Source organism: Elaeis guineensis, chromosome 3, assembly GCF_000442705.2.
Source record: "Elaeis guineensis isolate ETL-2024a chromosome 3, EG11, whole genome shotgun sequence".
Taxonomy (NCBI): Eukaryota; Viridiplantae; Streptophyta; class Magnoliopsida; order Arecales; family Arecaceae; genus Elaeis; species Elaeis guineensis.
The window spans coordinates 107977890-108049978 of NC_025995.2; the positions used below are offsets into that span (position 1 = coordinate 107977890).

The 72089-nt window shown below is 37.6% G+C and overlaps 3 protein-coding genes across 5 annotated transcripts in view; 2 read left to right on the forward strand and 1 right to left on the reverse strand.

Annotated features, from left to right (window-relative positions):
* The first annotated feature begins 900 nt into the window (after positions 1 to 900).
* Positions 901 to 36696, forward strand: LOC105041076 (phosphatidylinositol 4-kinase alpha 1). Of its 3 annotated transcripts, XM_010917869.3 has the most exons (26): positions 901 to 1995; positions 2479 to 2820; positions 2907 to 3068; positions 3572 to 3742; positions 3894 to 4052; positions 4144 to 4271; positions 4675 to 4981; positions 5527 to 5695; positions 5907 to 6124; positions 9617 to 9775; positions 9872 to 10054; positions 10670 to 11191; positions 11313 to 11672; positions 13202 to 13416; positions 16422 to 16605; positions 16747 to 16883; positions 16994 to 17147; positions 18229 to 18495; positions 18704 to 18781; positions 26836 to 26883; positions 28773 to 28945; positions 29073 to 29268; positions 33151 to 33291; positions 34464 to 34672; positions 34747 to 34908; positions 36119 to 36696. In XM_010917869.3, the coding sequence occupies exons 1-26, from the start codon at positions 1033 to 1035 to the stop codon at positions 36375 to 36377; spliced, it is 6066 nt and encodes a 2021-aa protein (XP_010916171.1). In that variant the 5' UTR covers positions 901 to 1032; the 3' UTR covers positions 36378 to 36696. The 3 variants fall into 3 exon arrangements, 2 of the variants coding, with proteins under 2 accessions (XP_010916171.1, XP_073110407.1); XR_012139924.1 differs by lacking the exons at positions 34464 to 34672; positions 34747 to 34908; positions 36119 to 36696 and adding exons at positions 31358 to 31406; positions 31510 to 31596 and having other exon boundaries at positions 33151 to 33190; XM_073254306.1 differs by lacking the exons at positions 34464 to 34672; positions 34747 to 34908; positions 36119 to 36696 and adding an exon at positions 31358 to 31406 and having other exon boundaries at positions 33151 to 33289.
* Positions 36697 to 56206: 19510 nt separating this feature from the next.
* On the forward strand, positions 56207 to 57848 carry LOC105041075 (zinc finger protein CONSTANS-LIKE 16). Its single transcript, XM_010917868.4, has 2 exons — positions 56207 to 57325; positions 57421 to 57848. Exons 1-2 carry the CDS (start codon positions 56312 to 56314, stop codon positions 57679 to 57681), a joined length of 1275 nt encoding a protein of 424 aa, XP_010916170.1. The 5' UTR covers positions 56207 to 56311; the 3' UTR covers positions 57682 to 57848.
* A 9059-nt stretch (positions 57849 to 66907) lies between these two features.
* LOC105041074 (large ribosomal subunit protein uL15c) overlaps positions 66908 to 72089 on the reverse strand; it is a 7965-nt gene continuing 2783 nt past the window's right edge. The window contains exons 3-4 of the mRNA XM_010917867.3: positions 70984 to 71135; positions 66908 to 67362 (exon numbers count right to left, since the gene is read on the reverse strand). Of these exons, the coding sequence (XP_010916169.1) occupies positions 67129 to 67362; positions 70984 to 71135 (386 nt within the window). The 3' untranslated portion in view covers positions 66908 to 67128. The remainder of the gene's footprint in view (positions 67363 to 70983; positions 71136 to 72089) is intronic.

Consider the following 72089-nt stretch of genomic DNA (forward strand, 5'->3'; position numbering starts at 1 on the left):
AATATTTTTATGAGATGCGTTTTATAAGTGTGATGGAAGGTTGTTATCTCTTAATATAATGCACATGAGCATTAGTATACGTGTAGTGATCCCCCAAATGAGTAGGATTTGTTTCATATGGGTGTCGTTGCAATAGTGAGAGGCATATAATGCATATTCAGATGCCAAAAATAGTCCATTACTCTTAGTTTCAGGGATTTAGAAAAATCTAAAGATTTGTTTGAGAAATCTAATAAGATTAGATCGGATTTTCTGTAAGAGTCAACGTGTTGCCTAGTCCATTTTCTTCTAAAAGCATGTTCTAGTTTCAGCCTAGGTTCCATCTGTAGGCTTGTTAGATTTTAAGATACGAAAAAAATATACATATATATAAAAAAATATTATATTAATATAATAAAATAAAATAATATTATATTATTATAAAATAATATTATATTAATATAATGTAATATTATTTTATTATAAAAAATACTACATCATAATAATATAATACTATAGTATTTTAAAAAATATAAAAATATAAAAATTATTTCAATCAAATGGATAGTTATTTTTAATTTATGTTTCAGACGTATAGTTATTTTTATTTAAAATTTAAGTATATATCTATTTTTAAGTTAAAAGTGCAGATGAAAATTTATTTTTAATTTATTTTTATAAATTTTATTTAATTTTTTTATAAATTTTGAAACGAATTTGATGCAGTCCATCTACAGAGTATATTCGTTTCCCTCCCCTATCGAACCAGGTCTGGGACCGGACGCCAATCTCACCTCATCGCGTCGCACCCGATTTGGCCGGCTAACCGCTTCCCCCGTCTTCCACAAAATCATCTCTCAGAGGACGCAGCCCCGTTTGCCGAGAAAATAGAAGAGTTCTCTCCCCTTTGAAGAATATAGGGGTCCTCTCCCCTTCCAGGAATATGGCGGACGACCTTCGTTGTCGATCCTGAGAAAAAGAGAAATCAAGAAGAGAGAGCTCAAAAAACAAAAAGAACTCTGGTCTCTTCTCACATTGTTTTCCTCTCTCGCAATGGAAGCTCTCACCGAGCTCTGCGATCTGGTCGCCCAGAACCCAGATCTCTTCGCCGACAAGCTTGCCTGGATCTGCGGCCGCTGCCCCCCTACGGCCATCCTCCGATCGCTCCCCTCCGCCGCCCCCGCTGGAGGCGGCGGGCGCGTCTCCCGCTCCCATCTCCACGCCCTCCTCGCCCTCGCTCGCTTCCTCTCCCGCTGCCCCTCCCTGCCTCCCCCCTCCGCCCGATCCCCCGTCCTCGACTTCCTCCGTGCCGCCCCCTCTGCCGCCTTCCGCCCCTCCTTCTGGCCCCAGTCCTTCTTCCTCGACTCTATCGCCTCCTTCTTCTCCGATCTCCTCCGCTACGCCTCCCTCGCTGCCGATCGCTCACCGGAACTCGCCTCTGACCTATCTGCCTTCCTTGGCGAAACCCTTATCTCCGCCACCCTCTACTCTGGCGACGACCCCACCATCGCCCGCGCCTTCTTGGCTGCCGTCGCCCAGAGCTGCCCGCCCATCCTCCCGGCCGACGCTGAGCGCCTTGTCGGCTGCCTCCTTGATCAATTCGGCGCCCCCGCTGACGAGGCCGGGACGTCTTCCTCGGAGAACTCCTCGTCCTGGAGCTCCTCCGTCCAGAGCACGCCGTCCAAGGGGAAGGCCAAGGAGGAGGACAGGGAGGTTGCCGATGATGGGACGAGCGTGGTGTCCTCATCGTCCAAGGAGAATGAGGGCAGCGGCATTTCCCGGAGGAGCAGCGTGGATCAATTAGGGACCACCGGTGGAGGAGCGGGGTCACCGGTGGTGAGGCAGGACGTCGCGGCCTTCGAGGAGGAGTCTGTCGAGGGTTTGGAGAAGCAAGAGATTGCCTTTAGGTTGTTCGGGCAGGTGCTGGATAGGGTGGGCGTGATCAAGTCCGGGCAAGTGGAGCAGGTCAGGATGGTGGCGGCGAAGCAGCTCAAATCTTTGCCAGCATTTCTCAAGGTTTGTAGTCTCTGTCTCTAGCTATTCGAACCTTTTTTCCCCCAACCTGATTATGGTCCATGTTCGATGTTGGTTCTCTTTTAGGCTGTAAGTGGAACTATTTTGGATCTTTTTGGTAAGAGGAACTATTTTTCTATCATCAGTCATATTTTTAATTTCATAGAATCCAGTTTGTTAGGAAGATGATGTTTATACTAAAGAAAGAAGTGAAAGAAAAAAAATCACGAATTTTACTTGAAGTCGTCATCCAAAGGATGTTTGAGAATCTGAGGATACACCTAAATATTTCTTGAAACCTCAGCTTGCTTATAAAACAGAATCAGAAATTATTGCTGACTCTTATTAGTAATCCTTTTCTTTCTTGTTGATATAAACTTTAATGGCGCATGGTTTTCCTGTCCAATTCACTGTCTTTGAATTGCATACAGCATTGTGCCAATGGGTGATTCAGCCGATACTTTTCTGTGTATTTTCCATTTCTAGATTCGAAAGCGTGATTGGAGAGAACAGGGAGCACAACTGAAAGCTAGAATAAACACGAAACTTTCCTGCTGTCAAGCAGCGACCTTGGTGCAAATTAAGAGCCTTGTCTCTTTGGATTCCGATAATAAGTCCTCCAAGGATGTCTTGCGTCGGACACTTGCTTTGCTCCTTGATGCTGCAGAAGCATGCATACTCTCTTCGTGGCGGAAACTGAAGATATGTGAGGAGCTGTTCAGCACATTGCTCAGTGGAATCAGTAAGATAACAGTCTCTCGTGGGGGCCAGCTGCTCCGGGTGTTGCTTATTCCCTTGAAGCCTCTTGTGCTGACTACATGTGCTCAGGTATGCACCTTGCTGTATTTTTGATATGAATGCAGCATGCTATTCATACCTGGACATGCAAGTTATAGTATAGCTTGATGATACAGGCTGATATGGCGGGAAATAATCAGGGAGCAATGTTTCAGACTGTCACAAAGCTAAGCTGTGAAATTATTGAGTTTGGCTGGAGTAAGGATAGGGCTCTTGTTGACACATTTATCATGGGTTTAGCAGCATGCATCCGTGAACGAAATGATTATGAGGAGCAGGTTTGTGTAATTATTGAAGCCTCATAACATTGTTATAGGTTTGTGTATTCTGCTCTTGTTTTTGTAATTTTCAAAGCCTCAACATCATTATAGGTGAACATTTATGAACTTCCATACGGTGCATACTGGTCTGTAGCCCATTGTTAATGAATATGCTTTCCTGTTACTGAAACTGTTATTCATTATTGTTGAATGCGCTATCTTGACGGTTGTTCCACATTTATCTTTGGATTATAGGCTTTTCTTGAGACTGGCAAAATGTTAAGCTGATATATGGTTGTTTAGGTGTCAATGTTTTGTGCTTTTATTCATTTTCTAATTTTTATCCAGTGGACGATATAACTTGTGCTTGGCTACTGTCTAATGTTATCAGGAGTTATGATTACTGTTTGATTGAAGGGGCTTTTGATATACCTTGTTTGTCATCAGAGTACCTGTTGAGTGCGAGTTCTGTTTTCCAGACGATTAATGCTGGAGCTCATTGTTTATATTTCCTATTTCAGGATGGGAAACAAAAACAGGCTGTTCCTGTTGTGCAGCTAAATCTTATACGCTTACTGGCTGACTTAAGCGTATCTGTTAATAAGTGGGAGGTTGTAGACATGATATTGCCCCACTTCATTGAAAGTCTTGAAGAGGGTGATGCTTTGGCTCCAAGTTTATTGCGTCTCCGAGTATGGAACCTTGTCTCCTCATCATGTATATGCTTTGTCATTAGTTTTTATCATTTGACCGTACTATATTATGTGGTTACCTTATTATGTATATATTCATGGGAGCTACTATCTTGCAAACAAACTGAAGTGGTTTTTGCAAATATTTCAGCTACTAGATGCAATATCTCTCATGGCTTGTTTGGGATTTGAGAAGTCATATCGTGAGACAATTGTTTTGATGACAAGAAGTTATTTAGATAAAATTAAAGCTTTTGGATCTGCAGGAGACAATACATTACCTCCAGAAGCTACCACAGAGCGAGTCGAGGTTTGTTTCAGGTTCCTTATGGGGCTCCAAATTATGTTGTCTTGCAGACATATGACACTATTGCCACCTAACTGCTTCAACCATTTTCTAGACTCTTCCTGCAGGGTTTCTTCTAGTTGCTTCTCGTCTTGCCAACCCAAAACTAAGGTCTGACTGTCGCCATCGGCTATTGTCTTTGTGCTCTGATGTGGGTCTTGCTGCTGAATCCAAAAGTGGGAGGTAGGATGCTATATGATCTATGAATGCCCTGAAAATATTTGTTGTTCGAACTTCTGATTAAATCATTTTTATAGTAACATTTATGCAATGTTAGCCATCAGATACGAGTGTCTTTACCGGATGCTGCCTAGGCACCTATGTGCATGGTTTAGCTAGGTGGGTGCCCTGATGTCGAGGTAGCCACCTGATTATTTATGAAGATTTTCGTGATGCCATGTTATGAGGAAGCAAAAACTGTTGGGCATTGGGTGGCTGCTCTGGCACTCAGAGGCTATAGCACAGCTATCTTGTGAAACTTTCCAATTTTTATCAAAATGCTTATCTTATCGAACGTGCCTTTTTTTCCCTGATTAACTGTTTTTCTTTCTGATTATATTCTCAAACTGGCATTCTGGTCACCTAGGAGCGGAGCTGATTTCATGGGTCCATTACTTCCTGCGGTTGCAGAAATATGCTCTGATTTTGATCCTGCTTCGAATGTTGAACCTTCACTCTTAAAACTCTTTCGCAATCTGTGGTTCTATATTGTTTTATTTGGGTTAGCACCTCCTATTCAACAAAATCAGGTTCCAATAAAATCTGTTTCTACTTCATTGAATAGTCTGGGAAGCATTGGTACCATGGCTATTCAAGCTGTTACTGGCCCATACATGTGGAATAGTCAATGGTCTGTAGCTGTTCAACGCATTGCACAAGGAACTCCGCCTCTGGTAAGTTAAATGTAGAGGTTGCTGAATGATATTAGTGATGGCTCCCAAATTAAATAAGTTTCATGTAGTGCAGGTTTTGCAATATTGTCAATTTCTGGCTTCATAGGCTCCTTCTTCTTCCCTTTATGTGATATTCACTATATAGCCATAATATCCATAAAACTATACATGTCATCTGGAAGCAGGGTTGAATAGCCTGCATATGGCATCTCAATTCCTTTTCTTTTTTAAAAATAAGTTATTATCCTATTTTTGATAATTGTCTCTTTTTCTACATTAAGGAGGGTATCTTATATATAATTTGGTGCCCCTCCTTCCCCCAAAACCACCATTTCATTCAGTTTAAGGGTATGCTATGCTTGATTTCATGTTCTTAAGGTTATTCTATCAACTGAGATACCTTTGATATTTATAGTTTACATGGGGAAAATGGCACACATTTTTTGACTAGATCTGATAATAAGATAATTATGCTGCTTTATTGTAGTTGTAGATGTTTCACTATTGGTAATATCTAACTTGGATCTTAGATTTGTTTTTCATAGGTTGTTAGTTCAGTGAAATGGCTTGAAGATGAGTTGGAACTAAATGCTCTCCACAACCCAGGTAGTCGTCGAGGTAGTGGCAATGAGAAAGCTGCTGTAGGTCAGAGAACTGCTCTTTCTGCTGCTTTAGGAGGTCGAGTCGAGGTAGCAGCAATGAGCACAATTTCAGGTTCGAGTACAATCTTTATGTTAGAGTAAAATTTTAGTTTGTTATTGTAGACCATTTCTACATGTGGGTTCTTAGACATTGCTTTTGATTTGCAATAACTATTCATATATTTTGCTAAATTATAATTGCACATCTCAAGCAAAAAAGAATTAGTCAAATATATTGGAAAATTTTTTGTTAATAACAGTTTCTCTCTACCTTCTGTGAACAGGTGTCAAGGCTACATATCTCCTTGCGGTCGCTTTTTTGGAGATAATACGTTTTAGTTGCAATGGTGGAATACTCTCTAGTGATTCCACTATGATTATGCCAAAAAGTGCATTCAGTTGTGTATTTGAATATCTACTCACTCCAAACTTGATGCCAGCTGTGTTTCAGTGTTTGACAGCAATTGTCTATAGGGCTTTTGAAACAGCAGTGGCATGGCTGGTAAGCTCTGATCCTCAAATGATGCACTTTTTGTTTGGGTGCAATATTGGTTCTTGTTACATTCTTGTTAATAATTTGTTGATTATTTGGCATATATTTCTATGTTGTGCATATGCTTACTGTATGGTTTTTTATTATTTTTCAAGAGTAGTTCTAATCACTGATAGATGTGACAACATATTTCAAGTTTGAAGATCCTTCAGTCTTATGAAAATTCACTATTTTTAGGTTATATTATGGACTTATTAAACTGCCTGAAGAATCTTGTATAAATCTCTACTAAGGTTACTGGAACATGCTTTGTATGGATATGCAAGGTTTGTCATATCCCTAAGAATTGTTTTGGGAAGTACCCAACAAATTGACAATTGAATAGCCAAGAAATCACACCATGTTCCGTGGATCTCTTCTTGAAGATAAAAGATCTTGATGGATTGATTTTCCTTATTTTTCTTAAGGCTAAAGAATCTTTCTTGTATCACTACTACTTTTGAGGTGTCTTAGTTTAATTATAAAACTGTTACCCAGCAGCAAGAGATCATTGACTTGAGACCTTTTTCCTTCCTAGATCATATGGGGCTAACCTTTTGTATGTTATAACATTTATTTCTTAATAATTTAAAATATCTAAAAAAACCATTCAATATAAATTGGTTCAGTGAACTGGTTAACCTTGCTGTTACCTGCATAAACAAATTCTAGCAATCCAGCCATGGGGGCAGTGAGTGGGATCCAATGGCCCCTGCGAATTGTGCTACACCTTGATGTGCAACACTTGCAATATTATGAGTCTCGGTGGCTGTTGGATCATACATCATTCACCATGTGGCCTGCAAGTTCCTTGATTTGATAAATCACATTCTTGTTTAGATATAATTGGAATTGTTGGGTTTCAAGTTAGGCTGGAGTAAACCTGAGCATAATTACAAAATCTGCTGACTTTATGAGAAATATTGTAATTAATTTGCATTATAAGAGCCAACCATACCATTCATTGGATTTGGTAATTCACTAGTCGATCATGAATGATTCATGAAATCTGTGAATAAAACGCGAGATGATGAACAGAACAGGCAAACAGTTCATGGCTCATGAACTGGCTGATGTGGCAAGCCTGATGGGGCTGATGTGGCAAGCCTGATGGAAAAAGGTAAAAAGGATGGGATGCGAACATGTGGAGCCTTGGAATGGACCAATGTGGCAGGGCCAGTGGAAGAAAGTAAACAGGGTGGGACTGTAGAGTGGACACGAGTGTCTAGGAGTGAAATGGAACAAAATAATGAATTCTCTCGATAAGATCGATGGCTGTAAGAGTTTTTAAGTGTTATATTGTGACATTGAAGATGGTTCTTTTGTTCCTTGGAGGGGCTTTTTTCATCTCTTTCTTTTTATTTTTTCTTTTAGCTATTTTTTATTTTTTTGGCCAAAATAATCCTCTAGATTTTGGATATCCTAAATTATGTTTTTTTTCCCCTTTAAGTCTCATCCTTTTTATTGGCTTGAGATTTAACAATTTGAAGTTCTTTTTGATTGTCCTGAAGACGATCTATCATGAACTGTGCAAAATAAGATTTAATTATACATATTATATTTACTTTTTATGTATAATTTTTCAATCTAATACTTCTGAGGGAATTTGAATTTTTTATTTTCAAATTTCAAATTTTTACTGAACCTTTTCAGATTTACTACATTTTTCTGAATCCAATATTATCGAGCAATCTTCACCATACATGTGCATGTTGTCCCGTATCAGGCATACTGTACCTAACTAGTACCTAACTGAGACTCAAGTAGAGGGATGTATAAAGTCTTGGTATGCCGAACCAACTCTTATATCGGGCATATCAATACTGTTCCAACATGGTACTGGTATGAGGTTTGGTGCGAAGATAGTGAACCTTGTTACTAACCTTACTGAGTTATTCCTGAATCCAAACTTGCGTCTATGAACCTGGATCCCAATTGCAATGTGAGCCTTGAATTTCAGGTCTAGCCCAAAGCTAATCTTGCCATGGCTTGTTAATAACCTTGTTTGTGCCTTGGGATTTAGTTTACACAGTTTGATTCTTTTTTCTCTGTAGAAATGGACTCACTGTTTGACTCTTTTTTCTCCATAAGAAAAGGACTTGATGCTCCCTTTAGGCTCTACTATTAGTTATTTTTCAGAGAACGACATGCTCTATGCCTTTTACTAGAACCCAAATGTAGGTGGCATGCCAAAGCCGCTTTATTCTCCTAAAAGAGGCATGCCACAGGCTCTTTGACTGTTGCTGTAACCGCAATGCAAGTGCTTGGAGCAGCATGTCTTCCTTAATACTTTGCATTTTGCCCTATTCTTGTATACCTTTCCTGTTGTACTTACCCATCTGAATAAAAGTCGGGTGGCAGTTCACTGCTTCCCTTTTCCATCAAAAAGAAGGGCTGGTTGTTATCTTTGGTTCAATTTTCTATGCTTTTATTGAGAAGGATGTGCTTTAGAGTTTAGACACTTAATTAGGCCCTGGGATTAGGCATTTTTATGAAACCCAGCTTCAAACAAATAGTTGTTTCTGAGAGTGGATGGAGTTTCCTGCTCAAATAATATCCTAGATATCTGTTTGAGACTGTCCTTTATGCACACTTATAAGTTGTATAATATGCTTGTTTACCAATCGCCCTAGATTTAGTTCTCGCAATAATGGGCCCTTGCATGCTTGCACATGTTAGGTCGCAAGTGGCTTATTGGCATGCATCAGCTGTTCCTGCTAGCTGCTTTTGGATGAGCTGACCCTAGTTAGTCTGTACTTCTTGATGACTGTTAGGGTCCACTTGCATGTCTCTGAGCTTCCACCAGCACACATCCATGTGCATAAGCCTCCTTTTATGCACCCGTACATGTGATTTCTTGTGCCTCATTGGTTTGCACGAGCATTAGCATGTGCTATGCACCACCATATTTCATTATTGTGGTGATGTTCGTGTGAGGCTTTAGGTATATTATGACATCTTATTGTACCTAAATTTGGGCAGTGGAGTCCATACTCGACAGTATGAAGAAATATATATATGAGATCATCCCTCCCATTTTCATTGTTATTGTAAATCCACCGGTTATGTGCATTGTACCACTCAAATGTATATAGCTAGTTGCTTTTCATGCTTCTGAGATAAGCTTATCTATGTGATTGTGCATCCTCACCTCAAGGCAAGAGGTGAGATAAACCCCAGTCAGCCTTTTTTAAACAGTATGATTTTTTTTACATTTTTCACAGTGATTTGAAATTAGACCCCAACATTCTCTTTCAGCAACCAAAAATGTTATTGTCTCAGTTGTAGGGAAAATTACTTTCTCCCCATTCTGAACTTAATTCTTAAATGGTGTAATATAGAATTGTGATGAAACATGGTTACATTTATTCTTAATATGAGTCATCACTTCTAGGCGCTCCTTTTTTTTTGGGCTCTAGATTGTGATGTCTTGGTTGTTAATGGCCCTACTTGGATGTCCAGGAGGAAAGAATATCTGATATAGGAGAAGAGGCAGAGAAAAGGGAATCAATACTTTCAGCACATGCATGTTTTCTTATTAAAAACTTGTCTCAAAGGGATGAACATGTTCGTGATATCACTGTTAACATATTAACTCAGATGAAGGAAAGATTTCCACAGGTTAGTGCTCTCTTCCTAAGGTATGGCAGTTTTGCTAATATGATTTCTGAGCTTTTGTCAGATCTGCTGAAGAAAAATTCTTTGATGCATCTGTAGGTGTTGTGGAACTCTTCATGTTTGGATGCACTTCTCTTTTCAGTTCATAATGAGTTGCCTTCTTCTCAAGTTAATGATCCTGCTTGGATTGCCACTGTACGCTCCTTATACCAAAAAATTGCTCGGGAATGGATCACTACTGCACTTTCGTATGCTCCATGCACCACACAAGGCCTTCTACAGGTTTGCTCAAACTCAACATTTAAAATTATCTAGTATGGACCATTTTCTTATCATTTTTCTTTGCTTACATTTGACATTATTATCTGAAGAAAATAAATTCCTCACTGGAGTTGAATGCTATTTGGAACCATGTATCCTTTTGTATGTTGTTGATCAAACTTTAAGCCGTGATGCTTGATTGCATACGCTCGCCCAGCTTCTTTTATCTTGGTTATTGGCTTCTTGACCCAAGTTAGAACCTTTTTTTTTCCCTGGATTTTTTACTCGAGTTGTTTAATTAACATTACCTTGTTTGCTTCCTTAAGTGAGGATGCACTTCTTTGCATATTTGTTATCTGGCTTAAGTAATTTTTCTGCAGATGCACCTGTAATATTTATAAGGTGATGTTTGTATGTGCTTATTGCATGCATGCTCTTCGTTCTTCAAAATCGATCCATGTACGGCGTCTTTTGCATGTTCATACTGTTCAATTGCATTGTGAGTGTTTCTGTTAATGTGTCGGCTTCTTGTGCATGGTGCCTCTTAATTACATATATAGAGAGTACATTTTATTTGTTTTGGTGTATGATTTATCTTTCTTTTCCATACTTTGATGTATGCAATTTCTATGCCAGGAAAACCTTTGTAAGCCAAATGCTCTGCAAAGAACACAACATGCATCAGATGTGGTTTCTCTTTTGTCTGAAATTCGTATTTGTACTGGGAAAAATGATTGGAGTGGTATTAGGACAGCAAATATTCCTGCAGTAATGGATTCTGCTGCAGCAGCATCAGGTGCAAAAAATGAAGATTCAGAAGGTTTCATTCTGGAAGTGCTCTCAACTGCAATAGTGAGTGCAACAGTAAAGTGTAACCATGCTGGAGAGATAGCTGGTATGAGAAGACTTTATAATAGCATTGGAGGTTTACAAATGGGTTCACCACTAAGTTTGGGACTTGGTCCACAATCCCTAAAAGCAAGGGTGCCCTCTTCACAATCACACCTTGAAAAAGAGTCGTTTAATGAACTTCTTCTTCTAAAATTTGTTGAAGTTCTTCAGCAATTTGTTGGTACCGCTGAGAAAGGTGAATCGGTGGATAAGACTTCATTTCGTGAAACATGTTCGCAGGCTACTGCATTACTTCTTTCACACATGGTAGTATGTTTCTTTTTGAAGCTTGCCTTTCTGATCACTATTCTGTTTCATCAGAAGAAAATTTTCCCTCTCTTCAGTCATTTATAGAACACTCAGATTAAATGCGATAATGTTTGTTCAGGGTTCTGAGTCAACATTAAATCTAGAAGGATTCTCACAGCTACTACGACTTCTTTGCTGGTGTCCTGCTTATATTTCAACACCAGATGCGATGGAGACTGGAATATTTATTTGGACATGGCTAGTTTCTGCGGCACCTCTGCTGGGACCTCTGGTCCTTGCTGAGCTTGTTGATGCATGGTTATGGACAATAGATACAAAACGTGGATTGTTCGCATCAGACATGAGATATTCAGGTCCTTCTGCAAAATTGCGACCTCACCTCATTCCTGGTGAGCCAGAGGCACCTCCCGAGAAGGATCCAGTGCAAGGACTAGTTGCCCATAAACTCTGGCTTGGTTTTTTTATTGACCGTTTTGAGGTTAGGAAGAACTACACCCTTTTCCACATTTCTTTACTTCTATTATTTTATAGTTGTAGCCTATCATACTATTAGGAATTTAGGATCATTCAGCCAAAAGAACGTGGATATGATATTATGGATTCTGCAGTTTAAATTATACTTAGGTTCTTCTGCATGAGCATTAAGTTCTCACCTTGAAATGTAGCATCTAAGGCTCCAGTCAAGTTTATATTGGGACAAACAATGGAAAGTGTTGTCAGAGGACATAATTTGCTTCTGTATGGAAGAACAAAAGTATTATCTTTAAAGAATGCTACCGCTAATAACTAAAGCTTCAAACAAGAGACAGACTATTTTCTTAGTATTTTTATTCCTATAATTTTTCGTATAAAAAAATAATTAAAAGGTTGGATTTATACCAATGATTTTCTCTATGCAGAACCTTGGTTATGTATGCTTTGAAATGATTTCTCTTATAAGCAATTTGAACGATTTATTTAATCAGAGATTTCTAATCTTTTGAAATAAACAAACATCAACTACTAGACTAGTATTCACTATACTGTGCAAGACCGTTCATGCCTGCCAACCATCTCATTGGTAAAATATTTGTTATGCTTTATACCTGTATGCACTTTTGTAGCTAACTCAGAATTATGTAATACAACATAGATACTCATTTTCCAGGTGAAATCATTCTAACTGATCTGTAATTAGATTGAGATTTGGATTTCAATCAAAGCTTTTTTTGAAGTAAATCTGTCTGTTACATTTGTTAGAGCTATTTTAAGCAAAATTCTAATTTTGGTTCTGGGCACTATGTAATACACCTGAAAAAATGATCTTCTGGTACGTTATTTGCCTGCCGTGCCTCATGATGGAATGAATTATAGACTAATTGTCTCAATATGAATCATGCTTGAGGTGTATGGCCTACAGCTGAAGCTTCCTGGACCGGGTTTAACCCGCCGATCACTAGAAAATTCTGGTGTTCTTTGTGGTAGTCTTGTTGACAGAAAATTTTTTAACTATAAATACCTCAATCATTCCTGGTCATCTTAGGCTCTTCATGTGCATGATCGTGATGTTAATGTCCATGCTTCCAATTTTCCATCAGGAAGAAGGTAGCTTATTGATAATTTGTCAGTTACCATGCTCAATCCAATACTTTACTGCGGTGTATCAAGATGCATCTCTGATATTTTTAAGCATATTTTTATTATATATTGTTTAAATAAGTCTGATGCTTGCACATTTTATGTTTTTACCTACCTTGGCTCTTTGTGATGTTTAGAACAGTTCTTATATTACTGTTTTCAGTTATGTAAGGAAGTATGCTTGTTGGTGATTAGTCAGTAGATTGTTCAATACATTCACCCCTTGCATCTTGACATTGTTCTGCAAGATGTCGGGAGATCCCAGTTTGTTTATTTTTTCCCTTTTGCATGTATTAATTTTTCTATTATTTTTAGATTCTTGCCACATTCATGGATTCCATAATCACTTTTAACTGTACATGTTAAATTATTAGATCTTGTTGCTGACAGGTAGTTCGACATGATAGTATTGAGCAACTTTTACTTCTAGGTCGAATGTTGCAAGGAACCATGAAATCCCCTTTGCATTTTTCTCACCATCCTGCTGCTGCTGGTACTTTTTTCACTGCAATGCTCCTTGGCCTGAAGTTCTGCTCATGCCAATTGCAGAGTAATTTGCAGAACAGTAGAATGGGGCTCCAACTGTTGGAGGACAGGGTTTATCGGTGAATACTTTCCTTAATCTCTCTCTCTCTCTCTCTCTCTCTCTCTCTCTCTATATATATATATATATATATATATATATATATATATATATATATATATATATGTATGTATATGTATATATGTGTGTATATATAGACACACACACATACACACACACACATATATACATACATATATATACATATACATATACATAAATAAATAAATAATATATATATGTATGTATGTATGTATGCGTGCATGCATGCATGTATGTATGTTTTTCAGCAAATTGTTATGCCTAACCTTGAGAGTAGTAATTGCTTGTATGAGTTGAGGGTTACCTCAGTGGTCATATGCTTCTGGTTGAAAATCTGAGGTTCTAGGTTTGAATATTTAATGATGTATCCTCAAGATATCAACCCTCATAATAATTATACGGGTGGAACTTCCTCCTATTACACACACAGACACAAGTACGCATGTATACAAGAGAATGGTAATTGCTCATGATCAATGACATTGTGTCATCTGCTTCTCCTTTTTTTGATGCATATTCATCGACAATAGGATTGGAATTACTGTGTAGGTAAGGAAGTAGATCTTGTCAAATAATTATGGTATGAGTTAAAACTCTGATGGTGATTTTGCATAAGTATGATATGGTGGAGCAGTCTAGGGCTTGACTATTGAGATCATGCCGCACATCCGGACATGTTAGGAAATTATGATATAGGGTATTTGTATTGATGGAAATGCTAAGAGCTTTGACTTTTGAAGCTTTGATGGTATGTCTAGAAAGGGTACTGATACCATGTTGTTTGAAACCTTGAGCATTGAGAAGCATTAAGTGCCATTGCTCATCATCTGTTAATAACAGGGCAATAACTTGACGTACACATGTTAAAGTGATTCTATCATCACCACAATGTTACACACACACACACACACACACAATTGTCATATAACCATGTGTCTATGTTCTCATTACACTGCCTCATGTCAATGAAAAATTGCTGCTCTCTTCCAAGCTATGCAGACTGGAAACCTGAATTAATCGATATACAAAAGTGGAGGAATATATATTGATTAGCAAATACAAAGTAATAAAATTCTTCATCTAGGGTGATTGCCTTTTTAGGTGAATATTATGGTTGCATTCTAAAAACTTTGTGACGAGTGGATTTCAAGAAAATAAGAAAACTTTTCATCTAATTACTTCTGGTTTGATAGAATGGGTAGCTACAAATAACACTTGCCTGCGAGGGGGCCGGAAGTATTATGATGCAGCTGCTTGAGTGAGATCACTGTGTGGTTATGGCACTCCAAGTAGAAAGCTCTAGCTATTTGGCTCCGAAACAGAAAGAGGGCATGCATACGAAAAGCTTTTCTAACATTGATATGAATATCGTCATCTTTAGACACCTGAAAGTTAAATGTTGAAGGCCTAATAAGTATCAACTACATTTGGATAATTGATAATAAGGGTGAGAATAGCTCCGTTGCCACTAAAAGCACTGTTGTTAAGTTATTATGATTCATGATATCTGGATCAAAATAGCCCTAAACAATCCAGATCTGATTTTTAGAGTAGAATCATTTTAGAATCACAAGAGTTGGATCCATATGATGGAGTAGTACATTCCTTTGGATTAAGGTTTGCCGTCTCAGCACCAAAACCCATACCAAGATCATCCTATTATAGTGTCGGTACATGGTTTGGTATGGTACGACAATATCAGTATATGGTATGGTATGGTGTGCCGATATGTACAGTACAGCCCAGATCGGGCGGTATGAGGTGGTACGGCAAATGCTACTTTGGATCACAAGATCCAATTTAATTATGTTATTTACATATTAAATCATGTAGGTCCATTTTCTATAGTTTCTTTAATTATGTGGTTCTTAAATTACTTATCACTAATAAATCTCACATAGTAAAATTAGCAAGACTTATTGATGTTTATAGAGTTTTGTATTTTTGCAGCCACATGTTCAAGTTTTGTCCTTATTTATTTTAAAGGCATTCTACATAAGAGGAATTAGATTGTTAGACCGTATATAAAATCTTGAACAACCAAACAGAACATTTGTTTCATTCGGAATACTATATACAAGCCTACATTTGTGAAAGCTAGACTTGTTGTATGTATGCCTTTTATTCTCCATTCATCCTCTTTATAGTTGACTCATATTTCAATTTTGCACATTCTTTTGCATTTAGGAAGTTCTGAAAGCAATCACAAAAAAAATCTTATGATTGACTATTTGATTCATGGTCCAGTCCGATCTAGCCCCCTCTACGAGTTACAATTCGATCCCGATCTTAACAACATTGATGAAAAGTAGTAATACTGATAAATGAATTCAAACAGCATGTGTTCCACTTGCATTTTGTTTTCTGTCTTTTTTTTTTTTTTTTCTCGTCCATGTTTTCAGTTAGGAAAATGTGTCGAACAATTCTGGAAAATTGTGCAGTGTTCAAAGTTGCATGGAGGATCACTAAATTTTATTAAATATTCCATATGCTGTAATGGATGCTTGTTACTTGTCATGCTCTACCTTTATTACTTTTGCTCGATGATAGCGATTTTTTTCTCGCATGGATCTGCTTCCAGAAGATCTCTAGATGATATGGTTGGTTCTACTGCAGCTAGTCTGTTTTGTTTCATGTTTCCTTGGCCCTTGTTTAACAGATCAAAAGCACGGTCTGGCTTCAGTTCTGTTTCTTGTCCGGTGCCTCATTTGATGAGAAAAGTACACTCTTGCCTTTTCAGTAAATTTGTTGTTCTGTTCGAAACATGTTTAGGCTTCACTCACTGTTCGTCATTTAATGTGAAATTTTTTGTAAGGTTTTGTCGAAGAATTTCAAAGGCATTTTGATCCCAGCTTTTATTTCTTTCTTCTGACTATATGCTAGCTCATTGAATATGTTATTTTATGTAAATGCCTATATTTGAAGAAAGATCTGCACAGTCACTTGTGGGTAATGTGGTTGGCAATTTTTTTCCTATCCTCACAGTGCTTCCTTGGGGTGGTTTGCTTATGCGCCCGAGTGGTATGAAACAAAAAGCAAGAGTTTTGCCCAAAGTGAAGCTCATTCTGTTTCATTATTTGCTCATCATCTTTTAAATGAGCGAGTGGATGCTGTTCCAACTGATTCATCTTTAAAAGGACGAGGACGTGAAAGTGAATTGAGTAGCATGGTCTGTATGATTTCTAGCACATTCTTGCCTGTTGTTCTACACTCTGTTTCTGCTTCACTTCCAAAACATTTGGCACATTTTATTCTGATTGTATACTTAGCTTCATATCCTTTTTGTTGTAATTATGTGCATGCCCTGCAGACGGATCTGTGTCATCCTGTTTGGGGCCAGGTGGATAACTACGCTATTGGACGAGAGAAGCGGAAGCAGTTACTTATAATGCTTTGCCAGCATGAAGCTGATAGGCTTGAAGTCTGGGCACAACCTATTAATACAAAGTACTTAAGCAGTTTACTTGTTTTATTTTAATGTTGACAGTGTGGTTATGGTTCTTGCTGAATCTTGTTCAGATTTTCAGCTAATGGATCATCCTTATGCCTCTCTACAGAGAAACCACATCTTTTCGTCCTAAAATTGGCTCAGATAAATGGGTTGAACATGTCAGAACTGCCTTTTCTGTGGATCCTCGCATTGCTCTCTCCCTGACTTTGCGGTTTCCTACAAATTCATCTGTGACAATGGAAGTGACTCAGTTGGTTCATGTATGTTTTTTCAACATTCTAGCCGCAGCTTGTTTTTGAGAATTTGACTGAAGTGTTTTTCTATTGTTTCTTATTGGCCGTGTAACAGCTAATAAATGTGATTGCATATTCATATACAAAGTCATGATCTGGTATTAACTCTACATTTACTGTGACAATGCGGCAGAAGCTTATCCTTTAATATACTCTGCCCTTTTCCTTTACCATCTCTGATCATTGCTCAATTCCTAGGTAATTGAAGTAGAGTCTTGTACTGTGAGATATGTGGTTTCAGAGATCTCCTTTGCTATATCTATGCATGGACAATGTGACTCAAGCTTGTTGTCTACTTTAGGTTTATTCTAATTTTTCATAAACTGGATCCATAGTGGCAAACAAGGATCATCGGTAATTTGTTGGTCTTGAATAATACTACATAATACACACTACCGTTATTAAAAAAAAGGTTTATGAGATAAATTTTGATGCTCGGAACCAATATATGAAAGATTTTTATGGATAATGCCTTGTATTATTTCCTTACCTGTTTAATATTGATTTTAATTTTTCTGTATTACTTTGAAGAAAATCATATGAATGCTCAAGCACAAAAATCTCAAGAGAAATGGCATTACACTGGGGAAAAAGTTAATTTACCTGATGCTGATGTGTGAATTGCTGCTGCAGTATATCCTTATACCATTGCTCTCCACTTGAAAAGTCGAGGTTATGACAGTTCTTTTGCATGGAACTTATATTTTGTCAGGACTATGCTTGTCCATGATGTTAACACTGCGTCGAAATTTTCCTTTGCATGGTTTGAGAAAATATGTCTGTTCTTTCTGTTATTTTGCCTGTTAGCACTATAGCTTTTTGTTTTTGCTTTGACCATGGTAATAAGTTTTCCCTTTCCATTTTTTTTTGAGAATTTTTGTTTTTACATAACCAATTTCACATTGATTAGATGGTCCTTGTTATTTTCTTTTTGTTTGTTATTGTTGCTTTGTGATTTTTACTATGCAGTGTGTGATAGTTTTAGGCTCGCAGTATATGTTCCATTATACCTTTTTGTCTCTGACTGAGAATGTCATGTCCATCACAGAAACACATATTGGAGATTCGCAACATACCAGAAGCATTGCCTTTCTTTGTTACTCCAAAGGCAGTGGAAGAAAACTCAGTATTGTTGCAGCAATTACCACATTGGGCTTCATGTTCCATCACTCAGGCTCTCGAATTCCTAACTCCTCCATTCAAGGGCCATCTGCGTGTCATGGCCTATGTTCTTAGAGTTTTGGAGTCTTATCCACCTAATCATGTGACGTTTTTTATGCCACAGCTGGTACAGGCTCTTCGATATGATGAAGGGGTGAGTTTTTTTCACATGAAGTTATCCTTTTGCTTGTGTTGTTTGACCTTTGCCATGTCTTTTGGTGAATTAAGACAAATATAAATGATTACCCAAAAGCCTTATCTTTTGGAGTTGGCTTATTTTATCATAACCAAATTATTTAGTATTTTTTTTGCCTTTGTTCGTACATTGTGTCTAAATTTGTTGATTCTTTGCAATTCTATAGAAGCTAGTGGAAGGATACTTGCTTGGAGCTGCTCGAAGAAGTAACATATTTGCACATATTTTGATATGGCATCTTCAGGTATGTTTTTTTTTTTTCACTCTGTGCGCATAATTTGATACTTTTGAATTCTATTTTTGGAAACAAGTGCATATGTCCTCCTGAGTGAAGTTTGACATATGTTTGTCTATATCTATATGTCTTTCAAGTAGGGGTGGCAATTGGGTCGGGTCGGGTCGGGACGGGCCGGATACGGGTCGAGTCAATGCGGGTTGAATCAGAAAATCGTCAATCCAAATCTGATCTGTTTATTAAATAGGTTAAAAATTCAGATTTGAATCTGATTTATTTATTAAACAAATAATCCGACCCGATCCCCTTAATCCGTTTATTAAATAAGTCAAATTAGTTTATATGGATTAAACAAATCAGATTAAATGAGTCAGAAACAGGTAAAACAAGTTTTAAACAGATTAAACAAATTAAATGAGTTAAACATGTTATCTGACTCAATCCAACCTGAATATTAAACATGTTAAATGGATTAAATGGATCAGATATTTGAAATCCAAATCCGACCCAAATATTAAACAGGTTAAATAGGTCGACCTGTTTATGATCCAAATCTGTTTAGCCTAGACTCAAACCTGTTTATGGTGGGTTGAACATGGTCGGGTTGGTGGGTCGGGTCATATTTTGCTGGCCCTACTTTCAAGTTGTTATTCACTTGCTTGACCATAGACATAGCTTGACTATAAGATCAAGCAAAGTTCGCTATCTTGGTATTGGGCCTCGATGTAGGATGTGGGTATGGTACGAAATGATGAGGCATGCCAAGTGTCAGTATGGTATGATACTACGTATCGATTCAGTACCACTACGACAAACCTTGAGATCCAGTGTTGTTCCAATTATTCGAAGTTTCCTTTGTGTCCTTTTTCATCAATTATTTCAGTTTAGGAAGATCTCTCTTGTTATTACAAGTTGTTTCATGTCCCATCTCAACTTCCATCTATATTGGGTGATGTCTGCCCCTCTTCCTAAATCCTTAAACATAGAGGACTTGTTTGGTTCATAGGAAGTGGATGGGGGAAGGCAATTCTTGGAAAGTGGAGGAGAGTTTTCTTATTTGGTTGGAGTTTTAAGATGAGAGAGAATAGAAAAAACCTTTTCTATGGGAAGACACTTCATGAAAAGTATAAACCCTTGGGGGATATGAGTTTTGGAACTTCTTACGGGGTGAAAATTGGTGGCCCTTTTTTCTTTCAAAAATGTCCTTTTAATGTTATCCTTATAAATATCAATATAACATTATATAATATTATACTAATATTTATATTAGTATAATATAATATTTATAATATACTAATATTATTTTAATATTTATACTAATGTAATATTTATATTAATATATTTATATTTATATCAATATTATATTAATATTATATCAATATATATTAATGTTGTAGTAATATAATAAATTATTATGATCTAATGTTATATTATATTATATTAATATAAATATTATATTGATATTTATATAGAGTTTGGGAGCAAAAAGATATGGTCTTATATCTATTAAGGGTATAATAGGTATTTTATATGATTTTCTTAAAAAAAAGGATGCTTAACCAAACATAACCCATTTTACAATAAGTCAGTTTTTCATGGTCCATCAAACCTATCAAAACTATATTCCCAGGCATCATATTCTGAGGAAGCAACTTTTCAGGAAGAAAAGTTCTTATGGACCAAACGAGTCCAGAATAGATCATCTTTACTTAAAGTGAAACCTCCCGAGATCTTCATTGTACTAGTTTGCACCATCTTGATATGTTCTCCATCATTATTAGGTCTGAAAGTGGGCTTGGGCCGGCCCGAGGCCCATCGGGCTAAGCCGGCTTCGGGCTCAATCTGAAACCATTTAGGTCGGGCTCTGATCAAAAAATAGAGCCCGTTTTGATTTCAGGCCGGGCTTGGGCAGACCTTTGGCTCGGCCCAGGCCCAAGCCCGAAGTCAGGCCCGACAGTAGCCCGAAGTCAGGCCCAACACGCCACGTTGCCCCTTGTTTTTTTTTTCCTCTGCGATTTGCCCTGTCCGCCTGAGTTGTTAGAAATCGTGGTGGTTTTATGCATTCAGTTTTAACTTTTTTTTTCATAAATCAGATTTATGTGCAACGAAAGTAAATTAAATTAAAATATTTTTAATTTACAAATGCATCAGATCAAATCTGAAAACCACGCATTGGATCTTGACACGAACACGTTACCAAAATCTGAAATCTAAAATCTGAAATCAAACACAAAACATCAGTAATAAAAAATTGGAGATCTGATCTTTATACCTTTGGATCCTGTGAATGTTCAGGATTCTAGTCGTAGCCGCACAAGCGTCCGGTCTCTGCTGGTATACATATGGAGATGTCTGATCGGAGCATCGAGACCATCGATGTATTAGCACCTTGCAGCTTTCGTTCCTCAGCTTTGGATCTTGCTCCATTGCTATTAGAAAGAAACTATTGAATAGGGCCTTGCACAAATCTTTTGTGCTGAATCGCAGTGATTCTTTTAGATCATCAAGAAAAATTAAGAACCTTTCTTGATTTTCTCTCTAAAGTCTCTCTCTCAGATCTCTATCTGAAGATGGAAGTAGGCAATGGGAATAAGGAGGAAGAAGGCGTTGAGGAGGAAACAAGGGGCGGTAGGAAGTTTCACTAACTTCTCTAGTGCACGCTTAAAAATCCCGTTTGCCTTTACGTCCACTTTTATTTTTGTCGCACAAAATTCCTCCTCCCAAACAACCCATGCGCACACGTGAAAAAACCAACGAGAAAGATCACCACCCTATCCTCTTTTTGGTCAGCCAAATGGAGAGAGAAGCCCAAGAAATTTGGGCTCAAAGGGTTAGGTTTAATCTGGTTCAAACTGGATCCAAATTGAGTTCAAATCAAGCCCGAATCGAATCGAATTCGAAAGACTGTCAAATCTGATCCAATTAGGATTGAAATTCAAATTTGATTTGGATAATTGAACCCAATTAGCATTAAATTAAATCAAGTCCAATTAAATTAAATCTAATTTAAATTAATTAGGATTTGATTCATAATTTAATCGGTCTCAATTAAATTACAATATTTGTAATTAAGTCTCTGTGCTAATTATTAATAGTTGCTACATCTGTAACACTTACAAATTAGCAGTTTTCAAAATTCAAACTATTAATTCAATTGATAATTCGAATATGATCCAAGTCATCGATCAAATCATGCTCCTTTTGTGTGTGATCCCTCAGATTCTATTCTGTCTGATAGTGAGATATACCGTGATCTCCATCACAGTATTATCGAAATTTTTTTCGATGGATTGGAACGATTCCAACTCACCCCAACAAGGATTGTTGATCCGAAAACGATCCTAGAGAGTTCTCACGATCCATCGGTGACGTCTAACAGCATGTAGTGGCAGTCCAGCAGAACAGAAGAATGAACTCCTAGGTGCATACCGTATGATAGTCCCTCTATCGTGAGTCCCAACTAGACGGAGGTCATGGAGAATTCATCAAACCCCATCATCAATCATATGCTAGATTAGCTCACTCGACTCGAGTTCATTTGTGAATCTCATAAAATTTTTTTTTTAGTATTCACACTTGCTCCGGCCATACTTTTTGAACTAAGTCTCACGAATTGTATAGGACTACTTTTCTATCAAGATCGATAAATTTCATCTAGGTGCATCTTACTTAAACAGTGAATCTGAATCTACAATAGCCAACATACAGCAAGGATCCGAATGGCTAGGGACCAAGAGAACATGCAGTTAAATTAAGTAGCCTCGCTGCGAATAGCCAACACATCGCAAGTCAAAGGACTAGTCACACTACTGCATTATCGAGAAAATTACTGATGAGTGAGTAGACATCCAAGTAATTTCTCGTATTGGCCATGCTCAGTGCAAGTTATTCTCTAACAACCACCTGCACTCTCATCCTAGTATCCCCACACCGCAGACTCGAGACTCATCTGTTCGAAAGGGAGGTGATCCGTGCATCGATCTTAAATGGATTGATCACTGTCCTCCATGACGATCCTACGATTGGAAGCATTTAGAAATTAACCATCAATGATGTATGTCTCCAATTTTCAACATCTTGAGAATATACAAAATCATTTTTGTTAATTTCTAGGACAAATCATGAACACATACAAAATGATTGATAATAAAAAATTGCCTAACAAGTACAAAAACATATCATAGGGAAATATATGCGTCAGCCAAAATTGGCTTCTAGGGCCTACATCTAACACGAGTCTCTTCTTCTTTGAGAAGCTTCTCAAGTTCTCCCTCCGGGCCATCTTCTCCTCCTCCATGGCCTTCCGTATGGTGGATCGGCGGTGGCAGCCTCCAAGCAGAGGCTCTCCTGCTCCTCTCCATCTCCACAATGGTGCAATGTGGCCTTCTCCTCGCAATGCGACATTCTCCCAATTTCTCTTGACCGCCCCCAAGCCCCAGCAGTCCCTAGAGATCCCTGAGGGCATCGTCCTCCTTCGCGGCCTTCCATGCAGCGGCGGTGGCTTCCAACCAGAGGCTCTCCCACTTTTCTCCTTCTCTGCGATGCGGCCTCCTCCTCGCAATGTGGCGTTCTCCCCATCTCTCCTAACCACCCCCGAGCCCCAATTGTCCTTAGAGATCCCTGAGGGCATCCTTCTCCTCCAAGCATCCTCCTCCATTGGGTTCTCCCGTCGGCCCTGACGATGCTCCACCGGCGATCGGCAAGGATCACACAAGATGGGTGGAAGTTTTGAGAGAGGGAGATAGAGGAAGGAGAGAGAAACGGAGCGAGAGGGAGGGGTTTGGACCGCGTCTTGGGCTTGGGCTCGAGGTCGGGACGGGCTCGGGCCTTAAGTTTCAAAAGATTTTTGGGCTTAAGCCCGGCCTGAAGCCCCAAAAAAATTTCAGGTCGGGCTTGGGTAGGGGCATGGCCCGTTCCAACCCGGTCCATTTCCAGCCCTAATCATTATATTTTTGCTACTGCAGCAGCTTCTCTTTTTTACTTATAACTTTATTTTTTATGATACCGAACACAAATTTGTCATAACATTCTCTTTGTTTTTACTCCAATTAATTTTCTGGGATCCTCTGAATTGTGCACTATTTAAAGCAGCACACAACATCCTCGGCCTTCAATTATGTTATCCTTGAAGTCACTAAGGTATGTGTCAAACACATAACACACTAGAAGCACCTCTCCATTTCATCCATCCAGATCTATTTGTATTTCATATCTTGGTCCAATAGTCCATTCGTTTGTATAGAGACCCTATTTGTGAGTTGTAGTATCTCCATTCATCAATTTTTGTTAGACTCTCAACTTCATTTGTAATTCTTCTAAAATTGCATTCTATATTCTCTTTTTTAAAGCTAATTTTTAAGCCCTTTTATCTAATGCTTTCTTTTACAAATCCAGTGTATTATTTAAGGTGGTTCTTGTCTCATTATTCAATAGTGTTATACCCACAATAAAACATCATCTTGAATATTAGTAGTAAGTTCATTTGTGTTTAATGTAAAATCACATAGACCTAACCTTCATGCTCAGCTTAAACCATTATGACACATATATTGCCCCACAATTATTCCTAATCCTTTTCACCACTATGCCATTCTTGTCCTTAATAATTGCAGTATATTTCTTACGCACACCTGTCCATTTTAAACCCACATTTGCTATCATTATTAGGACTAGTATCGTAAGGTTTCCCTAGGTTAAAAAAGAGTAACCGTATTCTTTCATTATATATATATATTTGTCAATTGCATCAATAAGAAGATAACCTCTGTTGTTGACCTTGTGTAAAACCAAATTAATTCTTTACAATTGTTATCGGTTTCCTTAATCTTTGTTCTATCACCCTTATTCATAACTTTAGAGTGGCTTATAACTTTAACTACATGATCGTAGGAGTTGTTTTATATATGAGTACCATAATACATCTCTAGTCATTTAGCATTAAGTAACTTAACCCATTATCTCCTAAATTTGTCACACCTTGATTAGTATTTCATTTGCCTCTGCGCCTCGCCCTATTGCATTCGTTTCAAATCTCTATGATTTTTTGAATTGAGCAAAGGGAAATCAGATATAGCCATAATCATAACTATAATCATCAACCTTATCCCAACCATGGTTATTTGCCAAGTATTTGTGCTTAAGGCTGACTCTAATGCAATTTCAAACTATTCTGTATCTTTTCTCAGAGTCCCCATCCATGTTATCCTAGATCTTTCCCTCTTTTCTTTGCATCCTTCAACACAACTTAAAGTGCCTCTCTGTACAAGGGTCTCCTCAAATATTTTTTGAACTTGCCAATACTATCTCAATCATTTTTTCATCACTTTATCCTTAATTTATGCAAACACTACAACTCCTTTAAAATACTCATTCTTCAATCCATTCTTTTTAGATTTACCATGCACCCATCTTTACATTCTCAATTTTGTTACATTTAGCTTGTTTTCTTGAACCCTCTTTATTCCCCAACATTCAGATCTGTAAAATGTTGCATGCATTATATAATATCTGCTCTTAAGCCTCTACGATATGAGTTGATCATATAACACCCCAAGGCACCTCTCCACTTTGTTCAATAAACTCTATATCTAATGCATATATGTTCATTTATTTCGCTATTACTTTTGTATAATCGATCCCAAATAATGAAACTGGTCACCTTTGTGGTATCTCTTGTGTATCAATCTTAATTGGGACCTCATCTTTGTTTCCCTTTTATGCTTCTCTATACTATATGGATTCGTTTTGTAGGAATCATTTATTGAGAAAATGATTGCGGGGGAATTTTACCGCATTTGGCTAGTGAAAAAATTACTCTGAAAAATGGCATCAGAAAAGATTACTACATTTGTTTGGAGGTGATCTTATATGAAAATATTATCAAATTTTTAATAATATCCTTAAATAAACAATTCAAGTAATAATATTTTTTTCTCAATCCATTTGTTGGGCATTTATGGGCACTTACATCAATGCTATCAATATTGGCTATTTTGAATATTAAAATATATTTACATGAGTTATATATATAGTTACATAAACATTGTTTAATTTAAATATTTTTAAATTAATTATACATATATTAGAAAATATATTTTTCTTATAAATAGATTTTAATATGATTTGATATATAAATAAATATGTTAATGGTTAATAAATCCTATGTTAGATTATGGATAATTAATAAATATTTTTAATTATTTATTAATAATTAATATTTATTAGTAAATATTAATATATTAATATATTATTATTTATAAAAATATTAATCAATATATTAATATATTTATGATGTATTAATATAATATTAATTTAATTAATATAAATTATGTCATATAATTAATATAATATTAGTATAATATAAGTGAGGGTATTTTTATTAAGAAATGATATTTTGATATTACCACTAGGGGTGATATTTGTTTTACCTTCTCTCTTAGGAAAATATATATAGGACCCTTGATTTTTTCTATCATCTCTCTCATCTACTTTTCATATCAAACATGGTAATCTGAGATGGGATTTATTTTTCCATTCCAGATTGTCCCCAATCAAGATTATATATGGTATTTCATTTGCTTTAGAGCTTTCTTTGATAAATCCAATTAGTTACTTAATCAACTTTTCTTGTTAACAAATTACATATTGTCTGCAAATAACATGCATCGTGGTACATCTTCGTAAATATTGGTAGTAAGTTAATCTATAATTAACGTAAAAAGATATGGGCTTATCTGATCTTTGGTGCAAGTCTGCGAGTGAAAATATATATTGAAAACCAGACAACTTCATTATAATTTTTTAATTTTCTTTTCGATGTGATTCATATTTATCACTATTTGAAAATAAGTTTTCTCATCTACTTAATGCTCCTCATCTTTCTCTAAAGTTTATTTTTGGTGCGTTAAATTTGAAGTATCTCTAGATTTCTACTCTATTAGTTTGGGTAATCATTAAATTTATTCACAGATGTAGCTTAATAAATATATCAGCTAAAATGTGAGTAGTACTTTTAATTTCTTTTTTGCATTTTCTAATGCTGGTTTTCAAATTCTGAATGGTAGGGTGAGTATTGTGCTGAGGAATCTGGGAAGGATGTTGGTGTTGCAAAGGTACATTATTTTCCTCTAATATGAGAAACTCATTAAACTTGAGGATATGTTAGCTCTGTTATGCTTTGAAAAGATGTTTCTATGTTTTAGCTGACTCTTAGGTTATACACATTCTGACAGTTATTAATTCATTGCCACTGTTTTGGTAAAACTGTACCACATATAAACTGAAATGGTGTCTCTAGCATACATTCTGGTGCATTTAAAAATCTTTTTGCATATCTTTTATTTATCTAAAATTGTGACAATACATCTTATTTATATAAGACAGGATTTTTTTTTTCTTTTATTCTTTATATTATTCAGTGGCACTTGTATGGGGGAGGATGAAATACTAATTCAAAGACCATTATGTGCTTCCTGCCGTCAAGGAATACCGATGGAGAGAAAAAAATATGTAGAAGAAATACTTTCAAAGTAAATGGAATATAATTTCACTGAGAAAGTAGCCTTCGCATCCCCTCTGTGAGACATCTATTTACTGGCATAGGCATGGAACAAATCTCCATCTCTGTGCATGCGCTCAATATTAGAAGATAAATTTCTAGTTCTTTTTTTGGGTAACAAATTCCTGGTTTTTTTTCCATGTCTCTAAACAAATGCACAATAAAGTAAAAGACTGTTGAAAACTTGAAAACAGCAAACTGATACACCAGAAGACATTGCAAAAAATTAGTAGACCGAAATGTTCATCTACCCACCAAAGATGACTGTTGGAATTTCGAAAAAATCGCTACTAAATATGGTAGTCCACTCCATAGTTTTTCTTTTGGCCTTTTTTTTTTCAAAAAATAAAAATGATCAATTGATGGATTTTAGCCCATTTAAGTAGATAGCTCTGTTGTCATCAACGAACTGAACAGTGGTGCACCTCTTGCCAGTATCTGTATGGGTGTGCTTGGATGTACAATCAGATTTTGATATTTCATGATTTTATATGATTTTGAAATTACAAACATGGTTCTACAGTACCATTTTTGTTTGGTTGCGTAATGAAATCTCTTAGAACCCCTAAATGATGAATTGAAAATTTCAAATTCATGTTTTTTCTCTATTAACCATCTTATATTTTTTTTCTTCCAAACCTTCTCTTTTTAACAACTAAACACCATCTAAAAAATATTGATGTTTAGAATTTAAAAATTTAAAATTCAGAAAGAAAAAATCCTAATTTTGATATTAAAAACATCCTAATTTTGCAGTCCTTTTTTCCACCTCAATTTTACAGTAGACAATATGCTAACTGAGTTTCAAATTGGTTTCATGGTCAACATCTGATTTCTAGAAGTTTTGCACTTATTTGGGCTTGATTAGAAATTTTCTGCTCTTTAGCTTTAAAAATTTTCTGTTCTTTAACTTTGGTTGCATTAGTATTCTAGTTGCCCTGATCTGCAGCCTTGCTTGTAATTAGATCTCAGAGGCTAAGGCCTATATTCTATTTTAATCTCTGTCCCTGTAAGTGCAACTGATCTATTTTTGATACTTCTCTGGAGTCATCATTGCTTGGTTGCTTTGCAGCTTTTGTGAGTCTGAAGCTTCTTGATCTAGACATAATTACAACTACTGAAGCCTGTCAGTCAGAAACTAAAGCTTTGATTTCTGTGTCATATGCATTTTATTTTTTTATTCAAGTCTCATGCTTCATATAGTGCAAAATTTGCCTATGGTGCCCTCTTATTGGCAAAGGACAATGGCTTAATAGCTGTTTAGCCAAAATTTGTTTGCTCAAGTTATTAACGTTGTTGGATTAACTTACAAAGAACATGTAGAAGTAACATTTGGATGCACTTATGGCTATTTTGTTGTCGCTTTCTACTTTTGAAAATAAAATCAGTTCTTTTTACCAAGCATGCCTCCAAGTGACCCCATTCTTATTTTTTTTCTTGCAGAGCAATTCCTTTCAAACTATGCTCCCTCTTGTGAAACAGAGAATTATCGAGAGTTTCAATTCAGAAGCCCTTGACTTGTTTAAGAGAGAATTTGACTTTTTTGATAAGGTCACATCTATTTCTGGTGTTCTATTTCCCCTACCTAAAGAAGAGCGCAGAGCGGGTATTAGAAGGTATTCCTTGTTCAAACAATTTTTCTTATGCTTCTGTTGTTTTTCTATATCTTGGGTAAGTTCAATTGGATGACACTTTCTGGTTAAGGTTTGGTTTAAGTTGGTTAAATTTGATATCTATGTGTAGGGAGCTGGAGAAAATTAGTGTGGAGGGTGAGGACCTTTATCTACCTACTGCTACTAACAAACTTGTTCGAGGCATTCAAGTGGACAGTGGGATTCCCCTTCAATCAGCAGCAAAAGTGCCTATAATGATTACATTTAACGTGGTGGAAAGGGATGGAGATTCTAATGATGTAAAACCAATAGGTTGTATATTTAAGGTGAGCTGCTTTCCTGTTTTGCATTCCAGGCTTGCAGCTGGATGGGCTCATTTTTTAAAATATCTGCATTTGAGCTGGAGAATTTGCTTTTAGTTCAAATTCTTTGATCCAACACCATCCTTGATACTAATCGATACATTTGTTTTTTGCCTTGCATTTAAAGCAGATTTTGTTTTGCATGTGAAATAAAGCTACCAAACTGATATACATAAATTGATTCATGAGTCTGTCCCACCTATAGGATCTGTTTTTACCAAGTTCGCTGTATTGGTGCATACCATCCCGCTATACTGTATCATATCAGTACCTTACCAGGACTTGGCATAGGGGGCATGACAAGTCTTGGTATGCCAAACTGACTCCCTTACTGGGGATACTGACACTGAATCAGCATGGTACTAGTCAAAAATGTGTATATAAGATTTGGACTGTGGTTCATAACATTTTAACAACAATGTGAATATATGCATGTTTCTATGCTCCCATATTTGCTTGTGCATGCACACATGTGGGTAATGCCTGCACCAGTGCATGTGGTTGTTTATGTATGCTTCTGCTGGGGGAATGGTGAAGTAAAACTTCCAAAAGATTTACTTTCTTTGCTTGATGATGTTCAAGAGCTGTTACTTTTGTTTTGAATCTTGTGGCCACAATCCAGATATTCTTGTTCAGGTGCTGCCACACCTGTTCACCATTATCTTTTGCTCACTAACTACCATCAGAGTATCATATATTTCTAATTGTGTTAAATTTCATTGAATAAATAATCAAAAAGAGGTGAATATCTCTAATCTACGAATATCATCATGCAGTCTGATGTAGATATGTGGGTCTCTGTGGTTTAAAAGACTCATCAAGTCTGCAGAGGTATGTGTAAAAAACAAATTCATAGGCGAGTTTGTTGTTTCACATCTCTGCTATGAATATATTGCTTAGTTTTATTACTGATATTTTTGTCTGATCACTTCCAAATTTGTACAATAATCCTCTACCAATTTAGCTTCATTGTGTTGTTCACTACCAGTTTTGGTAGACTGAACAGATTATGGTCTCTTGCACTTGGTAAAGCTTGTGGCCTTGTGCCTTTATCATAACCAATTATGCGTTTTCTTCAGCTTATAGCCATTGATGAAGGCATGAGTTGAGCAAGTCAAGCATAATGATATAATGATGATTTTTCCCTTATTACGGCTATTTTGAAAATTTTTAATCCAGATTTATACTGTTTGTATCTTATCTTCTATGTTTTTAGAGGCACTTACAGTGTGCAACTGGCCTGAGGAATGCTTAGTGCTTAGGCAGACAACTATGTGGATTTTATAAAAAAATAAAAATAAAAAACGCATAAAAACAACCGTAAGTTTAGAAATTGATTGTAGATGCAAAGGAAGGAAATGTAAATTAGAAGGCACTTTTTCATGTGCATAAAAAGCTTATTTTAATGTCATATGACCTGTTGACTAACAAAATTACAAATTTTCCCTACAAAGTATACAATAGCAGTAGATCTTCAAAAAGGTGTTCTCAGTAATTGAGGTGAGAATACAAAAATGAACCCTAGATAATGATGAAAGGTCAAATGCAAAGCAAGAAATAAACAACTAAGCAAAATAATGAAACTTGTGATGAGGTATTTGGACTTTGGGCACCAATCAGACATACAAGGGGTTTGTACTCTCTGCAACTAATGTGCTTAGAACCCCACCTCACACCAAGAAATAGCCCAAATCTAACTTCCTATGCTACGTAGCATTGGCAGGCTGGCTTCATCCGATGGTAGACCCAACATATAGGCCTGACTAGGTACTTGGAATCTGAGTGAAGTAGCTAAGTGACTACTAAGTATAAAGTCTAGGGAGGTGCCTTTGTCAGTGTGTGTGTACTTGTGTTAGAATGAATTTATCATCTCTCAGCTTCTGCATTTGTTCTGTTATTTTTGGTAGAAAATGGTTGAGTGCGGCAATCTATGGTGTTGTATCGTTTTCTTCAAGTTTTTATAGTTGGTAGCAACCAGGCCTTGCAAATTAGGTTATTCTTTAATTTTATAGCAGTTATGACATTTTAAATGAGATTGTCTTTTTCATGGCAGCTGGCGGCTGCGAGCATGTCCTAGGCCAAAATTTAGCAAGGGCTTAGAGGTGCTGTCCTATTATCTTGGTTGATTGTTTCAGCATGTACTTGTAGGATTCTTTGAAATTGTATATGACCATATCCCATCCATTCTGGTGTTATGATTCACAGTGAAATCCTCTAGCTAGTTGTCGTTGGCAGCTATAGCCTCAAAAAATGAGGGCGCATGTTACCATCCTTAGATCCTTTCTCACTCAGGTAATTGTGCATCTGTATGCCTCAATGTTGATGATTGTAGAATGCTAGAATATATTTTGGCATTCTATAAGCATTTTATATCACATATGCCTTAAGAAATTTATAGCTTAATCCTAACCTTAAAAAGACAAAGTTACTTAGTATATCATTCATTTTTTATGAGAAATTAATTAGTATAAGACTTCACTGCTACAATAACATGATACCAACAACCCATTTATGGACGTCATCCATTCAGAATAGACTGTTGAATGTGTGTCACATCAAACCTATACGTTTGTTTGGGTGCTTGACATTCTGTAAATGAATGTTTTTGTTCTTGACTTGTTCCCAGGCCAGATCCCACGTTATTCTTGCTATTGTAACTTGGGTTTATCTCTGGAAATTCTCCTTATTTGACTTAATATCTTCGTGGATCTTATACTTGTCTCTTTGAAATATTAACTTTCCAAATCTATATTTACTTTCATCTGTTCTTTGGATTCAGTGAAACTAAATCATTACATGTGAGCTAATTGAATCCATATCAACTTGATGTTGAGAAAATACTGTTCTTTTTCGCTGCATTTGGTTTGGGAATTAGAAAAATGGGAATAGTAGAAGTTGTGTATATGAGAATAGTTATACCATGAGACATGTCAGTTTCTTTTTGGCTCCATTTTGGAATAGCAAAGGGCACGTTTTTGGAATGACTTTTGAATCATGACTTCTTTGTCTACAAAAAGAAAGAAGTGGGCACAGAAAAAAAGATGACTTTATACCCAGAAATAGCTCATGATAGTTCTCCCTTGGAATAGTTGCCTGCCATAAAAGTTTGACAGGGAATAACTATTCCTTGGTTATACTTTCTTCCAAAATGCTGTTTGCAGGCATAAGGCTTATTTGAAGCTTTCTTATGATGCCTACTTTATCCCTGAACCAAAATGAAGCCTTAGATGATAATCATGGGTTAGACTATGTTGAATTTTTGGCACTATAAACTCTTCCACTTTTTATTATTAATACTGTAAGTCTCGTATTTAACATGTTAAAGTTCATCTATTATTGATGAATGTTAACATACTAAACTTTGAATGCTGGGTCATAAAGTGTATGGTTGTTTTCATTCTACAATGTCACAAAAATGTCAGAACCTACTGAAATGTTTTTTTATTACTTATCCCATTGCATTTTTGTAGTTGTGTGCTTGTACCATGATTTGCTTCGGTGATTTTGTCCTGTGATTTCTTTGTTCAAATATAAATCTAGACAACAGAACCATTTAAATAGACTAACCAAAAGTTGGGAATCTAAGAAATCTGATGCCAAGTAGTTTGAAAGCTGAAGGTTTCATGGAGAAATGAAAATCTTAATTGAGGAACTTGAAAGGTTGACTTATTTGATATCCATCAACCAACACACACACACCCACCCACGCACCCACACACACACCCACATACATATATTCTTTCAACTCCAATGGTATAATTATTTTAATTAGTAATTGACTCTGTTAGTACTATTAATTTTCATCCCCTGATACTAATACAATAATATGTATTTTTGGTATAACAGGTCGGAGATGATTGTCGACAAGATGTTCTTGCACTTCAAGTGATAGCTCTCCTCAGGGACATATTTGAAGCTGTTGGATTGAATCTTTATCTATATCCTTATGGTGTTTTACCAACTGGATATGAGAGAGGCATAATTGAGGTGGATCTATTTATATTCAACATTGTGGATCTGCTAGCATATCTTTATGATGATCATATTTCATTTATTGGTTTTTTATAATTTTTGAACGTATGGTTCTTTAATTTCTCTTATAATTATTTGCCTTCTTAAGGAGCTTTAAGTTGAGCTCTATGAATATTTTTGTGTGCATATGCTTGACAGCACCCCCTTGCAGAGTGTCAGTATCCTACCAATTTGTACCCAAATCCCATGAGGCTTATTATCCTCTTTTTTAAAACTTTCATCCAGTGGATTTTAGACATATCAATTCTTTTATGATTTTGCTTCACTGTTCATAATAACTATTCACATTTATGAAATGTGAATACTCCATCTTACATATCTGGGCCTCTATTTGCTTTAATAACTGGGTAGTCCCCTTTTTATGATACCTATATATGTTATTTTTCTCATTATCAGAACCATGTCATTTCACTCTTTTATAATAATCAATTGGCTGGGCTAGCAGATGGGCCTTGATGACTTTCTATATAAAGCCAAATTGTTTCTGTGAAATGGTTGTTGCTTGTGTTAGTCTTTTTTCCACTTGATCTTCAAAACTATCATGATTTAGCATTTTTTTTTTTCAAATTCCATTAAGATAGTTGCAGTTTGTAGATCACCTCATTTTGGTAATTTTCTATGCCAATACTTGCCTCCAGTCTTTGCTATTTTGTTATTTTCAAAACTGCTTTTCATAAAATAGTCCTTCAGAGCTAATTAGAATTTTGTGTAGTTCTCCATATTTATATTAGTCACTTGGTTCAACCTTCTCCCTTGTCTATTGATTTTGGCAATACGTGGTCCTTTCTTTTCTTAATTGCAAGTCTATTCTCTTGACTGCGTCTAGTTGAAATGGAGAAATCCTTTGGTTTGTTGATGTGTTTTAATTTAAAACTTGCTTGCATTTTTATCATGATTTCAGAAGGAGAATATTACAATCACTTGAACTGGCCTCTTATATGGCAAGCCATATAACCAATTCAATGATGGTTTTATGTATGAATCTGCTCAGTAACAAATGTTATGTAGCTGAAAGAGGAGCTAATGCTTCAGTGATATTGTTTTATACAATAATTATTCAAGATTTGCAATTTTAATTCATAAAACAATTCAATCCTGTAAATTAATTTAGTTTAGCAACACTGCAGGTTGTTCCTAATACTAGGAGCAGAAGCCAAATGGGTGAAACCACTGATGGTGGTTTGTATGAGATTTTTCAACAAGATTTTGGCCCTGTAGGTTCTCCCACTTTTGAAGCCGCCCGTGAAATGTTTATGGTTAGCAGTGCTGGTTATGCTGTTGCTAGTCTCTTGCTTCAGCCAAAGGATCGGCACAATGGCAATCTTCTTTTTGACAAGTATGTGTTGTATATTTGTGATGAATGCAGTAATAATAAAACCAGTGGGTGACTAACTCATCATAACCTTACAGCAAAGGAAGGCTTGTTCATATAGACTTTGGATTTATTTTGGAGACATCACCTGGAGGCAATATGAGGTTTGAAAGTGCCCACTTCAAATTGAGTCATGAGATGACTCAATTGCTTGACCCTTCAGGATCAATGAAGAGCGATACCTGGAACCAGTTTGTCAGGCAAGTCACTCTATTATTTAAACTGCTTCTTCATGCTTCCTTAGCTGCATATACCATGCTTAATGCATATGTACACCTGCGAGAATATGTGCATTTTCATTAAATTTGTGTGGCATAAATGCTCTGAAAATAAATCTCATTTTTTTTTCCCATGAAAACTATGGGTATTTGGCACTCTACTGTGATTTTTTTGTTTCTTAAATGGTGCTTTTTTTTTTGTCTACATTTGAGAGTGTAGGAACGTGAACTCATTCGATTTATTAAGAAAGCTGCAAGATGAGTTGCGCAGTTATAACTAGAGCAGTGATTCTCATTTATGATAATCTTTTGTCATATAATTATTCTACCATCTATATGATATAGTAAGTTTATTAGATTAATTGTAAAGTCTCTTTGTGGTGACATGTAGTGAAATTCTGCCACATCACTAATCCAAGTGGCCTAATATCTGGATGACCTATTGGACTTGCTTCCCATGATTCATGCTGAACAAAAGGCTACAGTTATGACATTCTGAATATATGAGTGCAAATCAGGCTGAGTCAACCTGTAGAGACCAGTAGTTCTGTTTGGGATGGGGCAAAATGTACCTAACTTGGGGTTCAATTGGAAATTATCAACATGTTGAAGGCCTGGAGATTCCAACCCAATCTGAACTGAGACCAACAAAACTTGTACATTTATAGGAAGTGCCAATCTAGTGCAACCTAAAGCAAACCAAATGATTATGCAGAGTTGATATCATAATCCTTGTATAATACAGTGGGATTCAATAAAAAAATTTCTTCAGCTTAAAAATTATTTGGGTCGAATTTAGTTCTGATATCAATAATCTGATTCATTATGGAGTCAGTTTTAGGTCAGGCTTGATCTTAATCCTACCAAACTCACCTCAATTGCATTACTTGAACAAAAGGCTCAAAAAGCTTGGTGCAAAGTTACTGCTCGTGGCATGATGAAGATTGTTCATGAAGTTTTTACTTAAAAGCAAATCATATACGGCTTGCAAAATAAGCAATTGCAGCATATTTGTGTAACCATGATTGTTATTGAACTTAGAGAGTGGGGGCTGGATGAATTTCTTGATAGCATCTTCTTCCAATTCTTTCATAAGGGGGATTAACTAATTCATCTGCAATCATGCATGATTTTTTATTCTGAACGGTTGCTATGATTCCTGATTTTGTTTGTTTATCCTCTGCTATTTCAGCTTGTGTGTGAAAGGCTACCTCGCAGCTCGGAGGCATATGCATGGAATTATAACCACCGTGCTTTTGATGGTGGATAGCGGGCTCCCCTGCTTTAGTAGGGGAGATCCCATTGGAAATCTCAGGAAGCGATTCCATCCTGAGATGAGCGAGCGTGAGGCTGCTAACTTTATGATACGGACTTGCAATGACGCTTACAACAAGTGGACCACTGCTGGCTACGACTTGATACAGTACTTGCAGCAAGGTATTGAAAAATAGATTGACTACTTGCAGCAGGTATGTAGCATTTTAGCTTCGCTGCTAATGACTTCTTATCTTTCACGATCATTAGTAGAGGTTTTGTGGCTTGATGAGATTGTGAAAATTCGGAGTGTTGATGGAATGTATCGTACTGCCATGTATCACGTCCATTTGTGAAAGAATAGATTCATGTCAGTCTGGTACATTTGTTTCTCCACTATAAATGACTGGTACAAGGAATAGAAACAATAGAGGAAAAGAACTCTGCCTTCGTTGTACCAGCCACCAATTTATTGTGACAATAATTAATCCTTCTGCACCCACCCGATAACCAATATATGCACGATAACTTCAATTTATGAATTGTGGAGGAAAGTCTATGAGAATGGTCGATATGAGGAATAGAAAGAAGAGGAAACAAAAAGAAAGCAACTCAATTGCTTTTTAGCAGGCATGATTCATTGTGGCACCTTCATAAGCAAGGTTGGCACCCAAGGGAAGTAATTAAGGTGTGACTCCTATTTTTTCTAGTGCGAGGGAAGTGAGTTTAGAACAGAGTATTAATTTCACAAGACTAATCAAGGTGCAAAGGCAATTAATTAATTTAGTTTTTTTTTTTTAAATGTCTGGGAGTTTAGAACTGTATAATTTGGTCAGGTTATTGTATGTAACTATATGTCTAAGAATCATGCAGTTGTGTGTTTATGGGGTTATCCTTGTAACTTGTGTTTAGTTCCACATTGATTATACATTGGATAAGTATGGATTATATATATATATATCGATTAACTTTTTCGAGTAACCTTTTCAGATGAGAACTTGGGTTATTATAAATGGTATTAGAGTGGACTTAACTCATGATCCATGTGAACTAGGGGAACTTGTAGCATGAGCCTAGTTAGGGCTGACAATGGATTCATCATGGTAGCTATGGCGGTGCATTTAGGTATTAAGTGACCAAAAATGTTCCGATCATACCATCATCTCCAACCTGCTTTGAAATTGTTCTTTTCCTCCATTCTTTCCCAACTCTCTCTCATCTCCATCTTGATCTCTCTCCCCTCTTTCCCACCTGATTTCCCTCTCCCTCCCTCTTGGGTGCCCAATCTCTCTTTCTCACCTCTTTGGGTTGGTTAATCTGTTTTAGGACCAAGCTCGAGTTTGGGTTTGACAGGAATCTGAAACGATTTTGGATCTCCGCCCAACCCGAGCTGGTTGGGCCCGAAATTTTTCAAACTGACCCGAACTACATAGAAAGCGGACCTGGCCAAACCAGTTCCAGCCGAAAAATATTGAAGCCTGTGAAATAATTATGACAGCCATTACGATGGACATTATCATAAACCTTGGAGGCTCCATGATTAAATGATCATTAGAGGGAATACTAAATTCTTTTGTTAATAAACATTTAAACAAATGTGGTTTTGTGTAACCAAATGTTAATGCGAATGATCTTGACTCTTAGGGCTCGTTCTTTTGTGGGTAAATATCATGAGAAAGTTGGTCAACTTTTCTATTGACCAACTTACCCATGTTCTCACAGATTTCAAGATGGATAAATTATTTTTCATGGGTGGCATTTACCCATGAAATAGGAGGAAAATTTTACCCATCCAGGGGATGGCTAAATGATTTTCCCATCAATCGGTAAAGTGATCTCTTATTTTATTTTTAAAATATCTTTTTTCTCGTTTTCGATGTCTCTATCGTTAATGCTTAATAACTCAGACTAATAAAATATATCTTTATTAGAAGTTGATAATTTTATTATGTTAGGATAATTTGGTATAGACTAAAAGCTTAGTTTGGTACAAAAAAAAATTACTTAGTTTGGTACAAAAAAATTAAGCTTTATAAATAAATCATCAAATTTGACCCAAGAAGCATAAAGGGTATTATGGGAAATATGGATAAAGTTTAGTAACTTATCTGGGAAAGTAATAATGCAAAAGAATATGGGTAACAGATTTCAAAGTCACTTTCCAATGTATAAAAGAATATACGTAAGTTATTTTTTTGTCTAAATATTATCTGAAAAATATTTATCCAGAAAAATATAGTTTCATGGGTAAATCTTTTACCTACAAAAGAATGAGCCTTAGAGTCACCGTTAGGGAGAAGTGACGGAAAGTGCTATTTGGATAACAGTGAAGCTCTTCCAGCAGAAAAGAAGAGGATCCAACAAAAGAAAAAGAAAAAAAGAGTGGAATTTCTTATTACCAACAGAGCAGGTCCATGTCATTGAAATTGACGTTACTGAACTAACATCAAGATCCTATCCATTTCCACCAGTGGATTAGAGACGCTGACATTGACGGATCCCAGACGAGTTCGACGTTCCCATCTTAAATCCTGTCGCATGTGTTCGATGACAAGCTCCTTTAAGCTAAGTAAGACTAAATCAACATGACCCGGTTCTTTTCTGAGTCGACTCAGCCTTGAGGTTGGATTATGTACAATTCGGTCTTGGAATTGCTCAAATCAGTGAACTCGAAAACGCAGCACAATCGAAATGGCCTGGCTAATTTTTCTCAAAGAAAAAAAAAAAGGCTTGGCTAGCCTAGGCAATTAGTGATATAACAACAATGGTGGTAGCGGTATTTGAAGGCCTGATCTGGATGCAGGATGAAGTGGACACTTTCAGAGTAAAATTATCTCTTCTTATATCTAGTGGATTTTATCCTGTCAAACGCCACGACTTTATTACGGACTGGTGAAAGTTGGTGTAGGACCACTTCACCAGGGACTTCACCATGTTCTTAAAAAGTAAAAAAATGGTCGAATAAAGTTATTACGTCACTATTCCAACATATTGAACCCCAACATGTTCTTGTCAACTTTTCCAAAATACTTCTATTCCCTAACTAAATGGTCACGGACTAGATGCGGCAACCCAAAATAAGCTTTAATTGTCTCTCATAAATGTAAATGTGTTATTAAGTTCCAGCCTTTATTAGATATAGTTTTTGCATAGTGTCTTTTATAATTGAAGAAGTATTTATTTTATCTATCTTTTTGGAAAATTGTAAGCATTAAAATGCATTAGGATATGTTAAGGTCATCTTGTATCTTTAGATATAGAGTGGTAAATGAACGTATAGCGATGGATTTGATTTTTTTTTTTTTTTTTTGATAGAACGGATTTGATATTTTTGAATATTTGGCTTTTGGCTTTGTTGGAGAAGAGAGTTGTCCTTGTTTATCATTTGCGGTTTGCCCGTATCCCGCTGATGGATTTCTTGTAGGACAAAGGGTGCTTATCCAGCTTTCACTTGGGCTACCTCTTTGGCTCCAGCACGATATCTGATCTCCCTGGTTAATTCCATTAGCAGAAAACACCAGTACTGATACAACCTAACTTATTGCCATTGTATTTAAGTACAGTTGAGCTTAAGCGCATATTCATAGCTTAGACATTCATCCTGAGCTACAGCATGCTAGTGCATGCATGTCAAGGTCTTTGTGCTACATATGTCCTTCCACTTGAATTCCTTCAAGAAATCCTGTTTCCTATGTAATAAAATTTATTTCTATATATAATATGTTTCTAATTCTTGCATCTGTAATGTTATATATATATATATATATATATATATATATATATATATATATATATATATATATATATATATATATATATATTAAATTTCCATGTAGTTGTAATTTGTTTTTCTTTTTGACTTCAAAATCTCTATTATTTAGAACTTGACTTGACTCAGCTGAATTTTCAGCTGAGTTGATGTTGTGAATATTTTGATCTTTGCTTCCTGGAACCTTTTCTTCCTATTCAAAATGCAATGAGGTATGTCCGTACATGGCGGTATATATGGTTCCCAAGCCGTGAAGGAGTCTGATAAAGAGATCAACTGTTTCCATGATGAGGATGCCACCTATAATTAGTTTGTCTTAAAGTTTTGAGGTCTCACGGAGAGAGAATGTTCCCTCTTTCGATCCAGATGTTTGACAGTTGTCCACATGAGACGGCCGACATGAAATCCTTGCAGCATATCAAAATTGGAAATGTGACTTCAAGAACTAATCCATCTTGGAGTTCTAGGCATTATTTTATGCCTTGATTTTCTTAGCTGCATCCATCTGGTTGGCCCCACTCCTACGAGCGTCTCCGTCTATTGCCATCCAAGATAAAGACAAGCCACGCGCTCGACCTCTTAGTGTGAAAAGACTGGCCAGGAGTCCTACAATTTCATTTAGCATTTCATTACCAAACAAGAGTAATTGGCAAACAATGCTTCATTTCTTTTGATGATTGCTTTTGACTGTTATTCATGTATACATACATATATAATTGTTATAAAAGAATTCTCATGAAAATTACTGGCTAACACCTAGAGACCGAGCTATTCCAAGTTAAAGATGGAGTGGTGGAGGCCTCAGGGGGCCCCAGTAGCTCCTCAAGGCTACGTGGTCTTTTCCAAGCCCTGCTCTTCATGTGGCCTCTTTTAGTTGCTGACGATGGCCAATGGTTATCCTCTGAGGCGTAGGCAAATTCACAATTAAGGTTGTCAAGGATTCGTATGTCAAATCAAATTCAAGTCCATGGTCTTCTGGTTACGTGCCTTTTTGCTGACCTTCCTTCATTGTGTGATAGAACTTAACGTGAGGGTTTAACAGTCGTACGTCTTGGCTGTGCCCAGACATGGCTGCATTGAATGTACGTTATCTCTGGGTGTTATGTCTACCTCATATGAAATGGACGATGACATTCTTTTTCCCAAACAAGGAAATATGCTTCATATTAACTAGGAAGGATTGAATCGAGGTGCAACAATTCATGGTGAACTCGGAGTTCTATGCATGATCTCATGAACACTTTCTAGCATGGCAGTGGACACGTTGACGTACATTATCAGTTACACCAACCCAAAGTCTTGTGGTGTATTGCACCTACACCTCTAACACAATTTAGAGATCTCCAGCCTTGACAAATTTATAGTTGGATCACATCCACGGTGGACCGTCTGACCAGTCTGTGTTGATTAGGAGGGAAAAGGGATAACTATAATGTGTTGCTTTCTGATTCGATGGTCCATTGAGGACCTGGTCCAACTAAAAATTTCTTGCCATCCTCACCTTCTCTCAAAGTGCAAATTCTGTAACTACTGTATGATATAATTTTGTCAAAGACATCACAGCTTTAAATGAATAGATAGATAAAAAGAAACAGGGGCTGCCAAATATTATGTATCTAATAGTTAAAGGAATTTGTTGGTATAATGTATACCTCTGTAAGTAAAGGGTCTTCCATTGTTATAAGAAAATTTTATGCAAAACGAAACAGAACCAGGTGGAAAGTCTTATCATATGCGCAACATGAACTACATGATTCACCAGCTGCAGGTGAACTAAACAATCGAAAGTGCTTCAGTAACTCAGAACTGTAACTCGAGAGGTCTCATAGCATCACTCATGAGAACTCCAATCTCTTTGGAGTTTGCTTTACTTCTTCAGTATGATTCCAAAACTTGTCCCTATATTCGTTCTCCATTGTTTCTCTTCACTTGGGATGCAATTCCCTCACTTGTACCGGGAAGAAATGAAAAGTTCGCATAGCAGTAGTTTTACCACGTATCTCTTCCCTTCATTTCCTTTCTCTAGAGGGGAAACAAGACAATGGTCCAACGATTAATACGAGAAGCTCTCTCGTTCTCTCCCGGTCAAGATTTAGAAGATGAAAGCTGGGCATAATTTTGTTTCAAACAATATTGCTGCAAGAGTCGAGCATTAGGAATGCTTTCCGTTATGATTTGTTTTTCAACATATTTCACCTCACATCTGTTCTCTTGGCCCTTCGACATTTGGTGCCAAAGCACGGCAGGATTCTTGCTTCCTTCTTCCGGCTCTTGTTAATCCACTTCAGAATAGATTGGGATGAGGATGTATGAAGTTGCATTTGCAATGGGTGCGAGTACTTGAAGCAGTCCAAAGCTTAGAATAAGAACTAGGGATTGTGTTCCACGCATGATTTCTCGGCTCATAACTCAAGAACGTTTAGTAGATAAAGAAGAATAACGAGATAAAGGAGGCAGCAGCACTGAATTGGGAGCTTCATAATGTGGAGGTTTGATTCCACAATCTTAAAAATACTAGCGAGCCTTGCAGGGATTCATAAAGAAGCAATTTGTAGAAAAGATGGTGTGGAAAGAGTGTTCTGTGCTTTCCTCTTTGAGGCGGAAATAAGCAGACCATACTCTTTATCTCTTGTTTTCTTATTAGCGCTGCTTGGGATACTGTGGAAGAAAAAGAAGGTACTCCAAAAGGTGATGATGCATCCTTTTGGTTTGGGGTATCATGGGAGGAGATAAATGCAGGAAATTTTGTTAATTTTAGGACTGATAAACTAGTATCCATTTAAGAGTTTAATCTAGTGTTCTTTTCTCTACACCAAAGGAGCAGGAATAAGCGCTTCTTCTTCTTCCTCCTTTCTTTTTTCCCATGGGAAGCATGACCAACTTGTTCAACTTTTGGAAACCAATCATTCTTCACTTTCACAGGTGGATTCTTTGTTTTTTTTTTTTTTCCATCTCATTAATATGTGAAGACCAACCATTCTGTGCAGCAAGCCAATTATAATCATGATTTTACTATTTTCATTGCAGAAGCAAATGCAATTATGATTAAGGACTGTGTAAGACATTGGGAACTTGTCTAGCAATTAAAGCTTGGCCATTCTGCAACATTTCCCTAGCTAAAGCTTGGTTTTTCTTTTCTTTTTTTCCCTGTAAATTATTAAAAAAAAAAACCAGCACATAATGTTCGCATCGTCACATCGTAACAGCCTCCCAACTTTTTCAGACACTAACCCCATCCACTTGGGTTGTCACATCACAAGATGCCGTGGATTTTCTTTGCAACCGAATTCAACATGGATTGAGAAGTGGAATATGCCAAAATTTGAATGGGGATGGCCAAGAAAATGATTCTTGCTCGCTTAATGAATCGAACCATACAAGTTCCACCTTTACTATGCTTAAATCCAAGCAACTACTTTAGAATCAATAATAATCTTGTAATGACACTTTTTTTTCTATGTTCTTGGAACCCAAACTAAATATCACCACCACTAAGTTCCTTGTATTAGCTATTTAAGAATATGCATTAGTATATTTCCATCTTCATGTGATTCCTAAATCGTATTTCATTAGAGATCTTTCCTTCAACTAGGATTATAGACCAGATAAAGGATATCCTTTATGGAGAACTTAGCTGCTCCTAAATCTCTTATGCAAATGCTGATTTATATGCCATCATTCGTTGAGTAGAATTTTCTCTATGGGCGCACAAAAAGTTTCTTTGTTTTGATTTTTTTTAAAGATAAGATGGAGAAAAGAGTTGATGTGCCTTAAATGATCAATAATTTTAAAGAATTAGGGTTGTGTTGCCGCTAAAATCTGGCTTTTGGTCAGAGAGGCTAGAGTTGAGGGATGGGTACATCCTTCTAGGAAGTTGATCTGCAAGATACATTCTGATCGGAGTTGATTCCAGTCGAGATTCTCTGATGCTCAAATCAGATCTCAAGAAACAGAGAGAAAGAACATATAAGAGAGATAATATATGTATCTGGAGGATCTTTTTGAGACCTCTATTTATAGATAGCGGTAAGAGCTATTTAGGGACGTCATTTTCGATTTTTCCCTATCAATTTGGGCATGTTGTGGTGAGATTTGGGGTCAAGATTACTGGAATGTGGTGGTTATACCTACCTTATTGGCTTCAAAGCCAGCTGGGTCCGTTTTAAATTTGAAAAGAGGTGCAAAATTTTCTGATGAGATCTGTCCTAGCCGCCGAGCTTTGGATCGGTGAGTGACGTGGTAAGTGAAGATGAGGGCTACTTCGATGTTAGTGGTTAGGATGTTGTTGCCCAGCTATACAACCCAAGAGGGGGGTGAATTAGATTTTTAAAATTTTAAAGTTAATTTAGAACCACAAAGATTAAATAATAATAAGCAAGTTATATGTAGTACGTGATTTAAGCAAGGTGTAGAAGTAAGATGCAAGAATGTAAGAAAATAAAAAAATTTAGAAAGAGAGCAAGTAAGCACACCACAAACAATCAAAGTTTATAGTGGTTCGATGTCAATCTTGCACCTACATCCACTCTCCAAGCACCTCTTGAGAATTTAAATCGACTAAAACATATTCAACAAGAATACAACATCGGTACCTCCGACTCTAGCTATCCCAAGCTAGAATATTTGATTTCTGGATACAAGCCAACCCAATACAATCCGATTCAAAGTTTGGATCAACCTATCCAAGTTTTGAAATCCTTCCAAAACTAAAGATCAAAACAAAAATAGAGTATAAGAGTTAATCACACGGAAATACAAGTTTAGCTCCTTTAATGAGCAAATAAAACTTTAAATACACTTTACACAATAAGGAAGAGATTTTTTTAATTTTTCTCAAGATTGTTGAAGACTTGAATGAGTTCTTGAGGGGTTGGTAAACTTGAAATGAAAGCTTCTTTTGCTTAAAGAGGATTTTTTGCTTAGGGCTCAAATGAATGCTTGAATCTCTTATCATTTTCTCTCCTTTAAGTGCCTTTATAGCTTCAATGGATGGTGGAGAGAAATCTGAGCAAGTTTAGAGCCGTTGGAGAGTATTAAATAAACTTTAAATACGGTCAAAATGAGTTGAAAAATTAATCGTTACAGAGATTTTTCGTTGCAGAAATCGACTCATAGGGTCGTCCCCTGCACAGGGGTCGACCCTATGAGTCGACCTCTATGGCGTAGAACAGAAAGTCACTGTTCTGTATCTTTGGCTTGCACGAACAACAGAGATCGACCCCTAGGATCATTCTCTTTGAGTGTGCCAGCCAAAAATAGCATGTCGTTCAGCTCCTTTTGACAGGGATCGACTCTAGGGGTCGATCTTTTTCTTTAAACTTGATTTTCTCTCAAAATATATATCCAAAAAATATAAAATTACTCCAATAGATTATAAATCTTCTGTTCTTTCTTTTGAGATTTTTGACTCAGAACTTGATAAAATTATAATTTTGCCCCTGAAATACAATAAATCTTTTTTCAAGCCAAAATCATTAGTAACTCCCTCAAATATTTTGTAATCATCAAAATTAATTCATGGAACAACAATCTCTCTCTTTTTTATGATGACAAAATACTTAAGCAAAAGCAAAATATAACATGTATAAAGCATTGATTAAAAATTTTCAAATTTATGAAGATGCATCACTTAAACATTATAGCTAATTTTTTGAATAAAATGCATCATGAGTAGTTTGAACATTAGTTTGAAAATTGCTTATAAGATTATTTTTTTTTATGAATATGCATCACTTAAACATTATAGCCAATTATTTGAATAAAATGCATCATGAGTAGTTTGAACATTAGTTTGAAAATTGCTTATAAGATTATTTTCTTTGACAATTTTGCTTATTGCCCGATTTTATTTCTCTACTCTTCCTTTTTGACAACATCAATTAAGATCTTAAGAGGTTTTTAAAGAAAAATAAAAAAACTCCCCCTCACTATTGCAATCATAAAGGATATTTTAATTTACTCATATAGAATATATTGCCATTCATAATATTTCATAGCACATATATGAGATATTTTTTATATCACAAAATTAAGACATTTTAATTGATACCATTCTTAAAAATTAATCCAAATGACATTCATAGAAGTTAAAAGCATATATATATATATTCAAAATATGACTGAATACATAAGTATCATAATACATAAGAGTCAAGTCAAAATACATAGGCCATACAAAAGTCATGGGTAATAAATACCAACCATAAGTTAGATCTTAGACATAAAAGACTAACTATGCTAGATCTAATAAATGTCATGGCTAGAGGTATCAGAATCAGAAGTCAGAGATATGATGAGGAGATGTAGAATCAAAACCACGGGCACGACCTCGACCACGTCTGCCTCGGCCATAGGTAGAAGTACCGGCACGAGTAGAAGGGCAAGAAGACCCGGAGCCTGGGGAGATATAGACTCTGCTAGGAGAACAAGTCTGATGGTATCCAATTGTTCCAAGGCTCTCGACATGGACTGCATCAAGGTACCAATCTGAGTAGAGATAGCCTCATTGGAGCCCCTGATCTCTCTCCTCAAAAAATCAAAGCCACTCTCCAAAATACCTCGAAGCCTAACCGCCTCTGCAGACAGGTTGGAGACCTCCGTGATGTCCTCTTGCGGCTGGAGATAGGCTAAGGCTAACACCTATCTTTGCAAATCAAAAACTCTGTCTGTCAGTCTCAGAATACATCCCTCAAGCTCCTTAATTCGTGCGGACTGAGCTGTAAGCATCTGAAAGACAGCAAAGACATGAGGGATCAAGGTCTGGTCTGAAATAGCCTGAGATATCATCCTCTGAGTAAAATCTGAGGTGGTAAACTGCTGGGATAAAATGGAAGCAACACGCTGGGATATCAACTCAATCTATCTGCAAGTTTGATCTCAGAAGGATTTATTCTGCTCCCTGACTGTGGTACAGAAGCATCCCTCCTCACTGACTCTAAGGGACCAGCCTCGTGATCAGATACGAATCGAATATCAGGTGATATTTTGTGATCATGAGGAGATGAAGATGGTCCCTCCTCCTCTGTTCTCTCCTCTGCTCTCTCCTCAACACCCTTCGACCAACCACCATCAATTTTTGAAAAACCCATGCGATGCAGTGTGGCGGTTGATGGTGTCAGAATGTGATAATCTGGTGACTGTCTCTCCCTCAAAACAGACTTCGAACCTCCTAAAGATCAGGGTGAGTGCCATACCATAAGGTAGGTGAGCCTTAGACCTATTTAGGATCTCTCTCATAACCTCAAACATCAAAACAGGAAGGTTCAAGGGGGTCTCGATAATCACATGGTACATGATGCATATATCCCTACCAGATAAGAAGTCATGCCTGCTACTCCTAGGGATAAAAAGTTTGGTCACCATGTGATGCAAAAGTCTCATCTCTACTGAAAGAATTCTTGCTTCTAATTTATTTAAGTTTTCAGTAAATATTCTTCCTAAAATAACACTTAGTCCATCTTCTTTGATTGGGAGCTCTATATGAGTATAACCTTCACAAGGTAAGTGCAGGATTTGTCCTAAATGCAATGGATCAAGAACAATGTTAACACCTTTCACTGAAGACTTTACTGTTCCATTGCAGTAACTTAATTCAAATAAAATTCTCTGATCAAATCAACATAAGTATTTTCTTCAATAAGCAATAAAACTCTCATCCTTGATTTTTAATTTTTGATCCAATTGAGAACCCTTCTTTTTCAAAAAATTTAAAATCTATGCTCTTCCCAGGTTCTACTTTTCGATTGGAGAGTGGCAAGGGAGAAAATTTTTGTTCGATGGGAAGATGAAGGCAAAGGGTCGGCTCCTTTGCAAATGGAGATTTCTCAATAAAACAGAGCGCCCGATGGATTTTAATAAAAATTATAAGTTTACTCTAGGGTCGACCCTTAGGTCGACTCATGGCTAGAAAAATTCAAAAAAATGATGAAAAAATTTTAAAAAATTTTGATACTTGAGAGAAGGGTGTTTATTTAAGAGATTGATCATATGAAGGATAGTTTTGAGTTTTTAAGAAAAGAGAGAAGAGAATTGAGCTCAAAAAATGATTCAATAAATTTTTGGCAAAAAAAACTTGGAATCAGAAAGATACTCAAGCTGATGGATCAAGGATTCTTAGTTCTCTCCTAATTTCATAAAATTTATCTTCACTTAAGGCCTTGATAAAGATGTCAGCTAATTATTTTTTAGTACAAACATAATCAAGAATTATATTATTATTTTGAACATGTTCTCTTATAAAATGATGTCTAATTTCAATATGTTTTGATCTACAATACTGAATTGGATTTTTAGTTAGATTAATAGTACTAGTGTTATCACATCTTATGGAAGTTTCATTGAGTTTGATGCCAAAGTCCTCAAGTTGTTGCTTAATTCACAAGATTTGAGCACTGCAACTTTCGACTGCAATGTATTCGGCCTCGACCGTAGACAGTGCCACCGAATTTTGCTTCTTGCTAAATCAAGAGATTAAGTTAACTCCTACAAATTGGCAAGTTCTACTAATACTTTTTCTATCTAATCTACATCCAGCAAAATTGACATTTGAATATTCTATTAGGTCAATTGATGAGTCCTTAGAATATTATAATCTTAGAGTTTATGTACCTTTCAAATATTTAAGAATTTTTTTAACTGTATTTAAATGTGATTCTTTTGGATTTGATTGAAAGCGAGTACATAGACAAACGTTAAACATAATATCTGATCTACTAGCAGTTAAATACAATAAAGAATCAATCATGCCTCTATAAAGTTTTGAGTCTATAATTTTACCTCCTTCATCCTTGTCAAGCTTACATGATGGGCTCATGGGGGTACCAATTACTTTGGAGCCCTCCATTCCAAATCTTTTGAGTAGTTCTTTTGTGTACTTGCTTTGGGTGATGAAGATCCCTTCTTTTGTTTGTTTGATTTAGAGTCTGAGAAAAAATATATGTTCTCCCATCATGCTCATCTCGAACTCCCCCTGCATGAGCTTAGTAATCTTGACAAAGAGTTTCATTAGTAGATCCAAATATAATGTCATCAACGTATATTTGTATAACTAAGATATTATCATGATTTCTTTTAATGAAAATGGTTGTATCTATATTTTCTCTTGAAAAATTATTATTAAGCAAGAATTTACTTAACCTTTCATACCAAGCCCTAGGTGCTTGTTTTAAACCATATAATGCTTTGTTTAATTTGAAAACATGATTAAGAAAAGTATGATTTTCAAAACTGAGAGGTTGTTCTACATATACTTCTTCAGTAATATAACTATTTAGAAAAATATTTTTGATATCCATTTGAAATAACTTAAAATTCATAAAGCATGCATATACAAGTAAAAGCCTAATTGCTTCTAATCTAGCAATAGATGCAAAGATCTCATCAAAATCAATTTTCTCTTCTTGATTATAACCCTTTGCAACCAATCTTGCTTTATTCCAAATTACATTTTCATGTTCATCCAATTTATTCTTATATACCCATTTTGTGCCAATTACTGGATAATTTTTAGGTCTTGATACTAAAATCCATATATTATTTCTTTCGAATTGATTAAGTTCTTCTTGCATTGTATTTATCCAATTATAATCTTTTTCAGCTTCATCTATGGTTTTAGGTTCAAAATGAGAAACAAATACAAAATAATTGTATGCATCTCTAAGTAAAGAACGAGTTCTTACTCCATGTGTAGGATCACCAATGATTAATTCTTTAAGGTGATTGTGATCATTCCTCCATTCTTTGGATAGATCATTTATACTTTGAGATTGTTCTTGTTGTTCTTCATCTTCATCCTATTATTTGTTTTCATGTTCTTCTTCATTTTGAATTGTTGAGTCTTTTAGGATGAGTTTCTTCATCCCTTCTATAAGAAGATCTGCATCATCAATACCTTCACTCTTCCTTGAGGAAAGATCATTAGTCTCATCAAAAACAACATGTATTGACTCCTCTACTACTAAAGTTCTTTTGTTGAAAATTCTAAAAGTTTTGCTAGAAGATGAGTAAGCAAGAAAAATAGCTTCATCAGATTTTGCATCAAATTTTTCTAATCTCTTTTTACCATTGTTCAAAATAAAACATCGACAACCAAAAATATGAAAAAATATAATGTTTGATTTTTTTTCTTTCCAAAGCTCATAGGGTGTTTTTTTTAGAATTAGTCTAATTAAAGAACGGTTTAAAATATAACATACCGTGTTAATTGCTTCCACCCAAAAGTATCTTGGGAGGTTGCTTTCACATAACATGGTACGAACTATTTCTTCAAAGGTTTTATTTTTTTTCTACCATCCCATTTTGTTGGAGTGTCCTAGGTGCTGAAAAATTATGATCAATGTCTTTTTTATCACAAAACTTTTTAAAATTTTGGTTTTCAAATTTAGTTCCATGATCACTTCGAATATTTTGAATTGAAAAATCTTTTTCATTAGTAACTTTTCAATAAAATTTAGAAAATACATAGAAAATTTTATCTTTATGTGTCAAAAAGAAAATCCATGTAAAACGAGTGAAATCATCAATAATTATAAAGCCATATCATTTTCCACCTAAACTAGTAGTTCTAGTGGGTCCAAATAAATTCATGTGCAATAATTCTAATGGCCTAGAAGTTGAAACAATATTTTTAGATTTGAATGAGATTTTTGTTTGTTTACCTAATTGGCATGCATCACAAATTTTATCCTTTTCAAAATTCAATTTAGGTAAACCGGTAATCAATTTTTTTTAATAAGTTTTGAAAGTGAATGCATACTAATATGTGCAAGCCTATGGTGTCAAAGCCAACTAGCCTTATTAATTTTAGCATTCAAGGCTACTAAGTATTGCATGTTTATCTTGAAAAGATTATTCAAATTTATCATATAAACATTACCATGTCTATGTCCAACAAATTTAATGCCTTCATCATTGGGACTAGTTACTATGCATAATGAAGATTCAAAAATAACATTGTACCCTTTGTCACAAAATTGACTAATACTTAATAGATTATGTTTCAAACCATCTACTAATAAAATATTTTCAATATACTTGAAGGGAGTGATACCAATGTTACCTATACTGATGATCTTTTCTTTGCTATTGTCTCCAAAAGTAACCATTCCTCCATCTTTTGCATCAAGTGTGATGAATTGAGATTCATCATCGGTTATGTGTCTTGAGCACCCGCTATCAGGATACCATTTCCGATTTGTTCCTTGGGATGCAAGACACACCTACATACAAAAATCAAGTTTTGACTTTAGGTACTCAAGTTTTTTTGGATCATTTTTGGTTAGTCACAATGGTTTCTTTTGGAATCCATATTTTCTTCACATTAGAATTTTCAAATTTGTTAGAGAAACATGTATAAGATTTGTGTCCTACTTTACCACATTTAAAGTAAGTAATTTTTGAAAACTTGTTACTTGATGAGTTCACAAAGATATTTTTCAAAAATTTTTGTTTCTTTAAAGGGTTGTAGCCAAGATCGGCTTTATCATAAATGATCTTTTGATTATCAAGTATCATTTAAAGTTTATTTGAACTTAGAGTGAACTTTTCTACCATAGATTTTAACTTAGCAATTTTATTTTTCAAGTTCAGATTTTCTTGTGTCAAGATCAATTTTTCATTTGAAATAATCTCATTTTCTTTTAGTAAAGATTGATTTTTTGATTTCAATTCTTTATTCTTCACCCCTAACTTCTTTAAATCATCAACTAAATCATAAAATACTTCTTGAAGTTCTTCAAAAGTAAAGTCATTAGGAGTTTCAACGTTTACCTCATTTTCATGTGCCATAAGACACAAGTTGGCTTGTTCATGTGAATCTTCTTCTTCGGAGCTTAACTCATCACTATCACTCTACATAGCCACCATAGCCTTTTTCTTGTACTTCTTGGGGCCCTTCTTAAGTTGTGGACATTCAGACCTAAAGTGCCCTGGCTTCTTACATTCATAACAAATAAGGAGCTGCTCTTTATCCTTCTTTTTGCTATGCTCCCCTTTTGTAGGTGGCCTCTTCCTCATCCCTTATTTTCTTTTCTTCAAAAATCTTTTAAATTTTCTAGTGATGAGGGCTATTTCTTTATCTTGCTTTTTATTTTCTGTTTCATCGGATTTCTCATCGAGTTGAGCAGTGGATTTGAGGATGATTGTCCTCTTCTTCTTGATATCTTTTTCTTGATGTTGTTTTATGCTTAGCTCGTGTGTCATTAGCGATCCTAGAAGCTACTCCCAGGTTAAAATATTCAGATCTTTGGCTTCTTAGATTGTGGTCACTTTGGCCTCCCAAGTCTTTAGTAAAGACCTAAGAATCTTTCTCACAAGATCGCTGTTAGAATAAGATTTACCAAGACTTTTTAGACTATTAATAATATCCGTAAAATAAGTAAATATTTCGGTTATTGATTCATCATGCTCCATTTTAAAGAGTTTATATTTGTGCACAAGCATGTTAATTTTTTATTTCTTAACTTGATTAGTGCCTTCATATGTTACTTCTAATCTATCTCATATTTTCTTAGCCGACATGCATGTTGAAATGCGATTAAATTCATTAGCATCTAAAGCACAATATAAAATATTCATGGCTTTAGCATTGAGTTGAGCCATTTTCTTGTCAACCTCATCCCATTCTCTTTTGGATTTGATTTATTCTACACCATCAATTATCTTAGTGGGTGTGTGTGGTCCATTAACTATGATACTCTACATATCATAGTCAAGTGCTTGAATAAAAATTTTCATCCAAGCTTTTCAATAGGTGTAGTTTGATCCATTGAAAAGTGAAGATCGGTTTGTGGACTGCTCTTCGGCTAGTGAAGCACCAACTTGAGTTGCCATAGATCTTTAGCTCTTTGATGGTTAAATCAAAGTAGGGCTAGAGCATCGAGTTTTGATACCACTTGTTGCCCAGCTATACAACCCAAGAGGGGGGGTGAATTAGATTTTTAAAATTTTAAAGTTAATTTAGAACCACAATGATTAAATAATAATAATCAAGTTATATGTAGTAAGTGATTTAAGCAAGGTGTAGAAGTGAGATGCAAGAATGCAAGAAAATAAAGAAATTTAGAAAGAGAGCAAGTAAGCACACTACAAACAATCAAGGTTTATAGTGGTTCGGTGCTAACCTTGCACCTACATCCACTCCCCAAGTACCTCTTGAGAATTTAAATCTACTAAAATGTATTCAACAAGAATACAACGTCGGTACCTCCGACTCTAGCTATCCCAAGCTAGAACACTTATTTTTCGGGTACAAACCAATCTAATACAATCTGATTTAAGATTCGGATCAATCTATCCAAGTTTTGGAATCCTTCCAAAACTAAAGATCAAGACAAAAACAGAGTATAAGAGTTAATCATACGAAAATACAAGTTTAGCTCCTTTAATGAGCAAATAAAATTTTAAATACACTTTACACAATAAGGAAGAAGCTTTTTTGATTTTCTTCAAGATTGTTAAAGACTTGAATAACCTCTTGAGGGATTGGTGAACTTGAAATGAAAGCTTCTTTTACTTGAAGAGGATTTTTTGCTTAGGACTCAAATGAATGCTTGAATCTCTTATCTTTTTCTCTCCTTTAAGTGCCTTTATAGCTTCAATGGATGGTAGAGAGAAATCTGGACAAGTTTGGAGCCATTGGAGAGTATTAAATGAACATTAAATATGGTCAAAATAAACTGAAAAATTAGTCATTATGAAGATTTTTCGTCACAAAGGTCGACTCATAGGGTCGACCCCTGTACAGGGGACGACCCTATGAGTCGACCTCTGTGACACAGAACAGAAAGTCACTATTCTGTATGTTTAGCTTGCACGGACAACAGAGATCGACTCCTAGGATCGTCCTCTTTGAATGTGCCAGCCAAAAATAACGTGCCGTTCAGTCCCTTTTGACAGGGATCGACTCTAGGGATCGATCCTTTTCTTTAAACTTGATTTTCTCTCAAGATATACATCCAAAAAATATGAAATTACCTCCAATAGATTACAAATCTTCTGTTCTTGCTCTTGAGACTTTCGAATCAGAACTTGATAAAATTACGATTTTGTCTCTGAAATACAATAAATCTTTTTTCAAGTCAAAATAATTAGTAACCCCCTCAAATATTTTGTAATCATCAAAATTAATTCATGGAGCAACAGATGTGTAATTGAAGTAGAAGTCGACGGATAGTGAACTGACGATTGAAGTTGGAATTAACTGAAACAAGGATCGACAGTCGAAGCCAGAATTTTTTATTGGCAAGCTCCATCTTGAGAGATCAGTTGGAAAGCATGGATCGATTGAGTCCAAAATTATCAAGATCTTCTGCTGCCTCATTATATACTGAATAACTTTTTTTGATGTAGCTTCATGACTCCCCCCAAAGTTTTACTGTTTTGAGATGATGTATCTATTGTTGGGATCATGCTCATTCACCTCCGACGGTGCCGTGATGACAATCCAGTATACTTTGTAAGTTTATGTTTCCGGCTTAGATGACATACTACTCCCTGATAGGTTGCATCCTAAAATATAGGAGGGCTTGTCACCTATGCAATCACTAAACATGCATTGACCTAATTCTCCAAGGTTTTCTTGTGTTTTGACCTAATTTAGTGTTTTCTAAAATTAGATTGAATGTATTAATATCATGTCGTGAATTTCTTTTTATAGGCAAAACAAAGTGCTGGTCCCTCTATCTATGAGCCAGCACACACACACACGCGCGCGCGCGCACACACAGAGAGAGAGAGAGAGAGAGAGAGGGGGGAAAAAAAAATGAAGATAGACTAAAGTAGGCAATAATTCCACATAACTTTAGTAGTTACACCTAGCTCCTTTCGTTGATCAAACTTAATATTTGCATTCCTGAAAAATTAAGAAATCAAAAACACCTATGTATTTGGTTTATCTTATATATTGGGGAGATGCAAGAAGTTTGATTTTAACTAGGAGAAAGCCTCAATTACCACACTCAGCAACTATTGTCTGTAGTTTTAAAAGATTGCCCGAAATATATAGTGTTCAACACCATTTGTTTTGTCAGGGAGAAATAGGAAGTTTGAGTACCCAACCAAAAAAATTACCTCTATATATAAGTTGGAATCCAATTCAATTTAAAAGTTCAAGCTATTAAGTTTTGGATTTAGTTATCTATATCAATCTATCCACCTCCTTTAATTATTCCATGTGAGGCTAAATCTCATCTGTGATCTTCAATGGTATATATTCTAGGTTGGGGGGTGTATCATGTGTGCAAAAAATGATTCATTTTTATTTGCATGTATTCACTGTTAGAACATGCAATATTTGCTTTGAGATATATACAGGTAGATAAATGAAAGAGTTCGAAGTGATTCGAGATCAGATACAATCTAATCATCCATATCGGTGAAAGAAGAACAATCATTCTTTTGTACCAAAGAAACAATCTGAACCAATGTATTTTAATCTAAATTCATGAGCACGGTAAATAAAGTATGAGATTTAGCTCCAACAAAGGTCACAATATATCTTGTTGCTGTCCACGGTTAATCAGAGCATATATCTCTAGAAATTCAAGACGCCAAATACGTACTTATCTCTTTGGCGTCACAGCCGACACGTGTCAAGCCCTCACAATTACACCAGGTTCCATCCACGGAAGAGCATTAACATCCTATGAAAGGTAGTAACATCAGCTGGTCGCACGCGACACACCCGAAAAGAACAGCTGTTGCTCTCTGTTAGGCAAAAAAATTCAAACGCCATCTCATCGAGGATAAGGCTTTGCCACCTGGGTTTGATTCCACTCACAATCCTGTCCACTATTTCAAGCTCAACAGCACACACTTTGCCTCCTACCCCAAGTCCAACCCCACCTGCTCCACCCATTTCATCACCTATCATACCCATAGGTGAGTAGTTAAAAGTTTTCCTCTCCCCAAAGGAAAATTTACGCTCCTAAGGAGAGAGAGAGAGAGAGAGAGGGCGGATGGGGACCTTGAGGCAGAGGGGCAGAAACCAGAAAAATCGAAACGGACGACGGTGGAGGGCAACGGACGACAGGCCTATTCCTGTCCCCTTCATACCGTGCGGGCCCACTAGAAATCCCTCCACACGAGCCTCAGCCAATAGCATTCCGAGGAAACGGATGGCTTCTCCCCTCCCAGCCAATCCCCTTCGAGATAAGGCCCCTCTGTGGGCCCCAAAAATCCCTTTCACTTCTGCCAAACCGCCACGACCCTAAAAGCGCACCGGTGGGCCACTCCCACTCCCATAATTGCACCACCCCGCTCGTCCCCCCTTCCTAATCGTAATCAACTCCCGGATATTTCCCCTTTTTTCTTCACCCACTTTTGGCCCGGGGTAGCATAATCCTAGTTTTGTGCGAAAAGTCTGGCATGAGCCACCACCACTGCGACAAGCAGCGCTCCTCCGCCGGCGCCCTCGGCGCCAAGACGGCCCGCGCCTGCGACAGCTGCCTCCGTCGCCGTGCCCGCTGGTACTGCGCTGCCGATGATGCCTGTCTCTGCCAGGCTTGCGACTCCTCCGTCCACTCCGCTAACCCCCTCGCCCGCCGCCACCACCGCCTTCGACTCAAGACCACCTCCTTCTCCCCTCCTTCCTCCGCTAGTTCCGATGATGCACCCCCGCCGTGGCTCCACGGCTTCAGGCGTAAGGCCCGCACCCCTCGTGGCAAGCCAGCGCCGGCCGGACCTCCGAAGTTAGAGCCACTCGTGCCGGACCTCGAGGCGGATGAGAAGCTGCACACCGAGGAGGAGCACCTCCTCTACCGCGTGCCCATCTTCGATCCCGCCCTCGCCGAATTCTGCTCCCCGCCGGCGCTCGACGACGCCAACGCTCTTACCGACGAGGCGAAGCCTGCGGTGCAGCAGCCGCCCGAGCATGCGCACGTTCCTGCAGCTGCTGCTGGGTTCCACCCATCCGACCTGGACCTCGCCGAGTTTGCAGCCGACGTGGAGAGCCTCCTCGGTCGAGGGCTCGATGACGACACGTTCTGCATCGACGCGCTGGGCCTGATGGATTCGGCGGAGGATGACAACAAGGGGCGAGTGAAGGTGGAGCTGGACGTCGATGCAGGGGGCGAAAGGACCGACTTCGTGGCATGTGACATAGATGTGGAGATCGATCTTTCTCGGGAGACTCTGGACCTTGACTTCGGCTGTGGATCTCCGGCAGCAGTGGAGGACCTCGAAGAGCAGGAAGCTGCAGAAGAGGCAGCCATGGCGTCCGATGGTGGCTGTGGAACGGAAGCAGTGGCGGCAGGTAGGAGGATGACGCTGAGGCTGGACTACGAGGCGGTCATCGCTGCGTGGTCTTGCAAGGATTGCTCCCCGTGGACCGACGGGGAGCGGCCGCAGTTCAACCCGGACGACTGCTGGCCGGACTTCACGGTACGCTACCATGCCAGATGAACAACAATATATGTATATATATAACAATTATTAGTTCTTATGTCCATGTGGTGCGCTTGTAATTATCTATACAGGGCATGATGTGGGGCGGCGCAGGTGGTGGACGGGAGGTGGCACCGGTGTACGGAGAGTTGGGGATGGTGGCGGGGGACGGAGGGAGGGAGGCGAAGGTGACGAGGTACCGGGAGAAGCGGAGGACGAGGCTGTTCTCGAAGAAGATACGGTACGAGGTGCGGAAGCTCAACGCGGAGAAGCGGCCACGGATGAAGGGTCGCTTCGTCAAGCGCGCGGCGTTCCCGGCCGTGGGGCCCGCGGCGGCCTCCTTTCCTTTTTGACGACCGTTGCCGGGGGAACAAAACCGCAAACGACGGAGCAGTAGTTCCGTGCTGGTGGCAGTGCCTCGCCGCTCTTTGATATGCTGTACAAATAATAACCCTCTCTCTCTCTCTGTCTCTGAGATTTGCCGTTCTTGTTGTTTTCAGTACTTCTGTGTAGGTGGGCCTCTTTATGTGCCTAAACCTCAATCAGATGTGGCTGGTTATGCCTCCTTTGTTGCTGGGACGAACAGTTCGTCCCAGTTTCATGTCATCAGTGTAAAAACGTCTTTGGTCTACAAATAATAGATGGAAGTAGATTTATGATAGAAAATTCAGTTTTTTTTTTCGATATTTATCTTGGATTTACACAAAGGTAAGATATATGATGAAAGGGGGGAAGTATGGGGCTGACTATTTAATGTAATAATTTGGTTTTCTTTTCTTTTCTTTTCTTTTTTCCAGTTTAAAGTTAGCATGGAACCCTGCTTGCTTCTAATAACTCGTTCTTTTCAGCAACCTGGTAAATTCTTCGTAACGATGCGTCGGTGTGCATGGGAGCAAACAAGATATGATTCTGGCTGGAGTTTTCTTAACGACATCTGAATTACATAACTCTTCTTCTCTTTATCGATAATTCTCTTTATCGATAAATGACAGGTGGCTGCTCTCCTTGCAGCCTCCTCCTTTGATAAAAGAAAAAGAAAAAAAAAAAGAAAATCTTTCTTTCTTTTTCCCCAAGATTAAAGGCTAGATGTCTCTTTCATTATTCTCCAGTTATAAGAAACATGAATAGATGGCGATCATGGAGGGTTCGGATATGCATTCCATGGTAATTTTGGTGATCTTACTACCGTGTTCGAGCATTAATCCAGAACTTAGGAAAAAAAATATAAAGTGGAGCACTTGGGAATGCTAATATGATTATATGATTTTTGTGGCCTTCCTTTCTGTTTTTGAGCACTATGGTGGTAATTTTTGACCTCTATTCCAATTGATTGATGCATAACCTCATTGGGATTAAGTTATAAATCGAGGGAAATATGACATAGCTAGGAAAGCAATGCAAGAAAAAAAAAAAAAAGAAATCGAAACAAAATTTAAGAAACAAGAGCATGCTAAATAGTATATTTATAAGGAAGTATACTTTTGGAAATCCAACTTAAAAGCTTAAGCTAATAGGTGGATGGGCCATTGAGTATATAAGCACCAATGCACCACTGAAGTCCCCAATCTATCTGATGTGAAACCATTTCTTAACATCCTCTTTCATGCATAGAGCCCAATAAGTGTGTAGGAGCATGAAGATATCGGCAGGCAAGAGAAATCGTGAACTCTAGTACCATGTTAAAATCCAACTGAAAAGTTTAAGATAATAGATGGATACGCCCATAAGTATATAAGAATCACAAGAGATTCTAGACTGCCCAATGTGACACTATTCTTCAACAGAAAGTATTTATGAATTCTGGGCATCCAACATGTATGTGTTGATATTTCTTCGTAAAAGCAATTTGAAACCCTATGTCTGAATATCCAAGGGAGATAATGAAGTTGCACACGTTAATTTTTCACAGTTAGAAAAATTAAAATTTACAATTCAGTAGCAGTGATGAAAGGAAGTAATGAGGTTGCATATTGGGTTAATTAAAAAAAAAAAGCAAAAATATTGCAAATCAGGGAGGTGATGGGATTGTATTTTTATTTTCATTAAGATAATATTGAACTTTAGTAGCGGCCATGAAGGATAGGATAATTTCACACAAAGAATACTCATTATATACTGTCCATAGTTGGAGCGTCCAAATCCTGATGGGATGCTTTTCTTTTTAAGGGAAACTGACCTGAAAAATTCTACCATCACCTTCAAGCAAGATGGGCATGTATCTTAGTGGTAACATGGACTTTCATTTCAGTAATTGCGTTAATTAAATGTAATTGTCATTTTGTTAGCACGATTTATGCCTTGTTGGTGATGACATAGATTGGTCGATTTCCAGAGTACTATCAGCTTGCTTGAGATTATAATGTTGCATAGCCCGTTAATTATTGAGCAATCTAACTAACTCTATTGTGCCACAAAGAAGAATGACATATCAATATTTTCAGAAGTGTTAAAAAATAAAAATGGAAGTGTATTCCAATTTGACTCTTTGGCTTATAATTTATGCCTTGAAAATTATGGTAGATCTCTGTGCCAAACCTTATCGTCTTCCCAATCTCAGGTCTACAGATATTTTAGAGAGTTGCTCTTAATCACATGAAACTATGAATGAGGAGATTGGTCCCGCTTCCTGTCAACTGTTAGGATTTGACGTCTCGATATTCGATTCACATTGAGCCCACAGCGAGGTTCGCAATGAAAAACAGAGTCCAACGAGATCAAGATTATCCCAAATGAAGTTCGGACGGAGAAGATACATACTTTTAAAGTCGGCACACAATCTGAAGTGATGGAGGACCGCCGGCAGTCGGCGGCGGTAAGGCCGCAGGCGATGGGACGCCGCCCAGCGCATGACAGTGCATGGGCCAGGCGCGCAAGGTGCGGCCCGGCCCGGCCCAGGCGCACGGGGCGTGGCCCAGCCCAGGCACGCATGCAGGACGCGGCCCGAGCCCAGGCACCGTGCATGGGCCAACCCAGGCCCAAGCACCGTGCCTGGGGCCTGTACCCCGATCCACCGTGGATCAGATGGTCCACGGCCCAGTGCGGGGACCGCGTGGGTATTTTCCAACCATTTCTCATGGTCCACGGTACTATTTCATGGATCGGAGCACGATCAGATGGCTCAGGGAGCTCCCAATCATGATCCAACGGTCCGAAATGATTTTTTTCCTTGATTAAGAGTCCTAATCAGTTTCTAACACGGGATTAAGCCCTTTAAAAGGGCCTGATCGTGTGAAACAGTGGGTGGTGGTTTTGGCTTCTCAACAGAAGATCAGGTGTGGTTCGGTTCTTCATGAGGTCACACGGAAACTAGAGAGCGTGAACACTGTGAAGAGAGAGAACTGCATACGACACTATGAGAGGAGCAGGGCTCTTGGACAGCGATCGCTTCAGGGGTTCAGGAGGATCTTCCAAGAGAGAGAACTTTTGTAAGGAGAACTTTTTGTGAGAGAGAAATTGGGTGTACGAGGGTTGAGGGTGAGATCTTCTCTTGTAAATTTTCTTTTTCATAGTGAAGTTTGCATGTCCAGTGGAAGTGAGTTCTTTTGTGGCTGATCCACGTATTTTGATTATTTTTGTTTTGTTTCTTCTTTCTTCCTGCTGCATCACGCCGTACCGAAAAGGTCTTGGAAGATGGTGTCCTGGCCAGACATCCATCCAATAAGTGGTATTAGAATGAGGCGGTATACGGACGCAGATTACAGTGGTGGTGAGCAAGACTGAAGATGGAGAAGATAGGAACAATCAAGATGGAGATCAACAAGTTTGATAGGAAGAGCAATTTCTCCTTGTGGTAGGTAAGGATGAAGGACGTGCTCATCTAACAGGGGTTGATCGATGCTCTCTTTTACGATGAGAAGTCGACCACCGTGGAGGTGCAGAATTAGAAATGACTACAGATGCATGTGGTGAGTACCATCCGCATGCACCTAGTGGATGAGATGGTGATCCATGTGCTGAGCAAGACTTTTCCGATGGTGCTGTGGTCGAAGCTCGAAGAGTTATACGTGGCGAAGTCTCTCACCAACACTTTTTTCCTTTGGAGGCAGTTTTACTAGCTGCGGATGGCTAAGAGACAAAGCGTGCAAGAGCATCTAAGCCACTTCCAGAAGATCCTCACCGACCTCCTCAACGTTGGTGAGAATGTTGAGGAAAAAATCAGGGTACTGATTTTGCTAGCGTCACTTCCACCTTCGTACAAGTCCTTAGTGACTGCTCTTTTAGTGGGAAAGAGTACCATCAAGATGGATGAGGTCACCGTGGCGATACTCCAGAACGAGGTTCTCAGGAGGGAGAACCCAGCTTCGAGCTCACGTGGTGGTAGCTCAGCTTTGGTGGCTTCTGGAGGAGCAGGAGGCGGTAGACGGAGTGACAGGAGATCGTCACGAGGGCGGTCCAAGTCCAAGAGGGATTTGAGCAAAATCAAATGTTACCGGTGTGAGGAGCTGGGGTATCTAGTCAGAGATTGCCCTCAACTCAAAAATCGAACGATGGCTGCTGTAGCAACGACCGGCAGTGATTCAGAGAGAGATATCCTGAAAATATCTGACGAGGTATCTACTTCTTTCCAGCAGTGGATATTAGATTCTGCATGCACCCATCATGTATGTTGCAGAGAAGAGCAGTTTGACTCCCTGGAGAACAATGAGGGTATTGTATATCTGTCGGATGGATCGAGCTGTGCGATCAGAGGTATTGGGACGGTCAATTAGAAGACACATGATGGTGCAGTGAGAAGATTTGGAGAGGTCTGATACATATCCGATTTCAGGCGAAGTCTTATCTCACTCAGCAAACTGGATTCAAGAGGCTACGGGACGGTAACTGGTAGAGAAATCCTGAGGGTGCTACGTGGCGATAAGATTATGCTGGAGAAAAAAAAGGGGAGCAGAGGACATTATTATCTGACGGAGAGCTCAGTACGAGGTGGAACTTCGGGAGCCAAGTGGAGCCCAGAGCGAGGTAGAGCTCCAAGTGGTGGATCGAGCACGAGACAGGGGATTCGAAAGGATGAGAGGCGACGTCGTAAGGTGAGATTCCTATTACCATAGGATGATGCCTCGAGCAGGTCTCAGGTCAGGAGGATCACAGCATATGACGGAGATGGGATCAAGCGGTCTGGCTTGACTCCCATGTTTGCCCATCCATGATCAGCAGGCGATTGCCCCAGAACATGGGGGTGAGGAGATCTAGAAGCTCTCGGAGTTAGGAGGAGGTCGAATATCGAGTCGAGATGAAGATTGTTAGAATTTGATATCTCGAGATTCGATCCATATTGAGCCCATAGCGAGGTTTGCGATGAAAAATAGAGTCCAACAAAATCAAGATCACCCCAAACGGAGCTCAGACGAAGAAGATACGTGCTTTTGAAGTCAATACGCAACCTGAGGTGACGGAGGACCGCTGGCGGGCCGGTGGAGCGGTGGCGGCACGATCGCAGGCAGCGGGATGATGCCCAGCGCGTGGGCCAGGCGCGCAGGGCACGGCCTGTCTCGGCTCGCGCGTGCAGGTCACGGCCCGGGCCCAGGCGCCCGATGCAGACGTGGCCCAGGCCCGCACGCGGGGGCTGGCCCAGGCCCAGGCATCGCGCCTGGGGCCTGTACCCCGGTCCACCATGGATCGAGTGGTCCACGACCCAGCGCATGGACCGTATGGAAGTTTCCCTACCGTTTCTTACATTCCACGGTACTATTCCATGGATCTGAGCGTGATCGGACGGCCCAGAGAGCTCCCGATCATGATCCAACGGTTTGAAATGGTTTTTTGCCTTGATGAAGTCCTAATCAATTTCTAACATGGGATTAAGCCCTTTAAAAGGGCCTGATCGCGTGAAACAGTGGGTGGTGGTTTTGGCTTCTCAATAGAAGATCAGGTGTGGCTTGGTTTTTCGTGAGGTCGCACGAAAATCAGAGAATGTGAACATCGTGAAGAGAGAGAATCGCGTACGATACTGTGAGAGAAAGAGCAAAGCTCTTGGACAGCAGACAGCGATCGCTTCAGAGGTTCAGGAGAATCTTCCAAGAGAGAAAGCTTTTATGAGGAAAACTTTCTGTGAGAGAAAAATTGGGTATACGAGGGTTGAGAGTGAGATCTCCTCTTGTAAAAATTTTTTTCATAGTAAAGTTTGTATGCTCCGTGGAGGCGAGTCTTTTTGTGGCTGATCCACGTATTTTGATTATTTTTATTTTATTTCTTCTTTCTTCCTGCTGCATCGTGCAGTACCGAAAAGATCTTGAGAGATGGTATCCTGACCAGATATCCACGCAACATCAACTACCTTTTAAGTTTACACCATGTAAGCTGCTCAAAAATTGATAGGTTTATACCGCATTTAGATAGTGTTATTTTGCTATTGTTGGAATTTGTCCTAAAATTAACCAAGCATGCAATAAAATTCAATGGTAACACTCACCTTCTTTATCCCTCCCTGGTTCAGGCAGACCCTGCAATCCAAAGAATCTTTAAACTTTTTGTTAATCTTGGCTTGTCTGCCAATCAGGCAATCACTAGTGTAATCATAAGACCGGATAACTAATTTTTTTTAGGTTTCCTTCCTAATAGGCTTTTACTCACCTCCAACCAAGATATATTTCCTAATAATGATCAAACACTTATCTCATATTGATCAAAGAATGAAGAATCTGGAAAAATGGAATACGTGCAATTGGAAGCATATTGGTTTCAGTCAAATAAAAGGTAAGAAGTGCCTATAACTTTTCAAACTTCTGCAACTGAAGGAAAATTCTGATTATATTACCCTTTTTTTATTCTTTCACCGGAACTTCCATGGAAAGTGTGCTAGAGTAGTGGACTAGGCATGGTTAGGTGATTGACTTCCCTGGGGACTTTGCAAGCCAGTCCATTAAGATCAACACACCTGCATGTTAATTTAATAAGATAATTTATCCAAGTTATGAATCTTCTTTCTTTTAAAGCAAAAAGGAATCTTGATGTTTATATCTTATAGTAGAATTAGAAATTATTGCAAACATAAAGCTGAAAGTTACTTAAGAAAATAACCTTAAATTTCCCAGAAAATGCAACAATCAATATAAACAACGCTCTGTTGTTTGATAGAAAAGGAGACTGAAAATAAACAGATCTAACCCCGGTATAATGTACAAGGGCTAGATGTAATCCAAAAGACCGCAGCAGCATATTTTCTCAGGAATTTTAATACACCGCACTACTAAATTATTAAAGGATCATTGAAGAGCTTGAGTACAATTGTTTCTAGGCTTGCACGTTCTGATTCGGCTATCATTAGTTACCCCATAGAGTCGATGCAGTGCTAGGTTGGTCTTCACGCCTTTGGAGTCAGAAGAGAACATTGCTGCTGTAATTACTAATAACTAGTGAGATAGTGGTGAATCTTTAAACTGAGATGTGGGGAGGGGGGGGGGGGGGGGGAAGAGAGAGAGAGAGAGAGAGAGAGAGAGAGAGGAGTTTTTAGGGACTAATAATCCAGTAATGGATGTGTGACCATGGGATCTATATTTCACATCCTTAATCAAAGTAATGTAATGCAAATGGTTTCCAACACACTGGATGAAAGTTCTCTGGATAAGCAAAGTTTTTCATTTTGCAAATAATTGTCGAAGTCTCTAACAACAACAACAATTATTATTGCTTTCCTATGGAAATGTCCTTCAGGGGAGCTATCAATAGGAGAGAATACAGTCGCGTTTATATCGCAAACTATTTAGGATGTGACTTCCCTATCCTCAAGTAAGCTACAAAACATATTCTGGTATATAATCACAGGGCTTCTATAATTAAAGTTCAACTAAAATGCAGTAGTAACAGAAAAACATATCTGATCATCCGAGTTCCATTAAAATATGTAATTGGTGGCGGAGATGTTTCCAAAGTTTTGATCTCTTTTTTTGGAAAAAGAAAGGCTGGAATGGTAAGATAAAAAGATTATTTTTTGGGAAGTCAGAGGAGAAAGGAGTTTCTTAAACACATTATATAGGGAATTTAGATATGAAAGACACCAATGGAGGACTAGACTCATACAAGAGGAAATTATGTGCTGGTAAGAGATCAAGGGCAACTTGGCTCGACAAAGGAGATAAAATCACATCTTAGATTCACAAAATTGTCCATGGCAGTAAAAAGACGAGCCTGATTAACCATCAACTAGGGAAAAAGAACCTAAAGAAGGTGGGAAAAACTGGGAAAAAGTCTATCAATTGGTTTAGACAGCACAAAAATATGCCAACTTTTATCCATAATGGGACTCTTTACAAATTTACACAGTTCATCAGTGACACTCACATATTGTTTGCCCTGAACTTATCACAAATTTTAATTGATTCTCTCTGTTTTTCAGGACTAGGTTCTTAAAATCATGTTTCACAGAAGTTCCATCATTCCTTTCACTCTAGGAAATTACATTAATAGAGGTTTCGTTGATGTCTTAAGTGCAAGCTGAATCTCTTTTGTTTCAAGTATCAGCTTACTGTCACGATAGTGCAATGTTGGAAGCAAAAGGAGTCCTGTCTACCATTTGTTGTCTTTCTTACCTGCTGAGCAATCCGTCACTAGAAGAATACTCTTTGAGAGGGAAGTTTTTGTCAACCTAAGAGAAAATTCTAGACTTATCTGGTTAGTTGAAACAGAAGATGGAACAATACAAATTTAATATCAAGGAACCTTTTTAGAGAGCTTGCATTAGCTGTGGAGGCAATAGATGAACAGTTTGAGTTGCTGTAAATTATTGCATTGGATTACTTCAGCGATTGAGCTGTCGGAAATTGTGTTTTACTTGAGAGAGGTTTAGCAGTTAGGATAACCTTTGCTAGAAATAAATTGGTAGGAAGCAGACATTAGGCTCTTTTAAGACGGACACTCCAGGCGGATAGGTGGCAGTTGAATTCAGCAACCGTCCAAACTTGTCTAGAATCGCTTTTGTCAGGCATTGTTGTCTTTTGGTTATACACAGGAAGGTACCAGTACTCTTAAGAGAGGATTAGATCAGTTAGCTATAATTGTTAAGAAGCAATGATTGTGACTCCTAGATACTGTCACACCGCGTGATATTGATATTTTTCCATTCTAGAATCTGGCTCTAAAAATGTCATGACAAATATCCATATATCTCTAAGGAAACAGCAGGGTTTAAATACTGTCTTCTGTTTGACTAGAAGCGTTTATTAATAATCAGATTAGACTCCATTTCTACCCAAGTTCTCCAAAGTTGGTGTTTCAACCAAGACCTCGAAGTGCTTTTATTGCACCTCCTCCATTGAAGCATTCTGCTCTCCAGCGCTAAGAATAGGGCAAATCCAGGAGCACAAAGATCACATGAAGGGATAGAGTCATAGACTGCTTCCTGTTTGGCAGGCTGTATACCGTGTCTCTTTTGGATTGGAGGACAACAGTGTTCCTTCCTTTTGTTCTTTAATTAACTTAATTTTTAAGGGTCCAAGGATTTAGAAAACTTTTGTCCTCTTTTTGCTTGGTATTTGCCACACAAATCATAAATCTAAGATAAATAGTAGGTTGAGCTTGGATATCTTATTCGCTCTACCAGACGCTATTAAGGCAGCAATGGAAGCGGACTTCAGATGCGTTCACTTCATCGGAAGATAAACTTTTCCTTCATTTTCTCCTTTTTTGGAGTGCGTACTCCAAGTTTTGTACCCCAAAACAATGTACACATCAAAAGATCAAGTTACTGCTAAATAGAAATCAAATAAAATAGCAAAAACAAAAGACAGCCACAAAACATTTTGAAAAGGATTCCTGATCAGATGGCATTCTTTTGGCACAGGAATTTGGAAGGACAGATGACGTGCTCACATGGTAACTGGATCAGCACCACCATTCGCTGCTGCTGCTGCTGCTCTTTTCTTGGCAAAATATTCCTCTGCTCGAGCAAGATTCTTTGCAACTGATGGTTTTACCCACTTCTTCCGGCCAGGCAATACAGTGAGAGTGCAGCCAGCAGCCTCAAGCTTCTCTCTTGCTGCTTTTGAAAATGCCCGTGCCTTTATGTTCAACTTAAGAGACAGATCCCCGTCTCCCAAAATCTAGAAGCAGGTAAAAATTTGAATGAGCATACAGATCTTACCAAAATACTATATTTGCACAAAATGTCTAGTCATAACAATACGGTAGTGTGTGCTGAACACACATGAAAAATGAATTTTCTCAGCAGCAATAGTACAAATAGGGAACCTCAGTTCAAGAAAAACAAGTAACAGGTACCACGACCACTTTTAAAAGCCTAGATTAAAAAAAAAAAAAAAAAAAAAAAAATTACATCTTAAAAATAGGATTGTGATGCTTTAGGTGTTTCAAGCTTGTGGTTTTTCGCATGGCTCAAATCAGTTTCTCCTGAACAAGTTGACAATCCACCACAAGATACGGTTATTAGCACCTAGTCTTCAAATAACATGGATTGCAGATTTTCGGAATTAAGCTAGATACAGGACACTGAATAATGTTTGATCGAGCCAAAATAACAAGCAACATTTAAGCCAAAATGGATGTAAGCATAATGAAATCCCATAAAAGCGTACATAGCAAAGGACAAGAGGGATCTAGCAAGCATAGAATATGCCCAAAGCACAGAAGAAAACAAGTAACACTGCTACTCACAACATGCTATCAACTAAAGAGTACTCCAAAAGCCAAATATTAGCCAAAGATGGCATGTACGACATCATGTTATCATCCTCTACATTAACAACACCTAAGAATATATTGTTATATTGAAGGAACATCCATACTTCTTAGTTATTGATCATATGTTTTCCTAGGCAAGTCAAACTTCTAGAACACCATGGATCTGACAATGCAACCAGAAAAAAAAAAAAAGAAAAGAAAAATAAATAAAATGTATTAGTTCTCCAGTTTCACAATCTTAGTACTAATCACCAACAAATAATGAGCAATGTGCTTGTGAGGTGTAAACTGACATGCTAGATGATTTTCTTTTGTATTTTGAACAATATACAAATATCAAATATAAACCATCCGTTATTAAGGTAGGCGAGCTGGCATCTTGTCTCAAGTAATCCTTTAGGGTCTCAGGCCAACATGTATCTGCATTGGCACGATCTGCTGAGACTAGCCAGTGTAAGCGAACATATCCAAAGCAGTTATTACTCCTCTGTCTACATAAACTGGCTTAAATCCATTGCTTCTGCAAATCTCCTTAAGTTGCCTGGATATTTTGCAGGATTACAAGCCATAACACCTTCAACATTCAAATATTTATATTCTGCAAAAAACCCAAGGTCCAGAAACAGCTAACATGGCTGTAGCATCACATTCACCACAAAGCCATTAGAAATAAGGCAGGCATGATCAATATCATTGATTCCTCTTCACATCACATCATATAAAACCTGCTCAAGTATTCACATTGTCAACATCAAACACTGGATCCACCAGCAAAATCCACCTATTTAGGCAGCCCATCTTCTTTATCAAAAAATGACTACTGTTAATATACTCTCTACTTATTTGAATGCATTTTTTGCTACAGATTCTTTACCTTCCTAGCATCTTTCTACCTTCCACCTCTTCCTGCTCTACCAGAAACATGGTGGCTCCAGTTATATCAAGCACCAGCTTGCCTCTGCCTGATAGGATAGCTAATTGCTTTGTTACCTCATGCCAACTGAGTACACTTTTCTTGAGTTTGTCGATGTCATTTATCTTTTTCTTTTTGTGTACATTTCTATTATTACTGCCTTAATATATATTTTCCAGTACCAAATCCATGAAACAATTGACATAAGAGAGAGCTCTATGTGGAAGATACAATGTTGTAAGGACTATATAGAGGGATCTCTCCGGCAGTAATTCTCCAAGAAACTTAACAAGGGAACAAATTGTATATTAATTCTGCGAAACAAAGTGAGAAGAGCCAACGGATCTAGAATGGTTATATGATGACTCTCCAAAATATTCCCATGGGCAGCTAAAGTGTGCTGTCTGTCCTAAATAGAGGCGCTAAGTGTGCATAACAAGCATGGACACGACCTCAGATATCTTAATAAGACTAAGAATCCATAACAAGATGCTCTGCTTTTAGCTTGTACCTATATGAACCCAGTTCAGAAACAGGATCATGACAACAACTTATGACAAGGTATAAAGTTAATTTGGAAGTGATAATCTGGTTGAGGACGTTTTTAAATCTGACTGTTGCTACATATTTGTGCCTCAAAATGAGCATGCTTCCCCCTAACAAATTCTACAATCTTCTCTCTTCATCTAGACTCTTCCAAAGTCTACATACATTTGGAGGGCTGATTGCAGGAGTTTAAACTGCAACAACAATGTCAGTCTCCCAACCCACTGCCTTCCAGATCCACCTCCTACCTAAAGTTACCCTGTCAATATTCAGTACCATCTATTGGAGGTTCATGTCAAGTAGACAGTTCACGCTTCACAGTAAAACTTACTGGAGCCTCCTCAACTGAGTCCTGCTCCTCGGCCTACCCCATTTGAATATAAAAAACAAAAACAAAGTTAATGTGCCCAAGTTCAACTTTATGTTAATGGATATTCACTTCTATGAAAATGTGTTCAGCTCATTTCTGTTATTAGGAAAAAAAATACTATAGAATGAGGAAGGGCGTCAGCTTTAAGATCTCGTCAGGCTTCCTCTGCGCCAGCATTCACCTACCATGCTGGGATAGTTCCCAAACACATTTGATGCGATGACAGATAATACACCTACTGTCATGTTATGCTATACAGATGTTCACGACAGTGAGGGACATTTTGAAGGATCCTTTTCAGCTGCATCTGATCTAACACCGAATAATAACATAGAACAGAAAAGCTATGGACTAATAAAAACAGGTACAGGGATAAGCTAGATAGTATTTTATTTTTAGTAGTTTTTAAAGTATCAGGGAAAATGAACAAAACAAAATTGTTAAATATGCAGGTTCCATATAACAGACCTGCAGCAAGCTCTTGAGTAGTCTAATCCAAATTGCTAGATATCAGGCACAAGATGGAAGTTCTGAATCTCGTTGTCAGGGCATCTCATACCAAAATGGATGCCTTGCAGCTCATCAACAAATCAATAATGAAGTATGAGATAAATAAGGCTCACCCAAAGACAAGAAGCTACAATGAAAAGGCCTATGGTGGGTTCAAAGCTGATATACACTGATCTTTTAATCAAGGGTACCCGAAGGCTGGACAATGCTAAACTCTAAATTAGTCCACTAGTTATGCTTGAAGATTTTGACCAGATCAGCACCTTACATAATCTGGACATGATTTAATTTAAGGTAGAGTAAATCTGCTGATAAAGTATTGACTGTTTTTTCATCTTGTAGTGGTTGTATTTGATGCTTTAGCTCAAATCAGCATCATGTCTTGTTAGCATAGATATTCCATAATCTCATGTGGGTGACTGGGCATGCTTGAGTGGAATGCATGGTAACACATAGCATGACTAATATTCAGGAGAAGAAAAAGCAAAATAACAAGTTACATCTATTAGTCTATGGCATATTTTTTTCTGTTTTAACCTTGCCAAGATTTAAGATGATACCAAGAATACAAAATTCCACAATTCATGTAATATTTCTAATACAATAACAGATTGAGTAACTTACTTTATTCTATGGTCGATCCAAGAAAAGGTTAAGGAAAACATTCAAAAACAATCTCAATACCTTTAGCGGCAGTTTTCTCTCTCTGCCAGATGGTTTAATCAAGCCCTTTGATTTCAAAGATTCCAGTGATATTTCATCACCTTCTCGAAATCCAGCATCCTCAATGTCTTTTAAGTTGATAGGGACAAACTTTGGTAACCCTGCATGCATGCCTGGCAGGAAAGGAATTATAGATATTGTTACTCATAGTAAGTTAACAAAAATCATAAGCTAAAAAATGATCCCTCTATATAAGAACTAATAGCAATTCAGGTATCCAAAGTAAGATGCACTTCACATGTAGAATATTGAGATAGAGAGAAAATATGAAATAAAAGAAAAAAAATCAATCCACATTATATAAAGCATGGGATAGTAAAAAGCACGGTTTACCCATAAAAGCATGAATTTGAGAAACTGACCAATTAATTCCTACAGTGTACTAATTTTTGTAATAATCTCTAGCACAGGAAGATCACAACTATGATCTGTAAGTTTGTAACTGAAGAGGTAAAATAATTGCACTAATGTGAAAAGGAATCTACTTAAATTTGAAAAATAGGGTTCAAATATAATCAACATCTATTCTCCTTCTGTTATATTCTTTCTTTTCTTTTCTTTTCTTTGGGACTCGGCCACCAGTTAAATAACATCACCATAAAATAGACACAATTGTGGACCTGGGTTACTCTAAACATCTTTATCTACAGTGAACTTTCAACTCACAGCACATTTTTTTTGTAATAGATAATGCCCATCAATGATTTAGAAAGAATTTCATCACTTGCCCTCGCATCACCCCTCAGCCAGTCATCAAGACCGTTATCACGATCACCAAATGTCCTTAAGCATCAGTCTAAAGAGATACCAGCAACTATTGCCAGCTAGTCCCGGGCCATGTACAGACAAGATAAGCATGACAATAGAGCAAAAGAGGACAGTAATAGCAGTCTTGGACCCAAGAGGTAGAAGGTTTGTCAAAGAACTAAGGTTGAAAATTAAAGAGGAAAGTGAGGGTAACCGCACGATAGATGGACAAGCGCTAAGCAGAATAGTGTCGAGAAGCATTAGGGAGTGAGAGTGATAGAAGGTCATCATAGAGGACTCTCTCCATCTGTTCGCAAGCC

What these genes read in the sequence shown, in the direction of transcription:
- LOC105041076 (XM_010917869.3), top strand. Translation starts at nt 1,033, where the DNA reads ATGGAAGCTCTCACCGAGCTCTGCGATCTGGTCGCCCAGAACCCAGAT. An exon ending in CTTTGCCAGCATTTCTCAAG is followed by an intron (nt 1,996 to 2,478) that starts GTTTGTAGTCTC and finishes TTCCATTTCTAG; the next exon opens with ATTCGAAAGCGTGATTGGAG. An exon ending in CCACACAAGGCCTTCTACAG is followed by an intron (nt 10,055 to 10,669) that starts GTTTGCTCAAAC and finishes TTTCTATGCCAG; the next exon opens with GAAAACCTTTGTAAGCCAAA.
- LOC105041075 (XM_010917868.4), top strand. Translation starts at nt 56,312, where the DNA reads ATGAGCCACCACCACTGCGACAAGCAGCGCTCCTCCGCCGGCGCCCTC. An exon ending in ACTGCTGGCCGGACTTCACG is followed by an intron (nt 57,326 to 57,420) that starts GTACGCTACCAT and finishes TTATCTATACAG; the next exon opens with GGCATGATGTGGGGCGGCGC.